The sequence below is a fragment of the Triticum urartu genome, chromosome 6A (genome assembly GCF_056163025.1).
Source record: "Triticum urartu cultivar PI428250 chromosome 6A, HENAU_Tu73, whole genome shotgun sequence".
Classification (NCBI taxonomy): Eukaryota; Viridiplantae; Streptophyta; class Magnoliopsida; order Poales; family Poaceae; genus Triticum; species Triticum urartu.
In genome coordinates this window covers 28,456,681-28,528,769 of record NC_141878.1, presented here as the reverse complement: position 1 = coordinate 28,528,769, position 72,089 = coordinate 28,456,681, and the positions used below count along the sequence as shown (strand labels likewise).

General features: G+C 46.4%; 3 protein-coding genes across 3 annotated transcripts; 2 read left to right on the top strand and 1 right to left on the bottom strand.

Moving 5' to 3' along the window:
- Positions 1-42,327: 42,327 nt before the first annotated feature.
- On the bottom strand, positions 42,328-45,052 carry LOC147963489 (glycerol-3-phosphate 2-O-acyltransferase 6-like). The gene is made up of 2 exons (XM_087528806.1): positions 44,192-45,052; positions 42,328-43,389 (listed from the first exon to the last, which is right to left on the bottom strand). Exons 1-2 carry the CDS (start codon positions 44,825-44,827, stop codon positions 42,499-42,501), a joined length of 1,527 nt encoding a protein of 508 aa, XP_087384932.1. The 5' UTR covers positions 44,828-45,052; the 3' UTR covers positions 42,328-42,498.
- A 4,738-nt stretch (positions 45,053-49,790) lies between these two features.
- On the top strand, positions 49,791-50,330 carry LOC147963488 (uncharacterized). The gene has a single exon (XM_087529595.1). The coding sequence runs from the start codon at positions 49,791-49,793 to the stop codon at positions 50,328-50,330; it is 540 nt and encodes a 179-aa protein (XP_087385721.1).
- Positions 50,331-53,490: 3,160 nt separating this feature from the next.
- Positions 53,491-54,527, top strand: LOC147963487 (uncharacterized). The gene is made up of 2 exons (XM_087529594.1): positions 53,491-54,348; positions 54,465-54,527. Exons 1-2 carry the CDS (start codon positions 53,491-53,493, stop codon positions 54,525-54,527), a joined length of 921 nt encoding a protein of 306 aa, XP_087385720.1.
- The last annotated feature ends 17,562 nt before the right edge of the window (positions 54,528-72,089 follow it).

Below are 72,089 nucleotides of genomic sequence, written 5' to 3'. Positions count from 1 at the left end.
CCAGCTGCTCCGGCGCATCGTAGTCCTTCTCCTCCGCCTCTTAAGCAAGTAAAGAAGACAACCGCTACGTCTGCTCGGTCGGCGTCTAGCAGTACAACCAGAGGCGGGAGGACATACAGATTCGGTCCTTCTCTGAAGACTCCAGAGAAGTTACCATACGAGAGGACCCAGGAGGAGAACGCCGAGATCACGCGAGAAGAAGTGAAGAAATTCTTTGAAGGGGTGAAAGCAAAGAAACATCCACCTCCGGAGGAGAAGGTAGATCGGGTGAAAGTGAAGCGCACTCTGGCTGCCCTGACAAAACCACCGAAGTCTGATTCGCCGAAAGGAAACTATGACCGCATTATTGGAAAGGAATTTGCCGAAGCGGAGCGGTCCGGAAGTACTGTCAGTGATCAAAGGCTGAAAGAACGACGAGCTGGGAAACAAATTGCCCAGCTCGGCGAACAAGCGAAGCAATCGTGCCCCCCGCTTAAGGTGCCTAGCCACAACGTCGCTAATGATCCGAGGATGGTGCCCGATTATAGCAATCTTGCAGATTACCTGCCCGACGATGTACATTATGAACCCATGGATGTGCAGATACAAAGATACAAGTACGGGAAGCCTCTCGTCAAAGATGAAAGATCTCTATCAACGATGATGCGAAGATTGCATGATCGTTGGAATTGATCTGTTGCCTGTCCCATTTGAGGAGTTCTATCAGTTTTTCAATCAATTAGCCCTCGATAAAGCAACTGTCACCTGCTACTATCTGTAAGTAGTACTACTTCTGTCATTAAATTTCTCTATATAGCTTAGCTCTTTCATTGCATGTATTTATAATCATCCTCACTATATTATGCAGATTGAAGATCATCGAATTGAAGAAAAGACAAGTCGGTGATATTGGGTTCATTAACACATATCTCATAGATGCAACTCAGGTTAAATTTCATGCCGCAGAAACCAAGGCCAGCATGCTACAATCGTTGATAATAAATCAAAACATAGATATAATACTCTTTCCTTACAACTTCAAGTGAGTGTTACTGTCTTGTGCGTATTCGGTTTCCCTTATATATTAGTCAAGGTTATAGTAATGTAATTGATGAGTTATGCATGCGTGTGCAGTTTCCACTATATTCTCCTACATATTAAGCTTGAGCAGGGACTAGTAACCGTCTTAGACTCAAGACGAAAAGATCCCAAGGACTATGCAGACATGACTCAAATACTCGAGAAGTAAATTAAATCGATCATTATCCACCATATCAGCAACTTTGTTCATTTCCTGATATATCAAGTAATTGTTTTCTTTGTCCGGCAGTGTTTGGAGAAAATTCACCAGAAAAGCTCCGGGACTGCCGAAGGAGCTGCAATTTAGACACCCGAAAGTAAGTACTAGCTATAGTAGCATTTTAAGCGCATCTACTAGTCATTCAAGCGCTAGTTTCATCAATACCATTTGGCATTCTTGCTTATCAGTTTGATTAACCTCTATTTCTTGTAAAGTGGTTGTGGCAGGAACAAGGGAATGATTTCTGTGGATACTATGTTTGCGAGTCCATCCGCCACACGACCTGTGAGCGGTGCTACACTGACGAACAATATGAAGTACGTAAATAACAACATTTACAATTTTATTTTATTACCATCATTTGTGTTGAGTTTCATTCATTCATATATATATGTATTGACCCCCTTCTTTAAATTAGATGTTTCGGGAGCGGGATGAACTCCTAGCACCAGCTCGCATGCGAGGAATTCAAGAGGAATTGGCGGCATTCTTTCTTGACCACGTGATCCCTGAAGACGGAGAATTCTATGTTGACCCTGAGTCCGTATGATTATATTTGTAAGAGATAATTACTGTATATATGTAGCCGGTAGTGTCAGATAGATATACGAGAACTTGTTGTTCGACCAATCTCTCGGAGAAGGAGAGGTGGTCGATATCACTTCTCTCTGTATGCATATATGTTCATGACGATCTTCTGTTTCCTTCGTTTGCTTACTAGCTAGCCAGCGTGTCTAGTCCTCTCTATACGTATGTATAGTACGTAGCGTCGACCAAGCACGGACATAAGAGAGGACACTTCTCTCTAGTAATTATAGCTAGCTAACACAATATATGAAACACCTAAATTAACCCCCCAAAACCCCCAACCCCCCCCCCCCTTTCAAAAAAAACCCAGCCACAGAAATGCTGACACGTGGATGCCTATTGGTCCCGGTTGGTGCCACCAACCGGGACCAAAGGGTCTCCTGACTGGGCTCTGCGCACTGCCCACGTGGAGGGCCTTTAGTCCCGGTTCTGGATTGAACCGAGACTAAAGGGGGGAGGTATTAGTACCGACACTTTAGTCCCGGTTCAGGAACCGGGACTAAAGGCCCTTACGAACCGGGACTATAGGCCCTTTTTCTACCAGTGAATGGCGCACCCTGGGCCAGGTGCGCCATTAGTAGTTTCAACTCTAATGGCGTATCAGAAGGTGGTGCGCCATTAGTATATACTAATGGCACACCACTTGTCTGGTGCGCCATTAGTGTCAATCCCATCTATAGCCCTTTTTCTAGTAGTGTTTGAGGTGGTTTCGTACCCTACAATAATCTCTTCGTTTGTTCTCCGCTATTAGTGACTTTGCATGTTAAGGGATAGTTATATGATCCAATTATATTATTATTGTTGAGAGAACATGCACTAGTGAAAGTATAAACCCTAGGCCTTGTTTCAACGCATTGCAATACCGTTTGTGCTCACTTTTATCATTAGTTACCTTGCTATTTTTATATTTTCATATTACAAAAACATATATCTATCATCCATATTGCACTTGTATCACCATCTCTTCGCCGAACTAGTGCACCTATACAATTTATCATTGTATTGGGTGTGTTGCGACACAAGAGACTCTTTGCTATTTGGTTGTAGGGTTGTTTGAGAGAGACAATCTTCCTCCTACGCCTCCCACAGATTGATAAACGTTAGGTCATCCACTTGAGGGAAATTTTCTACTGTCCTATAAACCTCTGCACTTGGAGGCCCAACAATGTCTACAAGAACAAGGTTGTGTAGTAGACATCAATGGCTCATGGTGTTTTGTCTCGGTGGAAGTGGCCATATCCAGATTTACATCTAACATTTATGGACGACCTGATTTCATATAAACATACCGGATTTCATATAAACATGATGTATTTTATTACAAATACATTAAAGCAGTCCTAGGCGGGCTCTGGAGTATAATTAATACCTAATGATCGCCGACGTCCACTCCCCGTCTCTGGCCATCAGCCCGGAGAACTGAAGCTTCATTGTCTCCAATTCCACCTCGGCGCTCTCCAGCTCCGCCTCCAAAGCCCCGAAAACTGAAGATATCCGCCTCGATGTCACTGCAAAGCGACTAATTGGCAGAAGATGTTGAGCCCACCAAGCTTGAGACGACGAGAGGAGAGGAGCAGTGGCCTTCCTAGATCTTCCTCCCTGCCGGCGGCGCCTGCAGACGTGCCAGCTTCTTTGTGGACGTGGCGTCGGGATGCGGTCTCGGCGATGTGCTCCTCGTCGATGTCGCCAAACAACGCCTCGCCCGCGTCGTCGTCGCACTCCTTGCCGGCAGCTGCCACCTCCACCACCCGCTACCGGTACCGCCAGCGGGCAAGACAGATCTCGTGGGCGGAGTGGTAGGACTCGAGCAGCGCCTCCTGCTCCTCCTACATATGCTCCTAGAGGAGGTTGTAGTTGCAGTTGGCGTCAGCTTGCGCCTCCCGAAACTGCTCCTCCCGCATAATGTCCATATAATGGGCACGGGCCTCGCCGATGGTCAGGGTGCAATGAACCGGCAAGGGTGGAGCGGAGGAGGAGGGTGTCGCGGAGGAAGAGGAGGGTGGCGCTGGCTCGTCGGAGGAGGCGTCCGTCATTTGCACGTCCTCTGGCTGGTTGTCGGCCTGCTAGTCGGCGGCCATGGCCTTCTTCTGCTCTGGCGTAAGCCCATCCTAAATAGCTTTGGTCATGGAGGGATCCATGGTGGGGAATGGTGTGGAGAGGGATGACTATGGCTATGGCCAGGGCAGAGTTTGTATAGCACCATTGGGCGACCGACGGACAGTCGAGTGGCGCCGGAGGAGACGCCTTGGCAACCGCGTGCCATCAATGTGGGCGTCTGACAGACGAATGGGCGGTCATCGTGTCATTTGAATGTGCGGCAGTCGTCTGCACCGGGAAGCGGCGCGAACGACGCTCTCTCGGCCGGCATGCCGCTTCAATGCTGGCGCTAGTGAGCGGTCGCGTCTACTATGGCAGGCATGAATACAGGCGTTGATGCTCTGGATCGGCGCTGACCAAAAACGCGCGGGAGGGGTGAGGGGTTTTTGGTGGGCCAGGGCGACCAGAAACGGGCTTGGGATCGGTCCGGACTCCCGTAAACCTCCCCCACTTTTGTCTTCGGGTTGCGAGAGAAATCGCGTCCAAATTGCCACGCGGACCGATACAGGCCCGTGTTGGGTGGCTTTCGCAGTCCGGACAGAGTGGTCCGAACCGTTGCAGGAGGTTTGCGGGCCCGCCTTGGAGATGCCCTTATGGCATGAGGATCATATGCGCCCTCATCAGATTCGTTGGCTCAGTGCTTCCTCTACGTGGATCATTAGTTGCCTTTTGTTCTTTCACTTTGTTTTTAAATCCGCCTATGCATTGTGTTGGCCTTTTTTTGCTTTGCTTTTTGCCCATGTTGTTCTTTACGTGCGTATTGGTGTTGGCTATTTGTATCTTAGTTATGCAGAGACCGAGTGTTTACTCATTATGTTTTGTATTGCCTTGATGCTTCACTATGAATTAATAAAAAAGTGTCCTTTTATCGAAAACAGATTTAGAGACGGGAGGACAAATGGCAATGCCATCCATGAATCCTAACTCCGCCAATTTGGTGCGCTCGCAGCTCCAAGATGCTACCATGAAGGATTTCACCGGTGTCAGAATAGAGTTAATACATATTTATTAGATGGAATGTCACCCCAATGACACACTAACCGTACCCACACACCTCGATAGACTACGGGAGAACTATTGTCCGGCACCCTTTGCTATTGCCGGAACGGTAAATGGATCCGGGTGGAGGGCGGGAACGTAGCCTCACCAGTGGTCAAGATGGGAAACATGTCCCCGACCCTTCTTCTTTTCGGTTGAAGGCGGAGGTGAGGCACGTAACAACTATGGTTGGGTAGAAATGCCCCCTCTTTGAAGCAGACCACGTGCCGCGGCGCTATGGCCTGAAGAGGCGACTCGGTGGCAGTGCGTGGGTCAAGGTGACAGCAGGGAAGACCTCAAGGCGGCGGTAGGGACAGTGTGCCATGCTCGCTATGGCCGGATGGGGCGACGCAGCAGCAGTGCAAGGGTCAGTGTAGCCATGCGGACTACCAGGAGCGGATGGCCTCGGGACGGCGGCAGATTGCGGGCCGCGATACTACGGCCCGAAGGGCGACGCAGCGACAACGCGCAAGTTGGTGTAGCCACTGAGAGAACCACGGGCGGCGGCAGGGACCGCGTGCCACACTCTGTATGGCCAGATGGGCAGACCCGGTCCTGAGATTTTGGCGGGCCAGAGGGAAATTAGAAATATGGCCTGTTTATGTTTTGTGAGATAAACTGTATAATCAGACAACTACAGTTATAGCCATCCCTAAAAAAACTACAGTTAGCCTATGCGAACATACTAAGACCAAAGTAGATTATCAATGTACATCACAAAATACCCCTAAAAATATGTAGATCATAAAATAAAGTTGGTAAAACTATCAGTCATCAATTCATTACATAGAATCAACATTTAAAAATATATAAATTGGTATTGATAGAAAGCAACGAATGCAAGAGCTGCTTCATTATCGCCGGGTTAACATGCCGTCGGCAGCACGTGCCACTCCTGGCTCGTAAGTTATTTTTTCTTTTAAGGTATTATTAGTGTGGTATTTTTCTTCTTGAACTCGTAGGTAATATTATTGTGGTATGGTTGAGCGCTGGTGCAAGTGAAAGCAAGAAAGTATCCATATTGATCGCTGATTCCATCAATTCCTTTATTCTTGTTCCGCAAAAAAAAATCCTTTATTCTCTTTTTTACGGGCTATTCCTTTATTCTAGTTTAACGCTAATTCATACTATTGAACTTTTTTTACAATATTCGTATTATTGAACTATAGTGTTGCGCTAGCGTCAAAAATGAAAGTTGTACTAGTGCGCTTGCTGCACAACCAGCTATGGGCCATAATCATTTTTTTCGAGCAAATGGCCCACAATACCATAACCACTCAATCAATGCGGAAAGGAAAATAGGCCCACGGCCCAGATCGCTAAAGGAAAACGCTTCATCCTTCCTCGTGAAGACAAATTCCAGCAACGGCGTCCTGGAATGAGAACCTTGTCCGTTCTTTATTCCTTCCAACCGATGCAGAAGCAGTTCTGAAGATACCAGTATGCAGTGGCGGAGCTTGGCCCAGAAATCTGGGCGGGCCGGCTGTAGGAAATTACTCTAAGGGTTGTGTTTCATTGGCCAAAAATACGTATATACTGCAGGAAAATCGTATGGGCTGGGCGGGCCACGGCCAATTCGGTCTTGCCGTAGCTCCGCCACTGCCAGTATGCACGAGCAATGTTGATGCTTTCTGGTCTGGCATCCAGATTCTAAGGGAATGTTCACTGTAAGTTCAGCATACAAGTTCATAATCAAGACCAAGATAACAAGGGAGAAGGCAGAAGTGGGTCATCTAGTAATGACCGAGAGGAGAAGGATTGGTGCAAACTTTGGTCGCTGACTGTCCCATCAAAGATCAAAGTATTTTTGTGGCGCCTAGCCCGGCACTCACTACCAACAACAGATACCTCAATAAGAGAAACATGTCTATCAGAGATGCGTGTCCATTGTGCGGCTCTCCCGATTCATGGTGCCATGTGCTAGTCTCCTGCACGGCAGCGAGGTGCACTTGGGCGCTATTCGATCCTAAACTGGTGGCAAAGATGGCAGAGAACACCGAACCCCGAGCAAAGAACTGACTTTTTCAGCTTTACGAGATTCTTGAACACAAGCTTTACACAAAGATGTTAATAACACCCGAGGCAATTTGGTACGCGAGGAGGCAGACGATCCATGAAGGTATATTTCAGTCACCGATGCAGACTTCTTCATTTGTGGAATCTTACATACACGAGCTGGAACAAATCAAAAAAACAGAAGCCCCTCGCGCTTCTGCTGCTGTCGGGGGGGGGGGGGGGGGGGGGAGCTCCATGAAGACGGCTAGCTTCACCAGTCGGGATGATGAAATTTAATGTTGATGGAGCAGTGGCGCGCCATAGCCGTGGCGGTGCTGTCGCCGCGGTCTGCCGAGGCCACACGGGCCTATATTTGGGGTCTTCGGCGGTGGTTTACCATGGTGTTTTTGATCCAACTATCCTGGAAACTTCTGCATGCAGGGAGGCGTTGGCACTTGCTAGCGACCTTCAGGTGACACATATGATAATAGCATGGGATTGCCAAGAAGTGGTGAACGACATACACCAAGGGACAGGAGGACTGCACTCAGCTATCATTCAGGAAATTTTAGGTCGTAGAAACGACTATACTTTTGTTTCTTTTGTTCATGAGCGTAGAAACTATAATTTTGAGGCTCACAATCTCACCAAGTTTGCCTCATGACCAACGCATTGTACCCATGAACATTCCTGTTAATCAATAAAGTGGCGAGATTACTCAAAAAAAAGACAGAGACAGCTTTCGGTGCTATTCTCATGACGTCTCTGACGGTTGAAGGTAGAGGTGCTCCATGCTGACACATACCTGGGAGGGGGGGCCTTCGGTTTTGGGGGCCCGGGGAGGCCGCCCCGCTCGCCCCCGCACAGGGTCAGGCCTGCTGATGGGATGATGCAGCGGCAGCGTGAGGGTTGATGCAGCCACGAGACGGCCTGGAGCGGATGGTATCGAGGCGGCGGTGGATCTCGGGCCACGGCACTATGGCCCGAAAAGGTGGCGCAGCGGCAGCGCATGAGTCGATGCAGTCGTGGGGAGAACCATGAAGCGGCGACGCTATGGTCCAAAGGGACGACGTAACTGCAACCCGTGGCTTAATCGGTGAAGGAGCGCGTACTCAACAACGTTTGCGGTATTGAATCGTGGACGCTCGGATGATCAATACGATTACGTGCGAAATCAAAGTGCCGGCTCAGCCAACCAGTATGGTGCAGCCAGACATGACGCGCGGCTTGGCCATCTGGTACACGCGCAACACCTAGGTGCAATCAGACTGGCACGTGTGCCATGAGCACCTACGTGCAATCAGGCCAACACATGGTGCCATGCAGATGCATGAGCGGCTATGGAGTAAACTGTAGAAAACCATCCTTTAAAGTTTAGATTTGTATAAAATACTAGGTTACATTTTTTTTGCAGAAAACACGTCATCTTGTGTAATCATTTTGTAAAAACCATTGACCGGCGGATCTGCCTCTATTTACCGAGGTTATGATAGAGGGGGCCGTCAATCAGGCTGACATGGCACCAAACTCTCACACCATTACATCAAATCGTTTTGCTGGACACATGACCCGCTTGTTAGCGAAACACTCTCTGTGTCAGACCACTTGGTCATTTTATCTAGCAGGTGCAGTACACCGCAGGCATGCAGGTGTTGCAGGGTGCAACAGGTTTGCCCATGCGGTCTCCGGTGATGCCCCGATCCTGACCGGATCTAGACGACCTAGAGGGCAGCGAGGCAGTTCCTGGCGTTGAGAAGGTGCGGCGGCCACGGGTTGGCCCGCTCCAGCTTCAGCGGCTGGTCTCGGGGGGCGAGCGCAGGCTCCGTAAGACCAAGACCCAGGGCGCATACCGCGTGCGTCGCAACAGGCGACCCCTCCACCACCTACGGCAGTGCCGCCACTCATGGCCAAGATCCAGAGCCCCCTCCTCCGCCGTTGAGGTTGAAGAGCGAGCGGATCCTCCCCAAGCTATCGGTGGTTTGGGTGCCGAGCTCGAGCACGCTGGTGCCGAAGGGGATGCAGACCTTGGGCGGACCCGTGTCGAGGGGGATGCATACCATGGTGGCGCTCCGGCCGAGGGGGATGCAGACCACAGTGGCGCTCCAGAGGAGGGGGATGCAGACCACGGCAGGATGCAACCTTTGTAGTAGCCATCGCTCCAGCCGAGGAGCGAGGCGCCAACGTCGGTGGAGGGCTGCTAGAAGATGGCGAGGCAACGGCGATGAAGGACCTGTGCGAGGCAATGGCGGCAGCGGACCTAGCCGAGGCAACAGTGATGGTGGATCCGGCGAGGCAATCACTGGTAGAAAAAGGGCCTGTAGTCCCGGTTGGTAAGGGCCTTTTGTCCCGGTTCTGTAACCGGGACTAAAAGGTCGGTACTAATGCCCTGTCCCTTTAGTCCCGGTTCAATCCAGAACCGGGACAGATGGGCCTCCACGTAGCCTGTGCGCGGAGCCCAGGCAGGAGAACCTTTGGTCCCGATTGGTGGCACCAACTGGGACCAATAGGCATCCACGCGTCAGCATTTCTGTGGCTGGGGTTTTTGTTTTTTTTTTGAAGGGGGGGGGGGGTTGGGGGTTTTGGGGAGTTAATTTAGGTGTTTCATATATTGTGTTAGGTAGCTATAATTAATAGAGAGAAGTGTCCTCTCTTATGTCCGTGCTTGGTCGACGCTACGTACTATACATACGTATAGAGAGGACTAGACACGCTAGCTAGGTAGTAAGCAAACGAAGGAAACAGAAGATCGTCATGAACATATATGCATACAGAGAGAAGTGATATCGACCACCTTTCCTTCTCCGAGAGATTGGTCGAACAACAAGTTCTCGTATATCTATCCGACACTACCGGCTACATATATACAATAATTATATCTTATAAATATAATCATACGGACTCATGGTCCACATAGTATTCTCCGTCTTCAGCGATCACGTGGTCAAGAAAGAATGCCGCCAATTCCTCTTGAATTTCTCGCATGCGAGCTGGTGCTAGGAGTTCATCCCGCTTCCGAAACATCTAATTTGAAGAAGGGGGTCAATACATATATATATATGAATGAATGAAACTCAACACAGATGATGGTAATAAAATAAAATTGTGAATGTTGTTATTTACGTACTTCATATTGTTCGTCAGAGTACCCGCCCCGCTCACAGGTCGTGTGGCGGATGGACTCGCAGACGTAGTACCCACAGAAATCATTCCCTTGTTCCTGCCACAACCACTTTACAAGAAATAGAGGTCAATCAAACTGATAAGCAAAAATGCTAAATGGTATTGATGAAACTAGCGCTTGAATCACTAGGAGATGCGCGGAACATGCTACTATAGTACTTACTTTCGGGTGTCTAAATTCCAGCTCCTTCGGCAGTCCCGGAACTTTTCTGGTGAATTTTCTCCAAACCCTGCCGGACAAAGAAAACAATTACTTGATATCACGAAATGAACAAAGTTGCTGATATGGTGGATAATGATCGATTTAACTTACTTCTTGAGGATTTCAGTCATGTCCGCATACTCCTGGGGATCTTTTCGTTTAGAGTCCAAGACAGTTACTACTCCCCGCTCAAGCCTAATCTCTAGGAGAATATAGTGGTACCTGCGCACGCATGCATAACTCATCAATTACATTACTATAACCTGGACTAATATATAAGGGAAACCGAATATGCACAAGACAGTAATACTCACTTGAAGTTGTAAGGAAAGAGTATTATATCTTTGTTTTCATTTTTTTTGAATGATCGTAGCAAGTTGGCCTCGGTATCTTCGGGACGATGTTCAACCTCAGTTGCATCTATGAGATATGTGTTAACGAACCCAATATCACCGATTTGTCTTTTCTTCAATTCGGCGATCTTCAATCTGCATAATATAGTGAGGATAATTATAAATACATGCAATGAAAGAGATGAGCTATATAGAGAGACTTAATGACAGAAGTAATAGTACTTACAGACAGTAGAAGGTGACCGTTGTTTTATCGAGGGCCAATTGATTGAAAAACCGATAGAACTCCTCAAATGGAATAGGCAACAGTTCAATTCCAACGAGGTCATGCTCCGGTTTAACTCTCGCATACAAAGTACTCCTCCCCCCAGACTCTCTGCAGATTTTCAAGTACCAATCGTGTAATCTTCGCATCATCGTTGTTAAAGATTTTTCATCTTTGACGAGAGGCTTCCCGTACTCGTATCTGTGTATCTGCACCTCCATGGGATCATAATGTACATCGTCGGGCAGGTAATCGTCAACATTGCAATAACCGGGCACCATCCTCGGATCGACGATGTCACTAGGCACCTTGAGCGAGGGGCACGATTGCTTCACTTGTTCGCCGAGCTGGGCAATTTGTTTCCCAGCTGCTCGTCGTTCTTTCAGCCTTTGATCACTGACTGTACTTCCCGACCGCTCCGCTTCGGCCCATGTCTTTGCAATAATGCGCTCATAGTTGCCTTTCGGCGGAGACTTGGGTGGTTTTGCCAGGGCAGCCAGAGTGCGCTTCACTTTCACCGGATCTACCTTCTCCTCCGGAGGTGGATGTCTCTTTGCTTTCAACCCTTTAAACCAGTCATCCACTTCGGTTCGCGCGATCTTCGCGTTCTCCTCCGGGGTCCTCTCGTATGGTAACTTCTGTGGACTCTTCAGAGAAGGACCGAATCTGTATGTCCTCCCGCCTCTGGTTGTACTGCTAGACGCCGGCCGAGCAAACGGAGCGGTTGTCTTCTTTACTTGCTTACGAGGCGGAGGAGAAGGACTACGATGCGCCGGAGCAGCTGCCGGAGCGGCGGCGGGTCTCTTCCGCCCTTGCTGACGAAGCGGAGAAGGAGGAGGCTGGCTGCTCGGGCGCGCCGGCACAGGCGGAGAAGGAGGCGGAGTGCCGCCACGCGCCGGAGAAGGAGCTGGCCGAGGGCCCTGATCGTCACTCGCCGGAGGAGGAGGCGGAGTGCCCTGACTCGCCGGAGGAGGAGGAGGCGGAGGCGTCCAGTTCGGAAGGTTGATGAGCTCCTTCCGCCATAGGCATGGAGTCTTCAGAGCAGACCCCAGTGTTGGGGAACGTATTAATTTCAAAAAATTTCCTACGCACACGCAAGATCATGGTGATGCATAGCAACGAGAGGGGAGAGTGTAGTTTACGTACCCACGCAGACCGACTGCGAAAGCGTTGACACAACGTAGAGGAAGTAGTCGTACGTCTTCCCGATCCGACCGATCCAAGCACCGTTACTCCGGCACCTCCGAGTTCTTAGCACACGTACAGCTCGATGACGATCCCCGGGCTCCGATCCAGCAAAGCGTCGGGGAGGAGTTCCGTCAGCACGACGGCGTGGTGACGATCTTGATGTTCTACCGTCGCAGGGCTTCGCCTAAGCACCGCTACAATATGATCGAGGTGGAATATGGTGGCAGGGGGCACCGCACACGGCTAAGGAACGATCTCAATGATCAACTTGTGTGTCTAGAGGAGCCCCCTGCCTCCGTATATAAAGGAGCCAAGGGGGAGGGGGCCGCCGGCCAGGAGGAGGGCGCAGGAGGAGTCCTACTCCTACCGGGAGTAGGACTCCCCCCCCCCCAATCCTAGTTGGACTAGGATTCCCCGAGGGGGAAAGAGAGAGAGGGGGGCCGGCCACCTCTCCTAGTCCTAATAGGACTAGGGGAGGGGGGAGGCGCGTGGCCACCTTGGGCTGCCCCTTTCTCCTTTCCACTAAAGCCCATTAAGGCCCATATGGCTCCCGGGGGGTTCCGGTAACCTCCCGGTACTCCGGTAAAATCCTGATTTCACCCGGAACACTTCCGATGTCCAAATATAGGCTTCCAATATATCAATCTTTATGTCTCGACCATTTCGAGACTCCTCGTCATGTCCGTGATCACATCCGGGACTCCGAACTAACTTCGGTACATCAAAATGCATAAACTCATAATAACTGTCATCGTAACGTTAAGCGTGCGGACCCTACGGTTCGAGAATAATGTAGACATGACTGAGACACATCTCCGGTCAATAACCAATAGCGGGACCTGGATGCCCATATTGGCTCCTACATATTCTACGAAGATCTTTATCGGTCAGACCGCATAACAACATACGTTGTTCCCTTTGTCATCGGTATGTTATTTGCCCGAGATTCGATCGTCGGTATCCAATACCTAGTTCAATCTCGTTACCAGCAAGTCTCTTTACTCGTTCCGTAATACATCATCCCGCAACTAACTCATTAGTTGCAATGCTTGCAAGGCTTATGTGATGTGCATTACCGAGAGGGCCCAGAGATACCTCTCCGACAATCGGAGTGACAAATCCTATTCTCGAAATACGCCAACTCAACATCTACCATTGGAGACACCTGTAGAGCTCCTTTATAATCACCCAGTTACGTTGTGACGTTTGGTAGCACACAAAGTGTTCCTCCGGCAAACGGGAGTTGCATAATCTCATAGTCATAGGAACATGTATAAGTCATGGAGAAAGCAATAGCAACATACTAAACGATCGGGTGCTAAGCTAATGGACTGGGTCATGTCAATCAGATCATTCAACTAATGATGTGACCTTGTTAATCAAATTACAACACTTTGTTCATGGTTAGGAAACATAACCATCTTTGATTAACGAGCTAGTCAAGTAGAGGCATACTAGTGACACTAAGTTTGTCTATGTATTCACACATGTATTATGTTTCCAGTTAATACAATTCTAGCATGAATAATAAACATTTATCATGATATAAGGAAATAAATAATAACTTTATTATTGCCTCTAGGGCATATTTCCTTCAGTCTCCCACTTGCACTAGAGTCAATAATCTAGATTACACAGTAATGATTCTAACACCCATGGAGCCTTGGTGCTGATCATGTTTTGCTCATGGAAGAGGCTTAGTCAACGGGTCTGCAACATTCAGATCCGTATGTATCTTGCAAATCTCTATGTCTCCCACCTGGACTAGATCCCGGATGGAATTGAAGCGTCTCTTGATGTGCTTGGTCCTCTTGTGAAATCTAGATTCCTTTGCCAAGGCAATTGCACCAGTATTGTCACAAAAGATTTTCATTGGACCCGATGCACTAGGTATGACACCTAGATCGGATATAAACTCCTTCATCCAGACTCCTTCGTTCGCTGCTTCCGAAGCAGCTATGTATTCCGCTTCACATGTAGATCCCGCTACGACGCTTTGTTTAGAACTGCACCAACTGACAGCTCCACCGTTTAATGTAAACACGTATCCGGTTTGCGATTTAGAATCGTCCGGATCAGTGTCAAAGCTTGCATCAACGTAACCTCTTACGGTGAGCTCTTTGTCACCTCCATATACGAGAAACATATCCTTAGTCCTTTTTCAGGTATTTCAGGATGTTCTTGACCGCTGTCTAGTGATCCACTCCTGGATTACTTTGGTACCTCCCTGCTAAACTTATAGTAAGGCACACATCAGGTCTGATACACAGCATTGCATACATGATAGAGCCTATGGCTGAAGCATAGGGAACATCTTTCATTTTCTCTCTATCTTCTGCAGTGGTCGGGCATTGAGTCTGACTCAACTTCACACCTTGTAACACAGGCAAGAACCCTTTCTTTGCTTGATCCATTTTGAACTTCTTCAAAATCTTGTCAAGGTATGTGCTTTGTGAAAGTCCAATTAAGCGCCTTGATCTATCTCTATAGATCTTTATGCCTAATATGTAAGCAGCTTCACCGAGGTCTTTCATTGAAAAACTCTTATTGAAGTATCCCTTTATGCTATCCAGAAATTCTATATCATTTCCAATCAGTAATATGTCATCCACATATAATATCAGAAATGCTACAGAGCTCCCACTCACTTTCTTGTAAATACAGGCTTCTCCGAAAGTCTGTATAAAACCAAATGCTTTGATCACACTATCAAAGCGTTTATTCCAACTCCGAGAGGCTTGCACCAGTCCATAAATGGATCGCTGGAGCTTGCATACTTTGTTAGCTCCCATTGGATCGACAAAACCTTCCGGTTGCATCATATACAACTCTTCTTCCAGAAATCCATTCAGGAATGCAGTTTTGACATCCATCTGCCAAATTTCATAATCATAAAATGCGGCAATCGCTAACATGATTCGGACAGACTTAAGCATCGCTATGGGTAGAAAGTCTCATCGTAGTCAACCCCTTGAACTTGTCGAAGACCTTTTTGCGACAAGTCGAGCTTTATAGACAGTAATATTACCGTCAGCGTCAGTCTTCTTCTTGAAGATCCATTTATTCTCAATTGCTTGCCGATCATCGGGCAAGTCAACCAAAGTCCATACTTTGTTCTCATACATGGATCCCATCTCAGATTTCATGGCTTCAAGCCATTTTGCGGATTCTGGGCTCACCATCGCTTCTTCATGGTTCGTAGGTTCATCATGATCTAGTAGCATGACTTCCATAACAGGATTACCATACCACTCTGGTGCGGATCTCACTCTGGTTGATCTACGAGGTTCAGTAGTATCTTGATCTAAAGTTTCATGATCATCATCATTAGCTTCCTCACTAACTGGTGTAGGTGTCACTGAAACAGTTTTCTGTGATGTACTACTTTCCAATAAGGGAGCAGGTACAGTTACCTCATCAAGTTCTACTTTCCTCCCACTCACTTCTTTCGAGAGAAACTCCTTCTCTAGAAAGGATCCATTCTTAGCAACGAATGTCTTGCCTTCGGATCTGTGATAGAAGGTATACCCAACAGTCTCCTTTGGGTATCCTATGAAGACACATTTCTCCGATTTGGGTTCGATCTTATCAGGTTGAAGCTTTTTCACATAAGCATCGCAGCCCCAAACTTTAAGAAACGACAACTTTGGTTTCTTGCCAAACCACAGTTCATAAGGCGTCGTCTCAACGGATTTTGATGGTGCCCTATTTAACGTGAATGCGGCCGTCTCTAGAGCATAACCCCAAAATGATAGCGGTAAATCTGTAAGAGACATCATAGATCGCACCATATCTAGTAAAGTACGATTACGACGTTCGGACACACCATTACGCTGTGGTGTTCCGGGTGGCGTGAGCTGTGAAACTATTCCGCATTGTTTCAAATGTACACCAAACTCGTAACTCAAATATTCTCCTCCACGATCAGATCGTAGAAACTTTATTTTCTTGTTACGATGATTTTCAACTTCACTCTGAAATTCTTTGAACTTTTCAAATGTTTCAGACTTATGTTTCATTAAGTAGATATACCCATATCTGCTTAAGTCATCTATGAAAGTGAGAAAATAACAATATCCGCCACGAGCCTCAATATTCATCGGACCACATACATCTGTATGTATGATTTCCAACAAATCTGTTGCTCTCTCCATAGTGCCGGAGAACGGTGTTTTAGTCATCTTGCCCATGAGGCACGGTTCGCAAGTACCAAGTGATTCATAATCAAGTGGTTCCAAAAGCCCATCAGTATGGAGTTTCTTCATGTGTTTTACACCGATATGACCTAAACGGCAGTGCCACAAATAAGTTGCACTATCATTATCAACTCTGCATCTTTTGGCTTCAACATTATGAATATGTGTATCACTATTATCGAGATTCATCAAAAATAGACCACTCTTCAAAGGTGCATGACCATAAAAGATATTATTCATATAAATAGAACAACCATTATTCTCTGATTTAAATGAATAACCGTCTCGCATCAAACAAGATCCAGATATAATGTTCATGCTCAACGCAGGCACCAAATAACAATTATTTAGGTCTAATACTAATCCCGAAGGTAGATGTAGAGGTAGCGTGCCGACCGCGATCACATCGACTTTGGAACCATTTCCCACGCGCATCATCACCTCGTCCTTTGCCAGTGTTCGCTTAATCCGTAGTCCCTGTTTCGAGTTGAAAATATTAGCAACAGAACCAGTATCAAATACCCAGGTGCTACTGCGAGCTCTAGTAAGGTACACATCAATAACATGTATATCACATATACCTTTGTTCACCTTGCCATCCTTCTTATCCGCCAAATACTTGGGGCAGTTCCGCTTCCAGTGACCAGTCTGCTTGCAGTAGAAGCACTCAGTTTCAGGCTTAGGACCAGACTTGGGTTTCTTCTCCTGAGCAGCAATTTGCTTGCCGTTCTTCTTGAAGTTCCCCTTCTTCTTCCCTTTGCCCTTTTTCTTGAAACTAGTGGTCTTGTTAACCATCAACACTTGATGCTCCTTCTTGATTTCTACCTCCGCGGCTTTCAGCATTGCGAAGAGCTCGGGAATAGTCTTATTCATCCCTTGCATATTATAGTTCATCATGAAGCTCTTGTACCTTGGTGGCAGTGATTGGAGAATTCTGTCAATGACGCAATCATCTGGAAGATTAACTCCCATCTGAATCAAGTGATTATTATACCAAGACATTTTGAGTATATGCTCACTGACAGAACTGTTCTCCTCCATCTTGCAGCTATAGAACTTATTGGAGACTTCATATCTCTCAATCCGGACATTTGCTTGAAATATTAACTTCAACTCCTGGAACATCTCATATGCTCCATGACGTTCAAAACGTCGTTGAAGTCCCGATTCTAAGCCGTAAAGCATGGCACACTGAACTATCGAGTAGTCATCAGCTTTGCTCTGCCAGACGTTCATAACATCTGGTGTTGCTCCAGCAGCAGGCCTGGCACCTAGCGGTGCTTCCAGGACGTAATTCTTCTGAGCAGCAATGAGGATAATCCTCAAGTTACGGACCCAGTCCGTGTAATTGCTACCATCATCTTTCAACTTTGCTTTCTCAAGGAACGCATTAAAATTCAACTGAACAACAGCACGAGCCATCTATCCATATTCAACATAAACAAGCAAGATACTATCAGGTACTAAGTTCATGATAAGTTTAAGTTCAATTAATCATATTACTTAAGAACTCCCACTTAGATAGACATCCCTCTAATCCTCTAAGTGATCACGTGATCCAAATCAACTAAACCATAACCGATCATCACGTGAGATGGAATAGTTTTCAATGGTGAACATCGTTATGTTGATCATATCTACTATATGATTCACGCTTGACCTTTCGGTCTCCGTGTTCCGAGGCCATATCTGCATATGCTAGGCTCGTCAAGTTTAACCTGAGTATTCTGCGTGTGCAAAAACTGGCTTGCACCCGTTGTAGATGGACGTAGAGCTTATCACACCCGATCATCACGTGGTGTCTGGGCACGACGAACTTTGGCAACGGTGCATACTTAGGGAGAACACTTCTTGATAATTTAATGAGAGATCATCTTATAATGCTACCGTCAATCAAAGCAAGATAAGATGCATAAAAGATAAACATCACATGCAATCAATATAAGTGATATGATATGGCCATCATCATCTTGTGCCTGTGATCTCCATCTCCCAAGCACCGTCATGATCACCATCGTCACCGGCGCGACACCTTGATCTCCATCGTAGCATCGTTGTCATCTCGCCAATCTTATGCTTCCACGACTATCGCTACCGCTTAGTGATAAAGTAAAGCATTACATCGCGATTGCATTGCATACAATAAAGCGACAACCATATGGCTCCTGCCAGTTGCCAATAACTCGGTTACAAAACATGATCATCTCATACAATAAAATTCATCATCATGCCTTGACCATATCACATCACAACATGCCCTGCAAAAACAAGTTAGACGTCCTCTACTTTGTTGTTGCAAGTTTTACGTGGCTGCTACGGGCTTTAAGCAAGAACCAATCTCACCTACGCATCAAAACCACAACGATAGTTTGTCAAATAGACTCCGTTTTAACCTTCGCAAGGACCGGGCATAGCCATACTTGGTTCAACTAAAGTTGGAGAGACTGTCGCCCGCAAGCCACCTATGTGCAAAGCACGTCGGGAGAACCGGTCTCGCGTAAGCGTACACGTAATGTCGGTCCGGGTCGTCTCGTCCAACAATACCGCCGAACCAAAGTATGACATGCTGGTAGGCAGTATGACTTATATCGCCCACAACTCACTTGTGTTCTACTCGTGCATATAACATCAACATATAAAACCTAGGCTCGGATGCCACTGTTGGGGAACGCATTAATTTCAAAAAAATTCCTACGCACACGCAAGATCATGGTGATGCATAGCAACGAGAGGGGAGAGTGTAGTCTAGATACCCACGCAGACCGACTGCGGAAGCGTTGACACAACGTAGAGGAAGTAGTCGTACATCTTCCCGATCCGACCGATCCAAGCACCGTTACTCCGGCACCTCCGAGTTCTTAGCACACGTACAGCTCGATGACGATCTCCGGGCTCCGATCCAGCAAAGCGTCGGGGAGGAGTTCCGTCAGCACGACGGCGTGGTGACGATCTTGATGTTCTACCGTCGCAGGGCTTCGCCTAAGCACCGCTACAATATGATCGAGGTGAAATATGGTGGCAGGGGGCACCGCACACGGCTAAGGAACGATCTCAATGATCAACTTGTGTGTCTAGAGGTGCCCCCTGCCTCCGTATATAAAGGAGCCAAGGGGGAGGGGGCCGCCGGCCAGGAGGAGGGCGCAGGAGGAGTCCTACTCCTACCGGGAGTAGGACTCCCCCCCCAATCCTAGTTGGACTAGGATTCCCCGAGGGGGAAAGAGAGAGAGGGGGGCCGGCCACCTCTCCTAGTCCTAATAGGACTAGGGGAGGGGGGAGGCGCGTGGCCACCTTGGGCTGCCCCTTTCTCCTTTCCACTAAAGCCCATTAAGGCCCATATGGCTCCCGGGGGGTTCCGGTAACCTCCCGGTACTCCGGTAAAATCCTGATTTCACCCGGAACACTTCCGATGTCCAAATATAGGCTTCCAATATATCAATCTTTATGTCTCGACCATTTCGAGACTCCTCGTCATGTCCGTGATCACATCCGGGACTCCGAACTAACTTCGGTACATCAAAATGCATAAACTCATAATAACTGTCATCGTAACGTTAAGCGTGCGGACCCTACGGTTCGAGAATAATGTAGACATGACTGAGACACATCTCCGGTCAATAACCAATAGCGGGACCTGGATGCCCATATTGGCTCCTACATATTCTACGAAGATCTTTATCGGTCAGACCGCATAACAACATACGTTGTTCCCTTTGTCATCGGTATGTTACTTGCCCGAGATTCGATCGTCGGTATCCAATACCTAGTTCAATCTCGTTACCAGCAAGTCTCTTTACTCGTTCCGTAATACATCATCCCGCAACTAACTCATTAGTTGCAATGCTTGCAAGGCTTATGTGATGTGCATTACCGAGAGGGCCCAGAGATACCTCTCCGACAATCGGAGTGACAAATCCTATTCTCGAAATACGCCAACTCAACATCTACCATTGGAGACACCTGTAGAGCTCCTTTATAATCACCCAGTTACGTTGTGACGTTTGGTAGCACACAAAGTGTTCCTCCGGCAAACGGGAGTTGCATAATCTCATAGTCATAGGAACATGTATAAGTCATGGAGAAAGCAATAGCAACATACTAAACGATCGGGTGCTAAGCTAATGGACTGGGTCATGTCAATCAGATCATTCAACTAATGATGTGACCTCGTTAATCAAATAACAACACTTTGTTCATGGTTAGGAAACATAACCATCTTTGATTAACGAGCTAGTCAAGTAGAGGCATACTAGTGACACTAAGTTTGTCTATGTATTCACACATGTATTATGTTTCCGGTTAATACAATTCTAGCATGAATAATAAACATTTATCATGATATAAGGAAATAAATAATAACTTTATTATTGCCTCTAGGGCATATTTCCTTCACCCAGCCGAGTCTCCCCTTCACCGGTAGGGTGGTCAAGCTGGAGGTCCTCAAATCCCTCTGTTATTTCATCCACCATCACCCTAGCATATCCTTGTGGAATCGGCCGGCAGGGAAAAGTTGCGCCGGGTTCAGTAGGATAAACAGAGCCAACAGCCGCCTTGACCTTCAAATTCATCCATTGCGTCATAAGGTGGCAATTTTGAGACTCCGTGATAGCATCCACGGGATAGCTGGCAGGAGTCGTCAAGGCATGCTCCGGCTGAAGCAGCTTGGTGGAAGCCACGCTGCTTCTGCGCTGAGATGGCAGGGTAGTTTCGGGGGAAGCTTCGGCAGTACGTTTGCTGTGATTTGCTTCTCATTCCTCTATCGCGTCTACCCTTGCTTGCAGCGCCTGCATTTGGGTCTGCTGCACTTTTTTCCTCCTCTCATGGGATTTGTAACCGCCTGCATCCGGAAACCCAACCTTCCACGGAATGGAGCCTGGCGTGCCTCGTGTCCGTCCAGGGTGCTCAGGATTCCCGAGGGCCATTGTGAGCTCGTCGTTCTCTCTGTCTGGAAAGAACGTCCCTTCCTACGCTGCTTTGATATACTGCTTAAGCTTCCTGACTGGTATGTCCATTTGATCGTTCGTCCAAATGCACTTCCCTGTTACAGGGTCCAAGGTTCTGCCAGCCCCGAAGAACCAAGTCCGGCAACGGTCTGGCCAGTTAATTGTCTCTGGTTCGATCCCTTTATCAACCAGATCATTCTCAGTCTTGGCCCACTTAGGCCGGGCTACGAGGTAGCCACCTGACTCCGTGCGATGGTGAAGCTTCTTCTTCGCAGCATTTTGCTTGTTTGTCGCCGACATCTTCTTACTCTTTTCCAATGTCTTGTGGGCCACAAATGCGGGCCAGTGATCTCTGATCTTCTCATATCTGCCCTTGAATTCTGGTGTCTCATTATTTTCGACAAACTTATTCAGCTCTTTCTTCCAACTCCTGAATAGTTCTGCCATCCTCTTAAGAGCAAAAGACTTGATTAATTGCTCTTTAACTGGGTTCTCTGGATTATCCTCTGGCGGTAGGGTGAAATTTGACTTCAGCTCAGTCCAAAGATCATTTTTTTGCATATCATTGACATAAGAGACCTCAGGGTCTTCTGTAGCCGGCTTAAACCATTGTTGGATGCTTATCGGGATCTTGTCCCTAACCAGAACCCCGCACTGAGCAACAAATGCGTTCTTTGTTCGGATGGGTTCAATCGGTTGGCCGTCGGGCGCGATTGCTATGATCTCAAACCTTTCATCCGAGCTCAACTTTTTCTTCGGGCCTCGTCTCTTTACCGAAGTTGTGCTCGATCCGGAGGGCTAGAAAAAAGAACAAAGACTTAATTAATATGTGTACATACCAAAACAATGAATGCACCAATCAGCTAGTCAGCACAGGCTTAACTAATATATATACCTGCCGGACTCGGTTCGGTCACCGGAGCCGTCATCACGGTCTCCTTCTTGCACCGGCATTGGGTCACCGGAGCCGTCCTCATGTTCTTCTTCTTGCACCGGCATTAGGTCACCGTAGCCAGCTTCTTCACCCTCTCCTTCCACACCATCGGTGTCGTTGAGAAACAACGAGACGACATCACTTCCTTCTGCAATTATGTCCCTCAACAACGCTTCTTTTGCTTCGTCTCGGGCGGTGTCCATAGTTTCTACAAATATTTACAACATAGCAATTATTATTCAAACATGACAGATGGATATATTAGTGGCAAACGTAGAACTAGCTACCTAATCATAGTAAGGAATCATATATATTAATTAGTGGCCTCGATGCTGCTTCTCTAGGGTTTGGGGTGGCCTCGACAACGCTTCAAGGGTTTGGGGTGGCCTCGAGAACGCTTCAAGGAGGGGGTAATATCGACCCCCCCCCATGTGTTGAAGCTATCGGGAGGGGGTATATATCGACAATGATGACACTACATCTATGTCCCTCGACGACCCTCGTTCCCGATAAAAAAAAGAGGAAGAAGAAGAAAAAAAAGAGGAGAAGAAAGAATAGAGGAACTCCTCTATTCTTTCTTCTCCTCTTTTTTTTCTTCTTTCTCTTCTTTTTTTATCCTCTTCTTCCTCTCATGTTCGAGAGCATCGCCGAGGGGTCGGGAGGTTGCCTAGTGTCAAAGGATTCAACAAAACCATGTATTCATCATTAGGCGAAAGTAACATGTGCATGATGGTACGAAGCTCTCCAAAGTTATTTTGGAACGGAGTCCTCGATAGGATAATTCGCTTTTTGGTACAAAGTTCAGCAAGAACCTTCCAAATATCATTATTTGGAAGGCCTTTGCTGAAATTCATACAAGAAGGCAAATTATCCTATCCGGGACACCATTCCAAAATAATTTGGAGGACTTCGTCATGCCCTGGTTACTTCTGGCTAATGATGAAGCCATGGATTTCTTCAATGCTTTGACACTAGGAAACCTCTCTCGACCCCTCGGCGATCCTCGACCCCTCGAACCCTCGACGACCCTGGAACCCTCGACCCCTCGGCGATCCTCTTCTTCCTCTCATGTTCGAGAGGATCGCCGAGGGGTCGGGAGGTTGCCTAGTGTCAAAGGATTCAACAAAACCATGTCTTCATCATTAGGCGAAAGTAACATGTGCATGATGGTACGAAGCTCTCCAAAGTTATTTTGGAACGGAGTCCTAGATAGGATAATTCGCTTTTTGGTACAAAGTTCAGCAAGAACCTTCCAAATATCGTTATTTGGAAGGCCTTTGCTGAAATTCATACAAAAAGGCAAATTATCCTATCCGGGACACCATTCCAAAATAATTTTGGAGGACTTTGTCATGCCCTGGTTACTTCCGGCTAATGATGAAGCCATGGATTTCTTCAATACTTTGACACTAGGAAACCTCTCTCGACCCCTCGGCGATCCTCGACCCCTCGAACCCTCGACGACCCTGGAACCCTCGACCCCTAGACGACCCTGGAACCCTCGACCCTCGAGCCTATAGAACCCTCGAACCCTCGACCCTGAAACCCTCGACCCTTGACCCCTAAACGACCCTCGACCCTCTACCCTAGTTCCCGACCCTCGACCCCTCGGAAATCCTCGACACCCTCGTTCCCGATAAAAATTAAGAAGAAGAAGAAGAAGAAGAAGAAGAAAGAGGAGAAGAAGAAAGGAATAGCTAGAGGAGAAGATCGAAGAAAAAAAAGAAGAAAAAAAGAGGAGAAGAAGAAAGGAATAGTGGAGAAGAAGAAAAAATAGAATATATTCTATTTTCTCTTCTTCTCCACTATTCCTTTATTCTTCTCCTCTTCTTTTTCTTCTTTTTTCTTCTTCTTATTTATTTCTCCTCTTCTTCCTCTCCGCTTCTTCTTTCTAAGTCCTGCTTATATACACAGAGTATTGGTCCCGGTCCGTACCCCTCTCGACCCCTCGTCCATCTCTCGACCCCTCGACGACCCTCGTCCCTAATAACATTTTTTTCTCCCCTCGACACCTCTTGACCTCTCGTCCCACTCTCGACCCCTCATCATCATCTATCACCCCCCCCCCTCGTTTTCTTTAGCATATATCCATGAACAAAAAAATAATTCATATATAGAAAAAATGCTATATGAACATACATACATATGAGCATATACAGAGAGCATATACATAGCCAAATCCATATACAGAGAGCATATACATACATACATACATACATACATACATACATACCTATGAGCATATATATACATACATAGCCAAATCCAAATACATATGAGCATATACATACACATATGAAAAATTTTATCACACACAGAGAGCAGCGGCGGCGGCGGTGATGGTCAGAGCGACAGGGATCGATGGGAAGGGGGGAGTGTTGGGGAACGTAGGATAAATTCAAAATTTTCCTACGTGTCACCAAGATCTATCTATGGAGTCATCTAGCAACGAGGGAGGAGTGGATCTACATACCCTTGTAGATCGCGCGCGGAAGCGTTCAAGAGAACGGGGTTGATGGACTCGTACTCGTCGTGATCCAAATCACCGATGACCAAGTGCCGAACGCACGGCACCTCCGCGTTCAACACACGTACAGCCCGGTGACGTCTCCCATGCCTTGATCCAGCAAGGAGAGAGGGAGAGGTTGAGGAAGACTCCATCCAGCAGCAGCACAACGGCGTGGTGGTGGTGGAGGAGCGTGGCAATCCTGCAGGGCTTCGCCAAGCACCACGGGAGAGGAGAAGGACTTGGGAGAGGGGACGGCTGCACCAAAGGCAAAGGTATGGCTGCCCTCCCACCCCCACACATATATATAGGGGCAAGGGAGAGGGGGGCGCAGCCTTGGCCCTTCCTCCAAGGAAGGGTGCGGCTAGGGAGGAGTCCCTCCTCCCCAAGGCACCTCGGAGGTGCCTTCCCCCTTTAGGACTTTTCCTTTCCTTATCCCTTGGCGCATGGGCCTCTTGGGGCTGGTGCCCTTGGCCCATATAGGCCAAGGCATACCCCCTTACAGCCCATGTGCCCCCCCGGGGCAGGTGGCCCCACCCGGTGGACCCCCGGGACCCTTTCGGTGGTCCCGGTACAATACCGGTGACCCCGAAACTTGTCCGGTGACCAAAACAGGACTTCCCATATATAAATCTTTACCTCGGGACCATTCCGGAACTCCTCGTGACGTCCGGGATCTCATCCGGGACTCCGAACAACATTCGGTAACCACATACAAACTTCCTTTGTAACCCTAGCGTCATCGAACCTTAAGTGTGTATACCCTACGGGTTCGGGAGACATGTAGACATGACCGAGACATTCTCCGGTCAATAACCAATAGCGGGATCTGGATACCCATGTTGGCTCCCACATGTTCCACGATGATCTCATCGGATGAACCACGATGTCAAGGACTTAATCAATCGCGTATACAATTCCCTTTGTCTATCGGTACGATACTTGCCCGAGATTCGATCGTCGGTATCCCGATACCTTGTTCAATCTCGTTACCGGCAAGTCTCTTTACTCGTTCCATAACACATCATCCCGTGATCAACTCCTTGGTCACATTGTGCACATTATGATGATGTCCTACCGAGTGGGCCCAGAGATACCTCTCCATCACACGGAGTGACAAATCCCAGTCTCGATTCGTGCCAACCCAACAGACACTTTCGGAGATACCCGTAGTGTATCTTTATAGCCACCCCATTACGTTGTGATGTTTGGCACACCCAAAGCACTCCTACGGTATCCGGGAGTTGCACAATCTCATGGTCTAAGGAAATGATACTTGACGTTAGAAAAGCTTTAGCATACGAACTACACGATCTAGTGCTATGCTTAGGATTGGGTCTTGTCCATCACATCATTCTCCTAATGATGTGATCCCGTTATCAACGACATCCAATGTCCATGGTCAGGAAACCGTAACCATCTATTGATCAACGAGGTAGTCAACTAGAGGCTTACTAGGGACATGGTGTTGTCTATGTATCCACACATGTATCTGAGTTTCCTATCAATACAATTCTAGCATGGATAATAAACGATTATGATGAACAAGGAAATATAATAATAATCAATTTATTATTGCCTCTAGGGCATATTTCCAACAGTCTCCCACTTGCACTAGAGTCAATAATCTAGTTCACATCGATATGTGATTAACACTCAAGGTCACATCCCCATGTGACTAACACCCAAAGAGTTTACTAGAGTCAATAATCTAGTTCACATTTACCATGTGATTAACACTCGATGAGTTCTGGGTTTGATCATGTTATGCTTGTGAGAGAGGTTATAGTCAACGGGTCTGAACCTTTCAGATCCGTGTGTGCTTTACAAATCTCTATGTCATCTCCTAGATGCAGCTACCACGTTCTATTTGGAGCTATTCCAAATAACTGTTCTACTATACGAATCCAGTTTACTACTCAGAATAATCTGGATTAGTGTCAAAGTTTGCATCGGCGTAACCCTTTACGACGAACTCTTTTACCACCTCCATAATCGAGAAAATTCCTTAGTCCACTAGTTACTAAGGATAACTTTGACCGCTGTCCTGTGATCTATTCTTGGATCACTCTTGTACCCCTTGACTGACTCATGGCAAGGCACACTTCAGGTGCGGTACACAACATAGCATACTGTAGAGCCTACGTCTTAAGCATAGGGGACGACCTTCGTCCTTTCTCTCTATTCTGCCACGAGCTTTAAGTCTTAACTTCATACCTTACAACTCAGGCAAGAACTCCTTTGACTGATCCATCTTGAACACCTTCAAGATCATGTCAAGGTATGTGCTCATTTGAAAGTTCCATTAAGCGTTTTGATCTATCCTTATAGATCTTGATGCTCAATGCTCAAGCAGCTTAATCCAGGCTTTCCATTGAAAACACTTTCCAAATAACCCTATATGCTTTCCAGAAATTCTATGTCATTTCTGATCAACAATATGTCAACAACATATACTCATCAGAAATTCTATAGTGCTCCCACTCACTTCTTCGGAAATACAAGTTTCTCATAAACTTTGTATACACCCAAAATCTTTGATCATCTCATCAAAGCATACATTCCAACTCCGAGATGCTTACTCCAGTCCTCAGAAGGATAGCTGGAGCTTTGCATACTTATTAGCATCTTTCAGGATTGACAAAACCTTCCGGTTGTATCACATACAACCTTTCCTCAAGAAAAATCGTCGAGGAAACAATGTTTTGACATCCTATCTGCAAGATTTCATAAATAACGCAGTAATCGCTAATATAATTCCAACAGACTCTTAGCATCGCTACAAGTGAGAAGGTCTCACCGTAGTCAACTCCTTGAACTTGTCGGAAAACATCTTAACGACAAGTCGAGCTTTCTTAATGGTGATACTTACCATCATTGTCCGTCTTCCTTTTAAAATCCATCTGTACTCAACAGCCTTACGACCATCGAGCTGTTCCGCCAAAGTCTACACTTTGTTTTCATACATGGATCCTCTCTCGGATTTTATGGCCTCGAGCCATTTATCGGAATCCGGGCCCACCATCGCTTCTCCATGGCTCGTAGGTTCATTGTTGTCTAGCAACATGACTTCCAAGACAGGATTACGTACCACTCTGAAGTAGTACGCATCCTTGTCATCCTACGAGGTTTGGGAGTGACTTGATCCGAAGTCTCATGATCAATATCATAAGCTTCCACTTCAATTGGTGTAGGTGCCACAGGAACAACTCTTTGTGCCCTGCTATACACTAGTTGAAGTGACGGTTCAATAACCTCATCAAGTCTCCACCATCCTCCCACTCAATTCCTTCGAGAGAAACTTTTTCTCGAGAAAGGACCCGATTCTAGAAACAATCCCTTATTGCTTTCGGATCTGAGACAGGAGGTATACCCAACTGTTTTGGGTGTCCTATGAAGATGCATTTATCCGCTTTGGGTTCGAGCTTATTAGCCTGAAACTTTTTCACATAAGCGTCGCAGCCCCAAACTTCTAAGAAATGACAGCTTAGGTTTCTCTAAACCATAGTTCATATGGTGTCATCTCATCGGAATTATGTGGTGCCCTATTTAAAGTGAATGTGGTTGTCTTTAATGCCTAACCCATAAACTATCGTGGTAATTCCATAAGAGACATCATGATATGCATCATATCCAATAGGGTGCAGTTATGATGTTCGGACACACCATCACACTATGGTGTTCCAGGCTGTATTAGTTGTGAAACAATTTTCACAATGTCTTAATTCTGTGCCAAACTCGTAATTCAGATATTCATCTCTATGATCATATCATAGATATTTTATCCTCTTGTCACGACGATCTTTCAACTTCACCCTGAAATTACTTGAACCTTTCAATAATTCAGACTCGTGATTCATCAAGTAAATATACTCAACATCTACTCGAATCATCTGTGAAGTAAGAACATAACGATATCCACTACATGCCTCAGCACTCATTGGATTGCACACATCAAAATGTATTACTTCCAACAAGTTGCTTTCTAGTTCCATTTTACTGAAAACGAGGCTTTCAGTCATCTTGCCCATGTGGTATGATTTGCATGTCTCAAGTGATTCAAAATCAAGTGAGTCTAAACGGTCCATTTGCATGGAGTTTCTTCATGCATATACACCAATAGACATGGTTCGCATGTCTCAAACCTTTCAAAACAAGTGAGCCCAAAGATCCATCAACATGGAGCTTCTTCATGCGTTTTATACCGATATGACTTACGTGGCAGTGCCACAAGTAGGTGGTACTATCATTACTATCTTTTGGCATGAACATGTGTATCACTACGATCGAGATTCAATAAACCATTCATTTCAGGTGTAAGACCATTGAAGGTATTATTCAAATAAACAGAGTAACCATTATTCTCTTTAAATGAATAACCGTATTGCGATAGACATAATCCAATCATGTCTATGCTCAACGCAAACACCAATCTCGATGGTAGAGGGAGCGTACGATATTTGATCAACCATGGAAATACTTCCAACACATATCGTCATCTCACCTTTAGCTAGTCTCCGTTTATTCCATAGCTTTTATTTCGAGTTACTAACACTTAGCAACCGAACCGGTATCTAATACCCTGGTGCTACTAGGAGTACTAGTAAAGTACACATTAACATAATACATCCAATATACTTCTATCGACCTTGCCAGCCTTCTTATCTACCAAGTATCTAGGGTAATTCTACTCCGGTGGTTGTTCCCTTTATTACAGAAGCACTTAGTCTCGGGTTTGGGTTCAACCTTGGGTTTCTTCACTAGAGCAGCAGCTGATTTGCCGTTTCATGAAGTATCCCTTCTTGCCCTTGCCTTTCTTGAAATTAGTGGTTTCACCAACCATCAACAATTGATGCTCCTTCTTGATTTCTACTTTTGTGGTGTCAAACATCACGAATATCTCAAGGATCATCATATATGTCCCTGATATATTATAGTTCATCACGAAGCTCTAGCAGCTTGGTGGTAATGACTTCGGAGAACCATCACTATTTCATCTGGAAGATCAACTCCCACTCGATTCAAGAGATTGTTGTACTCAGACAATCTGAGCACAAGCTCAACAATTGAGCTTTTCTACCTTAGTTTGCAGGCTAAGAAAATCGTCGGAGGTCTTATACCTCTTGACGTGGGCACGAGCCTGAAATCCAATTTCAGCCCTCGAAACATCTCACATGTTTCGCGACGTTTCAAAACGTCTTCGGTGCCTCAACTCTAAGCCGTTTAACTGAACTATCACGTAGTTATCAAAATGTGTATGTCAGATGTTTGCAACATCCATAGACAACGTTCGAGGTTCAGCACACTGAGCGGTGCATTAAGGACATAAGCCTTCTATGAAGCAATGAGGACAAACCTCAGTTTATGGACCTAGTCCGCATAATTACTACTATCAACTTTCAACTAAATTTTCTCTAGGAACATATCTAAACAGTAGAACTAAAGCGCGAGCTACGACATAATTTGCGAAGACCTTTTGACTATGTTCAGGATAATTTAGTTCATCTTATGAACTCCCACTCAGATAGACATCCCTCTAGTCATCTAAGTGATTACATGATCCGAGTCAACTAGGCCGTGTCCGATCATCACGTGAGACGGACTAGTCAACATCGGTGAACATCTTCATGCTGATCGTATCTACCATACGACTCATGCTCGACCTTTCGGTCTTCTGTGTTCCGAGGCCATGTATGTACACATGCTAGGCTCGTCAAGTCATCCTAAGTGTTTGCATGTGTAAATCTGTCTTACACCCGTTGTATGTGAACGTTGGAATCAAACACCCGATCATCACGTGGTGCTTTGAAACAACGAACTGTCGCAACGGTGCACAGTTAGGGGGAACACCTTCTTGAAATTTTAATGAGGGATCATCTTATTTACTACCGTTGTTCTAAGCAAACAAGATGCATAAACATGATAAACATCACATGCAATCAAATAGTGACATGATATGGCCAATATCATATTGCTCCTTTTGATCTCCATCTTCGGGGCTCCATGATCATCATCGTCACCGGCATGACACCATGATCTCCATCATCATGATCTCCATCATCGTGTCTTCTTGAAGTTGTTTCGTCAACTATTACTTCTACTACTACAGCTAACGGTTAGCAATAAAGTAAAGTAATTACATGACGTTTATGTTGACACGCAGGTCATAAATAAATTAAGACAACTCCTATGGCTCCTGCCGGTTGTCATACTCATCGACATGCAAGTCGTGATTCCTATTACAAGAACATGATCATCTCATACATCACATATATCATTCATCACATCCTTTGGCCATATCACATCACATAGCATACCGTGCAAAAACAAGTTAGACGTCCTCTAATTGTTGTTTGCATGTTTTACGTGGCTGTTATGGGTTTCTAGCAAGAATGCCTACGCAAAGACCACAACGTGATATGCCAATTGCTATTTACCCTTCATAAGGACCCTATTCATCGAATCCGATCCGACTAAAGTGGGAGAGACAGACACCCGCCAGCCACCTTATGCAACTAGTGCATGTTTGTCGGTGGAACCGGTCTCACGTAAGCGTACGTGTAAGGTTGGTCCGGGCCGCTTCATCCCACGATGCCGCCGAATCAAGATAAGACTAGTAACGGCAAGCATATTGAACAAAATCAACGCCCACAACTACTTTGTGTTCTACTCGTTCATAGAATCTACGCTATAGACCTAGCTCATGATGCCACTGTTGGGGAACGTAGCATAAATTCAAAATTTTCCTACGTGTCACCAAGATCTATCTATGGAGTCATCTAGCAACGAGGGAGGAGTGGATCTACATACCCTTGTAGATCGCGCGCGGAAGCGTTCAAGAGAACGGGGTTGATGGAGTCGTACTCGTCGTGATCCAAATCATCGATGACCAAGTGCCGAACGCACGGCACCTCCGCGTTCAACACACGTACAGCCCGGTGACGTCTCCCATGCCTTGATCCAGCAAGGAGAGAGGGAGAGGTTGAGGAAGACTCCATCCAGCAGCAGCACAACGGCGTGCTGGTGGTGGAGGAGCGTGGCAATCCTGCAGGGCTTCGCCAAGCACCACGGGAGAGAAGGACTTGGGAGAGGGGAGGGCTGCACCAAAGGCAAAGGTATGTCTGCCCTCCCACCCCCACACATATATATATGGGCGAGGGAGAGGGGGGCACAGCCTTGGCCCTTCCTCCAAGGAAGGGTGCAGCTAGGGAGGAGTCCCTCCTCCCCAAGGCACCTCGGAGGTGCCTTCCCCCTTTAGGACTCTTCCTTTCCTTATCCCTTGGCGCATGGGCCTCTTGGGGATGGTGCCCTTGGCCCATATAGGCCAAGGCGTACCCCCTTACAGCCCATGTGGCCCCCCGGGGCAGGTGGCCCCACCCGGTGGACCCCCGGGACCCTTCCGGTGGTCCCGGTACAATACCGGTGACCCCGAAACTTGTCCGGTGACCAAAACAGGACTTCCCATATATAAATCTTTACCTCCGGACCATTCCAGAACTCCTCGTGACGTCCGGGATCTCATCCGGGACTCCGAACAACATTCATTAACCACATACAAACTTCCTTTATAACCCTAGCGTCATCGAACCTTAAGTGTGTAGACCCTACGGGTTCGGGAGACATGCAGACATGACCGAGACATTCTCCGGTCAATAACCAATAGGGGGATCTGGATACCCATGTTGGCTCCCACATGTTCCATGATGATCTCATCGGATGAACCACGATGTCAAGGACTTAATCAATCCCGTATACAATTCCCTTTGTCTATCGCTACGATACTTGCCCGAGATTCGATCGTCGGTATCCCGATACCTTGTTCAATCTCGTTACCGGCAAGTCTCTTTACTCGTTCCGTAACACATCATCCCGTGATCAACTCCTTGGTCACATTGTGCACATTATGATGATGTCCTACCGAGTGGGCCCAGAGATACCTCTCCGTCACACGGAGTGACAAATCCCAGTCTCGATTCGTGCCAACCCAACAGACACTTTCGGAGATACCCGTAGTGTACCTTTATAGCCACCCAGTTACGTTGTGATGTTTGGCACACCCAAAGCACTCCTACGGTATCCGGGAGTTGCACAATCTCATGGTCTAAGGAAATGATACTTGACATTAGAAAAGCTTTAGCATACGAACTACACGATCTAGTGCTATGCTTAGGATTGGGTCTTGTCCATCACATCATTCTCCTAATGATGTGATCCCGTTATCAACGACATCCAATGTCCATGGTCAGGAAACCGTAACCATCTATTGATCAACGAGGTAGTCAACTAGAGGCTTACTAGGGACATGGTGTTGTCTATGTATCCACACATGTATCTGAGTTTCCTATCAATACAATTCTAGCATGGATAATAAATGATTATCATGAACAAGGAAATATATTAATAATCAATTTATTATTGCCTCTAGGGGATATTTCCAACAGGGAGCTCACTGGGGGCGCGATGGGGAGGAGGCCGGGGACGGGGAGGAGGCCGGCGACGCGGCGCGGGGCGACGGGGAGGGGGCCGGAGATGGCGCACGCAGCGACGAGGAGGAGGCCGGCGACGGCGCAAGAAGCGATGGGGACAAGGCCTGCGTCGGCGCGGGGCGACGGCGACGGGGAGCGGGCGATGACGGGCTTGGGGCGGCGACGACGACGACGACGAACGGCCTGGGGGCGTCGGGGGCGAATGGGAGCGGTTGGCGAAATTTTCACAAGTGCTACCTTATATACCCAGAGCAATGGTCCCGGTTCGTGGCACGAACTGTGACCAATGCCCCCCTTTGGTCCTGGTTGGTGCCACCAACCGGGACCATAGGTCTCTTTTCAGTAGCCGAAAGGGCGGGAAGCAGAGGCCTATGGTCCCGGTTGGTGGCACCAACCGGGACTAAAGGGGGGCATTGGTCACGGTTGAACCAACCGTGACCAATGCCCCCCTTTAGTCCCGGTTGGTGCCACCAATCGGGACCAATGGCCTTGTGCTGCCCCGCACCCAAAAGTTTAGTCCCACCTCGCTAGTTGAGAGGGCTCGGGAGTGGTTTATAAGCGCTGCTGCGCCCACCCTCCCGAGCTCCTCTTAACTGCAGGCTTTCGGGCCTAATCTGTCACTGCAATGCCTGTGGGCCTACTGGGCCTGCTGCGGGCCTGAATCCTGGCCCATGGTAGGGTTTCTAGTCGTATTCAGGCCGTGGTGGCCCAGTAGGTGGCTTTTTCTGTTGCTTTATTTATTTTCTTTTGTTTTTTGCTTTATTTTTTAATTCTTTATGGTTTTAGTTTTAGAAAAATTATAAACTTTTTGTTAATGCCATTAGTTTTCAAATTTGAAAACACTTTTTTTAGTTTTTTTGTTTTCTTTGTTGCTTTATTTATTTTATTTTGTGATTAACTTTACTATAAAAATAGTTTTTTCCTATTTTTTTGATTTGTTTTTTGCATTATTTATTTTCTTTTGTTTTTTGCTTTAATTTTTAATTCTGTTTGCTTTTAGGTTAGCAAAATTATAAACTTTCTGTTAGTGCCATTAGTTTTCAAATTTGAAAACACTTTTTTAGTTATTTTGTTTTCTTTGTTGCTTTGTTTATTTTATTTTCTGATTAACTTTACTATAAAAATAGTTTTTCCTGTTTTTTTGATTTGTTTTTTGCATTATTTATTTTCTTTTGTTTTTTGCTTTAATTTTTAATTTTGTTTGCTTTTAGGTTAGCAAAATTATAAACTTTCTGTTAGTGCCATTAGTTTTAGAAAAATTATAAACTTTCTGTTAGTGCCATTAGTTTTCAAATTTGAATAGTTAAAATCTGAATTCTTTGAAAATTGTTTGAATCACAAGTTTGTGATTAACTTACTAAAAAAATGAGAATAGATGCGCTTATAGAGAAAATTCAACCTAAATTCCTAGTAAATTTGTATGAATTTCAGAGAAATTCACTATGAATTTAGGTTAAACTTTTCTCTATTAGGGCATCTATTTTCACTTTGAGAGGAGCTCAACAAGGCAGAGAGGGAAGGGCTTATAAACCGGTGTGAGCCCCCTTCGGTTGGCGAGGTGGGACTAAACTCTGCCCGCAACGAGGACCAACCCTTTAGTCCCGGTTTGTGGCACAAACCGGGACTAATGGTCATGGGCCAGGGGCGAGGAGCAAAATTATAAACTTTCTGTTAGTGCCAGTAGTTTTAGAAAGTTGAAAGTTGGCATGGGCCAGGGACTAATGGTCATGGTATTACGAGGGCCGAACCATAAGACATGAAAGCATTTCAAATGAACTCTGAAAAAGTTAAAAGTTGGGATGGTATCATAATTTCACCCACATAGCATGTCCATGTACAAAACGGACAATGGTAGCATGTTCGTGTGTTACAAAGTTGCGGGAGAAAGTCTTCACTTTTTCTTCGCTTGTGTCATTTGCTTATTGCGCCGTAACCATGGATAATCTTCATTGTTTATCAGGATGCTTGGGTCAGCCTTGACATTGAAGGGAGGAATTTCATGAAACTTTTCATAATCTTCAGACATGTCTGTCTTGCCGTCCACTCCCAGGATGTCCCTTTTTCCTGAAAGAACTATGTGGCGCTTTGGCTCATCGTATGATGTATTCGCTTCCTTATCTTTTCTTTTTCTTGGTTTGGTAGACATGTCCTTCACATAGATAACCTGTGCCACATCATTGGCTAGGACGAACGGTTCATCAGTGTACCCAAGATTTTTCAGATCCACTGTTGTCATTCCGTACTGTGGGTCTACCTGTACCCCGCCGCCTAACAGATTGACCCATTTGCACTTAAACAAAGGGACCTTAAAATCAGGTCCGTAGTCAAGTTCCCATATGTCCACTATGTAACCATAATATGTGTCCTTTCCGCTCTCGGTTGCTGCATCAAAGCGGACACCGCTATTTTGGTTGGTGCTCTTTTGATCTTGGGCGATCGTGTAAAATGTATTCCCATTTATCTCGTATCCTTTGTAAGTCAATACAGTCAAAGATGGTCCCCTGGACAACAAGTACAACTCATCACAAATAGTGTTGTCACCTCTGAGACGTGTTTCCAACCAACTGCTGAAACTCCTGATGTGTTCACATGTAATCCAGTCGTCGCACTGCTCCGGGTGTTTGGAGCGCAGACTGTTCTTGTGTTCATCGACATACGGGGTCACCAAGGTAGAGTTCTATAGAACTGTGTAGTGTGCTTGAGACCAAGAATATCCGTCCCTACATATTATTGAGTCTCTTCCAAGAGTGCCTTTTCCAGTCAGTCTCCCCTCATACCGCGATTTAGGGAGACCTATCTTGTTAAGGCCAGGAATGAAGTCAACACAAAACCCGATAACATCCTCTGTTTGATGGCCCATGGAGATGCTTCCTTCTGGCCTAGCGCGGTTACGGACATATTTCTTTAGGACTCCCATGCACCTCTCAAAGGGGAACATATTGTGTAGAAATACGGGCCCTAGGATGACAATCTCGTCGACTAGATGAACTAGGACGTGCGTCATGATATTGAAGAAGGATGGTGGGAACACCAGCTCGAAACTGACAAGACATTGCGCCACATCACTCCTTAGCCTTGGTATGATTTCTGGATCGATCACCTTCTGAGAGATTGCATTGAGGAATGCACATAGCTTCACAATGGCTAATCGGACGTTTTCCAGTAGAAGCCCCCTCAATGCAACCGGAAGCAGTTGCGTCATAATCACGTGGCAGTCATGAGACTTTAGGTTCTGAAACTTCTTCTCTGGCATATTTATTATTCCCTTTATATTCGACGAGAAGCCAGTCGTGACCTTCATACTGAGCAGGCATTCAAAAAAGATTTCTTTCTCTTCTTTCGTAAGAGCGTAGCTGGCAGGACCTTTATACTGCTTCAGAGGCATGCCGTCTTTTTCGTGCAAACGTTGCAGGTCCTCCCGTGCCTCAGGTGTATCTTTTGTCTTCCCATACACGCCCTAGAAGCCTAGCAGGTTCACGCAAAGGTTCTTCGTCACGTGCATCACGTCGATTGAGGAGCGGACCTCTAGGTCTTTCCAGTAGGGTAGGTCCCAAAATATAGATTTCTTCTTCCACATGGGTGCGTGTCCCTCAGCGTCATTCGGAATAGCTAGTCCACCGGGACCCTTTCCAAAGATTACGTAGTGTAAATCATTGACCATAGCAAGCACGTGATCACCGGTGCGCATGGCGGGCTTCTTCCGGTGATCTGCCTAGCCTTTGAAATGCATGCCTTTCTTTCGACATTGATGGTTGGTCGGAAGAAATCGACGATGGCCCAGGTACACATTCTTCCTGCATTTGTCCAGGTATATACTTTCAGTGTCATCTAAACAGTGCGTGCATGCGTGGTATCCTTTGTTTGTCTGTCCTGAAAGGTTACTGAGAGCGGGCCAATCGTTGATGGTCACGAACAGCAATGCCTTAAGGTTAAATTCCTCCTGTCTGTGCTCATCCCACGTACGTACACCATTTCCATTCCATAGCTGTAAAAGTTCTTCAACTAATGGCCTTAGGTACACATCAATTTCATTGCCGGGTTGCTTAGGGCCTTGGATGAGAACTGGCATCATAATGAACTTCCGCTTCATGCACATCCAAGGAGGAAGGTTATACATACATAGAGTCACGGGCTAGGTGCTGTGATTGCTGCTCTGCTCCCCGAAAGGATTCATGCCATCCGCGCTTAAAGCAAACCATACATTCCTTGGGTCCTTTGCAAACTCATCCCAGTACTTTCTCTCGATTTTTCTCCACTGCGACCCGTCAGCGGGTGCTCTCAACTTCCCATCTTTCTTTCGGTTCTCACTGTGCCATCGCATCAACTTGGCATGCTCTTCGTTTCTGAACAGATGTTTCAACCGTGGTATTATAGGAGCATACCACATCACCTTCGCAGGAACCCTCTTCCTGGGGGGCTCGCCGTCAACATCACCAGGGTCATCTCGTCTGATCTTATACCGCAATGCACCGCATACCGGGCATGCGTTCAGATACTTGTATGCACCGCGGTAGAGGATGCAGTCATTAGGGCATGCATGTATCTTCTCCACCTCCAATCCTAGAGGGCATACGACCTTCTTTGCTGCGTATGTACTGTCGGGCAATTCGTTATCCTTTGGAAGCTTCTTCTTCAATATTTTCAGTAGCTTCTCAAATCCTTTGTCAGCAACAGCATTCTCTGCCTTCCACTGCAGCAATTCCAGTACGGTACCGAGCTTTGTGTTGCCATCTTCGCAATTGGCGTACAACCCTTTTTTGTGATCCTCTAACATGCGATCGAACTTCAGCTTCTCCTTTTCACTTTCGCATTGCGTCCTTGCATCGACAATGACCCGGCGGAGATCACAATCATCGGGCACATCGTCTGGTTCCTCTTGATCTTCAGCAGCTTCACCCGTTGCAGCATCATTAGGCACATCGTCTGGTTCCTCTTGATCTTCACCAGCTCCCCCCGTTGCAGCATCACCGTATTCAGGGGGCACATAGTTGTCATCGTACTCTTCTTCTTCGCCGTCTTCCATCATAACCCCTATTTCTCCGTGCCTCGTCCAAACATTATAGTGTGGCATGAAACCCTTGTAAAGCAGGTGGGAGTGAAGGATTTTCCGGTTAGAGTAAGACCTCGTATTCCCACATTCAGTGCATGGACAACACATAAAACCATTCTGCTTGTTTGCCTCAGCCGCTTCGAGAAACTCATGCACGCCCTTAATGTACTCGCGGGTGTGTCTGTCATCGTACATCCATTGCCGGTTTATCTGCGTGCATTATATATAATTAAGTGTCCAAATTAATAGAAGTTCATCATCACATTAAAACCAAAGTGCATACATAGTTCTCATCTAACAACATATAGCTCTCCAGAGCATCTAATTAATTAAACCATACATTGAAACTATGTAAAACATTTCAATGCGAAAACAAATGCGATCATAATCGCAACCAAGGTAACAATTGATCCAACGGCATAATGATACCAAGCCTCGGTATCAATGGCATATTTTCTAATCTTTCTAATCTTCAAGCGCATTGCATCCATCTTGATCTTGTGATCATCGACGACATCCGCAACATGCAACTCCAATATCATCTTCTCCTCCTCAATTTTTTTTATTTTTTCCTTCAACAAATTGTTTTCTTCTTCAACTAAATTTAACCTCTCGACAATAGGGTCGGTTGGCATTTCCGATTCACATACATCCTACATAAATAATATCTATGTCACGTTGGTCGGCATAATTTTCATAAACAATAAATGAACCAATAGTTATAAAGATAATATATATACCACATCCGAATCATAGACAGGACGAGGGCCGACGGGGGCGGATACCGAAACCATCGCACTATATAAGATGCAATAATAAAAGTAAGAAAATAATACAAGTATCTATGTAAACATGCAAGTAAGAATATTTTTCCTTTCAGAAAAAGATAAAACAAGAGGCTCACCACGGTGGTGCCGGCGATGAGCTCGGCGCGGGTGATCGACGGCGGTGAAGACGGGGACGGGGCGTGACGGACCGCTAAACCTAGACAAATATTATGGAAAATGGAGCTTGGAGGTCGAGCTTGGAGAGGAGAAAGCTTAAGTAGTGTGTCTCGGGCATTTCATCGAACACCTTGTGTGCATAGGAGGTGAGCTAGAGCACCACCAAGCCCTCTCCCCCTCGGCCAGAGAAAAACAGACAACTTGGGTGCTCTGCTCGCGAGCGAGGGGTATATATAGGCACCTCATTGGTCCCGGGTGGTGGCATGAGCCGGGACTAAAGGGGAGCCTTTGGTCCCGGTTCAAGCCACCAACCGGGACCAATGATGGTGGGCCAGGAGCGAGGCCCATTGGTCTCGGTTCATCCCACCAACCGGGACCAAAAGGTCCAGATGAACCGGTACCAATGGCCCACGTGGCCCGGCTGGCCCCCTGGGCTCACGAACCGGGACCAATGCCCACATTGGTCCCGGTTCTGGACTGAACCGGGACTAATGGGCTGAGCCGGCCTGGACCAAAGCCCTGTTTTCTACTAGTGAACAACCTGCGTGAAGATAAGATGAACCTGTTTTTTTTCCTTACAATGACATGTGAACCAACATAGGGATGATAATGTTACCGGATGTCGCCATTACATGTGAGATGCTAAGCGGTGCCACATCACCCTCTGTCATAATCTCATTTAACAGAGCCAGATCGAGCAGTGGTTTTTGCGAAACGATTACACAAGACGAGGTGTTTTTTGCAAAGAAAATGTAGCATAGTGTTTTCTGCCAAACTAGCCTTCAAAGTGGTGGTTTTCTGTAATTTACTAGCGGCTATAACTCAAGCCGGGCTGGCATTGTACTTGCGCACGCGATGCGCTACAACCAACACACGTGCAGGACGTGAGACAGAGCCGCGGGCGACGCGCTGCGGCCCAATGTAGGAGCGCGGCAACAGGTGTCGGACAGGTTGTTGTTGGAGTAGAAGGCGCACGTTGAAGATGACGAAGGGCGGTGGGCGACGCAAACCAATCTTACATCATAAAATCAAAAAGAAAACACCGATCAATGTGATCGGTGAGACAGAAAACCCGGACCAAGGGATCGGGAAAAAGACTCTCTCCAGGGCAGCCGGTCAACACGATCGGCGGACAAACCTGGGCTAGGGGGGCTGCGTGATGTGAAAGTGGCGGCATCTAGGATTTGGCTTTGATATTATCCATAAAGAAAAAGAAATAAAAAAATTAAAATATGCGTACAATTTACAAAGAAATTTCACTTTGTTATAATATGCAAGAATCAACATGTAATAGTGGAATTTTTGCAAAAGAAGAATTTTTCCAGAGAGTGAATGAGTCAGTTGCATTGATATTTCATCCACGACGTCTCTACTTCTCAAAATGAGAAAACAAAGTTTTCTATGAAAGAATAAATTGGTGGCATTAGTATCACCATTTAAGAAGAAAGAAAATAAAGGAAAAACTGACACGCAATTGAATCAGAAATTGTGTTTTTTATAATATGCAGGCTAAGCATAAAATAGTGGAGTTATCACAAAAAAGGAAAGTTTTCTAATATTAGTATTACACTTTAAGAAGAAAGAAATTTAACAAAAACAAAAAATTAAATATAAACTAAAAATAGAAATATGAATTTTCTAAGGAATAACAAATTAGCGGGATTTGTATTACCTATACGAATACGAGGACAGGAACTTTAAAATAATCTAAAACAAAAAATGTAAAATTTTGCACATAATTTATATAGAAATTACACTTTTTATAATATACAAGAACAAGCATATAATAGTGAATTTGTTTCAAAAAAAAGGTCCTAAGAAGGAAAGAATTTGTGGCATTGGTATTACCATTAAAGAAAAAATGAAACAAAAACTAAATCAAAATCAAAACAATGAAGTTTTTCTAAGAAAAAATGAATTAGTGGCTTTGGTATTACCCTTTGATAGGAAACAAAATTAAATATAAACTAAAACAAAATAATAATAGTGAACCTTTCTAAGAAATAAAAGAAAATGAATAAAAAACTTAAACAAAATCAAAATAATGAGGTATTTCTAAGAAAGAATGAATTAGTGGCTTCGGTTTACCCTTTAAGAAGAAAGAAAATGAAATAGAAATTAAAAAATCATAATGATGTAACTAAAAAATCATAATGATGTAGTTTCTAAGAAAGAATGAATTAGTGACATTGGTGTCACCCTTTATGAAGAAAGAAAAGAATAAACCAAATAATTTGCACACCGCGCTTTTTAATAATAAGCAAGAATAAGCATATAAATAGTGAAATTTGCGAGAAGCAATTATAAGAAGGAATGAATTAGTGGCATTGGTATTACCCTTAAAGAAGAAATAAAATGAAAACTTGAAGAAAATCAAAATAATGCAGGTTTCTAAGGAATAATAAATTAGTGGCGTCGGTATTACTCAAAAGAAGGGAAATAAATTTAAAAGAAATAACAACAAGAATTGCACTCAATATACACAAAAAATGAGTAATTCAAAAATATGCAAGAATAAACATATAATAGTGGAATTTTCACAAAAAATAACTTCTAAGAAGGAATGAATTTAGTGGCATTTATTTTACCCTTGAAGAAGAAAGTAAATAAATAATAACTAAAAATTTCAAAATAAAGAACAATGAATCCGTAGCAATAGTATTACCATTGAAAGAAGAAATATAACGTAACAAGCTTTAAAAAATTGCACACAACTTCACTCTAAAATTGCACTTTTTGCAGTATGCAAACAATAATTATATAACAGTGTAATTTTCACACTTATTGCATAGCATTCATGTGTATACATTTATATGCATCCTACATGAAAGACAAAGAAAAACCAACTAACAAAAAAACAAAAAACAGAAACAGAAACACATAAAAACAGAAAAGAAACAAAGGGATAGAGGAGGGCTGATAGTTAATGGGCTTTGGCCCAGTGGCAAATCGACTGACCCAAGCACAGCGCAATAAAACAACACATGGCAGAAAAAAATGCAGCACGAATCTTAGATTAAAAATTGGATGGCCAGAAAATTCAAAACTCAGGCAACTTACAAGTAGCTAAAGTGAGAACTAATCAATGAAAATGAAAACTATCGATCTCCATCTGACTCTATTTTGATGTTCATGTTTGCTGTTGCTGTCAATTTTCTTCTGTTTGACCAGACAATGTGCGGAGTGTCTTTGGTACTGGTACAGCCTACACCACTACACTGCCCCGTGAATCGTGACTATCTATACAGTTCCACAGTTTACGCAAACTTCTTGCCTTCGTCGCCGTCGGCGGCGACCGTGCCGTCGGTGCCGGCGAGCTTCATGTACTTGTCCTTCCTGGTGAGCGTGGTGCACCGGTACCCGAGCTCCTTGCCGATCACCGCCTGCACGTGGTTGGCCACGTCAACGGCGCTCCTCCCGCCGCCGCCGCACGTCTCCTCGGGCCGCAGCGCCGGCAGGAACGTCACCTTGTACCCCGGCCGCGGGTTCATGTAGAAGAACCACGGGTCCATGGCCTTCCACCCCCTCGCCGTCGACCCGTAGTAGGTCGACTGCGCCGCCTCCAGCGCCACCGGCACGATCCGGTCCGACAGCTCCGCGAACAGCGCCGAGAACCGCAGCAGGCAGGGCTCCCGGCACGTCGTCCCCTCGGGGCACACCACCACGTCGCGCCCGGAGGCCAGCAGCTCCCGGATGCGCGCCGCGTCGGCCTCCCGGTCCCGCGCCAGCGCCACTGCCGGGATCGGCGAGATGGCCGTCGACAGCCGGCTCACGCTGTAGGTCACGCACGTCACCGGCCGCCCCAGCGCCACGGCCACGACGATGGGGTCCAGCGCCGTGCGGTGGTTGCAGACGAGGAGGGACCCCAGGGAGCCCTCGCGCGCCGCCGGCGGGGGCGTGCCCCGCACGGCGAGCCGGATGCCGGTCAGGCGGTACGTGTGGCGCACGAGGTGCGGCGGGACAGGGAGGCTGATGAGGACGCGGAGCACGGCCAGGGCGAAGCCGACGGGGAGGTAGGCTAGCGCGAAGAGCGCGTGCGCTGGGTCCGGCCGGCGGACCAGGCGGCCGTCGTGGAAGACGACGCGGGACAACAGAGCGTCGGGGGCAGCCCTCGGCGCGCGCTTGTTCGTGGGCACCATGTAGGCTTCCTGCATATGTACATGCGCGGGAAACAACTCAGATTAATCAACAGTACTACTAGTAGCTGCTAAGCTTTTTAGAGTAGTTTTTATTCAAGGATTAGTGGAGTAACTAATGGCTATTCAACAGTAAGCTGCATGTAACAGGATTGAGACCAAGTAGCATGATTTATTCAGGTAAGCAAAATTCTTTGCCAAGAAAAGGTGCAAAAAATAAAGAAAATTATTACTACTACTCAACAATTTACAGTTTAATTAGTACTACAAATATGACAACTTTGCAGGATAAACTAAACATCAACTAGAAACTACTCAATTACTACTACTCAACAATTTACAGCACAAATATGACAACTTTGCAGGATAAACTAAACATCAACTAGAAACTAGAGAACCTTCTTGTTCTTTCCTAGGTAGGGACAGGAAAGGTGCTCTCGAAAAGCAAAGCTAGGAACCACACAATTTCTTGCAAGTCCAACTACCACAAGAAAAAGCTAGATAGACGAGATTGATGCCTTGAGCACACAAAAGAGCAATTCATTTACTTGAAAAATTAGGTATCTCTGGCCACTCAAATACTATCAATTAGAGAAATCCTATTGAACAAAGATTGTGTCGAATTCAATACACTTTTTGTCAAAACAATCGAATTCAATACACTTTTGTCAATACACTTCTGATCTCTGGTCACTCAAAGAACAATTACTATGAATTAGAGAAATTCTATTGAAGAAAGATTGTGTCGAATTCAAGAAACTTTTCTACAAAAAAATCGAATTCTATTGGGTGTGGAGGTTGAATTTAGTAGTACCTTGCAGATGGCCATGAAGTCGTGGTCGCTCTCGCGGTCGCCGAGCCCGACGTCCGGCATGTCGCCGCCGGCAAACAGCCGCTCCACGACCTCCCTCTTCCTCCCGGCCACGAGCACTCCGCCGCTGATGAGCCCCGTGAAGCGCCCGCAGCAGGTCCCGAGCTCGGTGCCGGCCACCTCGGCGCCCAGGAACTCGCGGACGAACGGGAAGACCATGACTGCCGGCGACGCGGTGACCACGACCCGCCTGCCCGCGCCGCAGCCCCGGAACACCTCCCACGAGTCGGCGCGCACCCCGGCGGCGTAGTGCCGCGGGAGGACGCCCCTCGCCACGGCCTCCACGTCGCGCACACGGAGCCCCGCGAACGTCGCGAAGACGAGCAGCCCGATGGCGGCCGGCTCGGAGAAGGCGGTGTAGAGGAGCAGGATGAACGGGGCGAGGAGGAGCAGCGCGAGGGCGCGGAGGTAGCCCCCGGCCTCGAGCGCCACGAGGAAGTAGTAGGGGAACGCCGAGGAGGAGGCCAGCAGGGTGCCGTCCAGGTCGGAGGCAGCGGTGCGGCGCTCACGCGCCGACGCGTCGTAGGACGACACCGGCGGGAACCTGCTCATCGCGGCCGTTCCGGGGCGCGGCGCCATGGACGCACGCACGCACGGAGATCGATCGATCGACGAGACGGTTATGCCGGGAGGCCGGGGGAGTGGTATGCCCGCAAGATTTGTACGCCGGGTGGCTGGGGTTGGCTGAGCGGCCCAGCGGCGCCGCGCGGCGGGCGTGGGCGATGGCGACGGCGGGCGAAGGGTGGATGGCGAGGAGACTCGTGTTTTTGGTGAGCCACTTGGCGCGGCAAGGTGGAAAGCAGAGAGCCAACCCCGCCTCCTCTGTTTATACGCGCCAAACCACCTCCCACCTCCAGTCGGAGTCGGACGACGGAAACGACTAGTTCACCGGCCGACCGATTAATGCCCGTCGGGTCGGAGCTGGATTGGATCTCGCCTTGCCTCCGATTCCGAGCAGGAGAAATATCCTACCGATTGGCATGCATGCATGCATGCGCAAAGTGCTGCGGTTTGGCCGTACAAGAACAACGGACGCGTGATGAAGGGGACCATGCATACATACATGCATGCGTTGACGGTCAACAACGAGATACTAATAGCTTTGGGCAAGAATCATGTCAAGCCACAACGAAAGTCCTCTGGTGCTCGTGAGCGCATAGTGATCAATTAATTTTTTTGAAATGTATGTGACAAGGGATGAAAGAATTAGCCCCCCAAAATTAAGGAGTTAAATATAGGGGTTCGGTTAGCTCCGTCACAAGTAGTCTCCCCCCCCCCCCCCCCCCCCTTGCTCTGAATCGGTAGGATATTTCTCCTGCTCAGACAAGGCAACTAGCACCCCCCTCCGGCAGCGAGTTCTACGTCATGGAGCAATTCTATGACTACAAGATGACTGATGAGCGCTCTGTTGTAGAGCAGGCTCATGACATACCGTCGCTCGCAAAGGAACTCGAGTACTTCAAGTGTGTGTTGCCGGACAAATTTGTTGCCGGGGGCATTATTGCCAAGCTTTCACCTTCGTGGAACAATTTTGCTATTTCCCTGAAACACAAGAGACAGGAGTTTTCCGTTGCGGATCTCATTGGTACTCTTGATGTTGAAGAGAAGGCGAGAGCAAAGGACACACGTGCTCGAGTTGCTGAGAGAGCTTCTAGTGCTCACATGGTACAAAAGAAGAACTTCCAGCCCAACAAGTTCAAAAACAATAAAAACAAAACTCAGGGCAAAGGCAAATGAGATCTCAAGGCAAATTTGATACAAAGAACAAGCCGTCACATTCTACAAACTTCAAGAAGAATTCTCATAAGAAGGGGAAGGGACTTTGCCATGTCTGCGGTGATCCTAATCACTGGGCTCCAAAGTGTCTTAACCGCTTTGAGGAGCGTGAACATGAGAAGAGCGGCAAGACCGCTAATGTTGTCGCCGGTGATACTGATATGAAGGAATCTGGGTACGGTATTCTTCCTACCATCCTTTCAGTATTCCAATCTCCTGATTGGTTAATTGACACCGGTGCCAATGTACATGTTTGTGCTGATGCCTCTATGTTTTCTTCTTACCAGGTCACAGGGACTTCTCCCGTACTGATGGGAAACGGGTCACATGCCATCGTTCGAGGTGTCGGTACAGTCGATCTGAAGTTTACTTCGGGGAAGACCGTGCTTCTGAATAACGTTCATCATGTGCCGTCCATCAATAAAAATCTCGTTAGCGGTTTCCGTTTATGTCGAGATGGTTTTAAGTTGGTTTTCGAATCCAATAAAGTTGTAATTTCTAAGTATGGACAATTTGTTAGGAAAGACTATGAATATCTTTTGTCAAATATTTGCACTAAAATTATTAATAATGTTTGACACAATAATGATTCTGATATTTGGCATTCACGACTTTGTCTCAGCCTAGTAGATATGTTAGGGTCTTTAGCCCTTGTAGGGACGGTGCTTCTTCTTTGATTCAGTCTTTCAAGTTCTGATCCTCCTTAAGTTTGTCAGTTGGGACGAATTAGATTGAGCTTCGGCCTAGATTCCTACCAGATCATTGAGGCATCGAGGTTAGTGTTTCTCGTCATGCGCATGCGTCAGCAAGATTTTGTGTTAGGTTCTTCGGATCGATTTCATGGGTTTAACGACATCCACTGCGGGTCCATGGCATTGGTCCCAAGAGTGATCCGGAGGTCTTGTTGATTTTTTAATTATATATATTTGGTGTTCTTTGTACTTCTGACAAAACTTTATAATATAACTGAGTCGCTTTAAGTTCTTTAAGAAATTAAGATTAGAGGGAGTGGTTAGATAGTTATAAATAGTGGTTCGGTTAGAGACGGCCAAGATCGGTGATTACTCTCAGCAAAGCATTGGAGTTGTTGAACGCCACTAGAGCATGCTTTCATAATACCGACGGACATTAAAATCCTTGTTTTAACCTCTCCCGATCTAATGAGACCAGGTGAAACCTTGGCCTCCGTTTGATCATCAGGAAATAAACAGACGAAGGTTTCGACTAGACGGTCCGTCGACTCAATGGACGGCACCAAAACCCTCTTCATTGATGGGTTCGTCGGTTCGGATAAGATCGGCGGGCCGTGATCGTGATCGCCGGCTATTCGTGGGACACTAGTTCGATCAGTCCCGAAGAGAGGGCTATAGAGTACCAGATCGTACTACGTGTTATTCGTAGGCGATGGGCATGTGCAACCACATTGGTACAGTACCGGTTTCCTTCTCCTTCCGTGCGAACACAAAGGAGACCTCCCATCGCTACCATCCATCGTTATTCGTTAGCTAAACTTGCTGGCCTACTCACCGCACCAGCCAATAAGCCAACCACAAATCACTGTCGAAACAGTTTGATCAGGCCCATGACGAAAGGATCACAGTGGCGAAGCGGAAGCGATGGTGCTCAGGGATGGTGGGCCAACTATGTGGGCAAGTCATGAATACGTACGTTCAACTGGGACTGCTCTACGTCAACAACATGAAAAATTAATGAACTGATTTTGCCACAATGCTTTCCAACATACGGGGATGTTATACGACGGTTTTTGAAGTGGAGATGACAAGCTAATGCCCAACTCCTTCTACACCTCAAGCTTTGTTCTTGTGCACAAGACGACACTGTTCCATTTTCCACCGACAAACTGATAGTGATAACCTGTCCGACTGCCTGTGCATTCACAACGAGAGCAACTTTTTTCACCAAGTACAAAACAAAAGTCACAAGTGAGGAAATGATAAACACGAACCTTTCGCCTAAACCTTATCTAAGTATACAATTTTTTTAAGAGAAAAGACATCAGCCAGACCTGACTTTGAATTAGCAAAACCATCAACCGGCCTGATTGCAGATCACGCGAAACCAAAGAAAAAGAATACAACACGTCAAGATACATAGCTGCTGGAAAGCAGCTAAGAGAGCCTCAAACTCTACAAACTAGATGGATTAATCAGAGAAGCACGTAGTTGAAGACATCGAGGCCCTCCTCTGATAACGAAGCATCGGTGAACTAGGACCATGCGCCCCCCTGCGAGATAGCAGAGCGGCAAAAGCCCTGCCGCCACTCTCCGCGAGCTTGCCCGTCGGCATCCTCACACGGCTGCGAGGGAGCGCTGCTACAGGCGACAATATGCGGCCCATCTCACCATAACGACATTGAGGCAAACGTTTTGACCGTTTGTTAATGCATGATCCCTCGAATCAATGCACGTCTGTCCAGACTAGACGAGAAAACTCTAACTAAGGAGACTGGACTTTCTACTCCCGGGTGCACCTACACCCGCATGAACAATAAACTTGAAAAAGGTACAAAACAAAATTGAAAAATCTGAAATTTTGGGACAACAAAATAGATCAAAAGTTTTAGTTGCTTGCAAAATTTCATGACCAAATAACATTTGAGGAGCCCTCGGCAAAAAAAAAAACAAACAAATCTGTGTTCAAAGTTTTGTTCACTTTTGAGGAGTGATTTTTTTTTGCTGAGGGCTCCTCAAATGTTATTTGGTCATGAAATTTTGCAGCAAGCTAAATCTGTTGATCTAGTTTGATGTCAAAAAAAATTAGATTTTTTCTTTCATGTCATATAATTTTTTCATGTGTACTGTTCATGCGGGTGCACCTGCACCCAGGAGCAGCCACACCTTTCTCCTAACTAAAAATGAGAAAGGACTAATGATAAAACTACTAGTAGTACCAAGTAAGCAGCCAGCCGGGTGATGGAGATTACCAGTTGGATCGATCACCTCATCGGTTTCCCTCTCCTTCCCTTCCGTGAGAACAGAAGAGGAGATCTCCATCGCTGTCTATCTGCCGACGCTAGGTAGCCAACCAACAAATCCTTTGCCTAATCTTATATAAGTCATCGTCATTATGACATCAAAATCAAAGTGGTGCAGCGGAAGTGTGGTGAGCCCATAACCCATAGGTCCCAAGATCGAAACCTAGCTCTTCATCACAATTGTTTCCTCTCATGAATATTATTGACCTTGTTTTAACATTCTGTCACATGGGTGAGTTTGCCACTGCCATGCCATGTTTGCTTCGATCGAATCCAAAGTTGGACGTGTATAAACGAACTCAAAGACGGACAAATTTGAGATTTTACACAGCGTATGTTCCTTCAACAGCAAAGTGGTCAGACTGATGTTCTCTGAAATGCTTTCAAAATTCCAACATTCGGAGATGCTCTTTTGTTGGCGCAGAAGATGGCACTCTTTCATTTTCAGTGGCAAACTCACGTTCCTAACCTGAACCTTTCTATTCATTGACCGCCTAAAAATTAGGGAGTTAAATATAGGGTTCGATTACCTCCATCACAAGTAGTCTTTCTTTCTTCTCTTACAAGGCGACTAGAGAAAAGCCTCTCCCCTCCCCCCCTCCACTGGCCGCTCCAGCAACCATTGAAGAGGAGGAGAATACTGCTGCCTCGTCTCCATCTAGTAGATATGTTAGGATCTTTAGCCCTTGTAGGGGCGGTGCTTCTTCTTTGCTTGTGTTCCGCGAGTACCTTCTTCACGGCCATGTGGACGACACTGTGGACTCGGCCCTCATGATCCATGATGAGGAGTGGATGATCCTCGACGCCATCATCATCCGCTGGTTCTACCTCACCATCTTCAACGACCTCTTCCACACCGTGGTGGATGGCCACGACAACGCCTATGCCGTCTGGACCAAGCTCAACGGCCTCTTCACCGACAATAAGCTGCAGCGCAAGGTCCTCCTCCACAGAGAGTTTTACGGATGCCAGCAGGTTGACTCGTCCATCGATGATTTTTGCATGCGCCTCAAGAAGCTCGCCGATGAGCTCCGTGATCTCGGGGAGACGATCGGCGACGAGCTCCTCATCAGCACCCTCACCGCCAGCCTCAACGAGAATTTTGGGAACGCCGCCTCCAACCTCACCCTCATCCCGCAGCCTACCTTCGCTAAGATGGTGGCATACCTCAAGCTGGAGGAGCGCATGATGCGGCGCTGCAGCCCTATGTGGCGCCCTACGGGCCCACCCCCTATGGCCAGCAGCCGCAGCTGCCCCTGCCGACACCGCCGCCCGCTCTCCCGTCGGCGCCTTGGGACCGGGCTCTTATAGAGGCACTCCACACCGCTCCCTCACCGGCCATCTACACCGGAGGCGGCGACTGGTACATGGACACTGGAGCTACCGCGCATATGGCTGCCTATCCCGATAACCTCCACACCTCTTATCCCGTCCACACTTTCGCTCGCGTCACCGTCGGTGACGGCTCTGTTGGAAATATGCCCTAGAGGCAATAATAAAATGGTTATTATTATATTTCTTTGTTCATGATAATTGTCTATTGTTCATGCTATAATTGTGTTATCCGGAAATCGTAATGCATGTGTGAATACATAGACCACAACACGTCCCTAGTGAGCCTCTAGTTGACTAGCTCGTTGATCGAATGATAGTCATGGTTTCCTGACTATGGACATTGGATGTCATTGATAACGGGATCACATCATTAGGAGAATGATGTGATGGACAAGACCCAATCCTAAGCATAGCTCAAAGATCGTGTAGTGCGTTTGCTATAGCTTTTTCGAATGTCAAGTATCATTTCCTTAGACCATGAGATTGTGCAACTCCTGAATACCGTAGGAGTGCTTTGGGTGTGCCAAACGTCACAACGTAACTGGGTGACTATAAAGGTACACTACAGGTATCGTCTCCGAAAGTGTCTGTTGGGTTGGTACGAATCGAGACTGGGATTTGTCACTCCGTATGACGGAGAGGTATCTCTGGGCCCACTCGGTAATGCATCATCATAATGAGCTCGATGTGACCAAGTGGTTGATCATGGGATCATGCATTATGGTACGAGTAAAGTGACTTGCCGGTAGCGAGATTGAACGAGGTATTGGGATACCGACGATCGAGTCTCGGGCAAGTAACGTACCGATTGACAAAGGGAATTGTATACGGGATTGATCGAATCCTCGACATCGTGGTTCATCCGATGAGATCATCGAGGAGCATGTGGGAGCCAACAGGGGTATCCAGATCCCGCTGTTGGTTATTGACCGGAGAGTCGTCTCGGTCATGTCTGCGTGTCTCCCGAACCCGTAGGGTCTACACACTTAAGGTTCGGTGATGCTAGGATTGTTGAGATATTAGTATACGGTAACCCGAAAGTTGTTCAGAGTCCCGGATGAGATCCCGGACGTCACGAGGAGCTCCGGATTAGTCCGGAGGTGAAGAATTATATATAGGAAGTCAAGTTTCGGCCATCAGGAAGGTTTTCGTGGTAATCGGTATTGTACCGGGACCACCGGAAGGGTCCTGGGGGTCCACGGGATGGGGCCACCTATACCGGAGGGCCCTATGGGCTGAAGTGGGAGGGGAACCAGCCCTAGATGGGCTGCTGCGCCCCCCCATGGGCCTCCCCTGCGCCTAGGGTTCGAAACCCTAGGGGTGGGGGCGCCCCACTTGGCTTGGGGGGCACTCCACCCCCCTTAGCCGCCGCCCCCCTTGGAGATTCAATCTCCTAGGACCGGCGCCCCCTAGGGGTCCTATAAATAGTGGGTAGGGGAGGGAGGGCAGCCGCACCCTAGCCCCTGGCGCCTCCCTCTCCCTCCCGTTACACCTCTCCTTCTCGCAGTGCTCGGCGAAGCCCTGTCGAGATCGCCATAGTTTCCACCACCACACCGTTGTGCTGCTGGATCTCCATCAACCTCTCCTTCCCCCTTGCTGGATCAAGTTGGAGGAGACGTCTTCCCAACTGTACGTGTGTTGAACACGGAGGTGCCGTCCGTTCGGCGCTAGGTCATCGGTGATTTGGATCACGACGAGTACGACTCCATCAACCCCGTTCTCTTGAACGCTTCCGCACGCGATCTAAAAGGGTATGTAGATGCACTCCCCTCTCCCTCGTTGCTAGATGACTCCATAGATTGATCTTGGTGATGCGTAGAAAATTTTAAAATTCTGCTACGTTCCCCAACAGTGGCATCATGAGCTAGGTCTATGCGTAGTTTTATGCACGAGTAGAATACAAAGCAGTTGTGGGCGTGGATATTGTCAATTTGCTTTCCGTTACTAGTCTTATCTTGATTCAGCGGCATCGTGGGATGAAGCGGCCCGGACCGACCTTACATGTACGCTTACGTGAGACTGGTTCCACCGATTGACATGCACCAGTTGCATAAGGTGGCTGGCGGGTGTCTGTCTCTCCCACTTTAGTCGGATCGGATTCGATGAAAAGTGTCCTTATGAAGGTTAAATAGAAATTGGCATATCACGTTGTGGTTTTAGCGTAGGTAAGAAACGTTCTTGCTAGAAACCTATAGCAGCCATGTAAAAACTTGCAACAACAATTAGAGGACGTCTAACTTGTTTTTGCAGCATGTGCCGTGCGATGTGATATGGCCAAAAGGATGTGATGAATGATATATGTGATGTATGAGATTGATCATGTTCTTGTAATAGGAATCACGACTTGCATGTCGATGAGTATGACAACCGGCAGGAGCCATAGGAGTTGTCTTTATTTATTTATGACCTACGTGTCAACATAAACGTCATGTAATTACTTTACTTTATTGCTAAAGCGTTAGCCATAGTAGTAGAAGTAATAGATGATGAGACAAATTCAAGAAGACACGATGATGGAGATCATGATGATGGAGATCATGATGTCATGCCGGTGACAACGATGATCATGAAGCCCCGAAGATGGAGATCAAAAGGAGCAAATGATATTGGCCATATCATGTCACTGTTTGATTGCATGTGATGTTTATCATATTTTACATCTTATTTGCTTAGAATGACGGTAGCTTAAATAAGATGATCCCTCGTAATAATTTCAAGAAAGTGTTCCCCTAACTGTGCAACGTTGCGAAGGTTTGTTGTTTCGAAGCACCACGTAATGATCGGGTGTGATAGATTCTAACGTTTGAATACAACGGGTGTAAGCCAGATTTACACACGCAATACACTTAGGTTAACTTGACGAGCCTAGCATGTACAGACATGGCCTCAGAACACGAAAGACCGAAAGGTCGAGCATTAGTCGTATAGAAGATACGATCAACATGAAGATGTTCACTGATGTTGACTAGTCCGTCTCACGTGATGATCGGACACGGCCTAGTTGACTCGGATCATGTTTCACTTAGATGACTAGAGGGATGTCTATCTAAGTGGGAGTTCATTGAATAATTTGATTAGATGAACTTAATTATCATGAACTTAGTCTAAAATCTTTACACTATGTCTTGTAGATCAAATGGCCCACGCTAATGTTGCCCTCAACTTCAACGCGTTCCTAGAGAAAACCAAACTGAAAGATGATGACAGCAACTATACGGACTGGGTCCGGAACCTGAGAATCATCCTCATAGCTACCAAGAAAGATTATGTCCTAGAAGCACCGCTAGGTGACGCACCCATCCCAGAGAACCAAAATGTTATGAACGCTTGGCAGTTACGTGCTGATGATTACTCCCTCGTTCAGTGCGGCATGCTTTACAGCTTAGAACCGGGGCTCCAAAAGCGTTTTGAGAGACACGGAGCATATGAGATGTTCGAAGAGGTAAAAATGGTTTTCCAAGCTCATGCCCGGGTCAAGAGATATGAAGTCTTCGATAAGTTCTTCAGTTGTAAGATGGAGGAAAATAGTTCTGTCAGTGAGCACATACTCAAAATGTCTGGGTTGCATAACCGCTTGACTCAGCTGGGAGTTAATCTCCCAGATGACGCGATCATTGACAGAATCCTTCAGTCGCTTCCACCGAGCTACACGAGCTTTGTGATGAACTTCAATATGCAGGGGATGGAAAAGACCATTCCTGAGGTATATTCGATACTGAAATCAGCGGAGGTGGAAATCAAAAAGGAACATCAAGTGTTGATGGTGAATAAAACCACTAAGTTTAAGAAAGGCAAGGGTAAAAAGAACTTCAAGAAGGACGGCAAGGGAGTTTCCGCGCCCGGTAAGCAAGCTGCCGGGAAGAAGCCAAAGAATGGATCCAAGCCCGAGACTGTGTGTTTTTATTACAAGGAAAGTGCTCACTGGAAGCGGAACTGCCCTAAATACTTAGCGGACAAGAAGGCCGGCAACACTAAAGGTATATGTGATATACATGTAATTAATGTGTACCTTACCAGTACTCGTAGTAGCTCCTGGATATTTGATACCGGTGCGGTTGTCCATCGGGTCGGAGCTGGATTCGATCTTGCCTTGCCTCCGATTCCGAGCAGGAGAAATATCCATGCATGCGCAAAATGCTGCGGTTTGGCCGTACAAGAACAACGGACGCGTGAAGGGGAATAGTACGTGGACCATGCATACATGCATGTCGGCAATGAGAAAATAGCTTTGTGCAAGAATTATGTCAAGCCACAATTCAAAAAAAATGATGATTTTAAAAAAAGGGAGTAAAATACACCAGCGGTTCTAAAAGTATTCGAAGTGTGCCATCTACTCCCTCCGTTCCAAATTACTTGTCTTGGATTTGTCTAGATATGGATGTATCTAGACTCATTTTAGTGCTAGATACCTTCGTATCTAGACGAATCTAAGACAAGTAATTTGGAACGGAGGGAGTAGGTCCTAAAAGTTTGAAAACGCACACGTAGGTTCTAAAAGTATTCCAAATGTGCCATTTAGGTCCTAAAAGTTTGAAAGGGCACACCTGGGTCCTAAAAGTATTTGAAGTGTGCCATTTAGGTCATAAAAGTTTGAAAATGCACACCTGAGTCCTAAAAGTTGTTGCAGGTCAGGTCCTAAACACATCTGACTATGCCACGCGGGCCTTTAGCTGACGCCATGTTGGCTGGCTGGCTGGTTTGTTCTGATGGTGGCAGTGGTCACTCAGTAGGCACGTGCACGAAGAAGTCCTGACTGTCCTCGACAAGGTAGCGGTGTGTCGATGCTTGTTCTGATGGTGGCAATGGTCGTTTAGTGGGCCCGTGCACGAAGACGTCCTAACTGTCCTCGACAAGGTAGCAATGCGTCAACGGTTGTTCTGACGGTGGCAGTGACCATTCAGTGGGCACCTGCACGAAGACGTTCTGACTGTCATCAACAATGTAACGGTGCATGGCAGTGGTCATTCAGTGATCCAGAGTTCTCTTTGTTTTTTATTGTTTGGGGCGTTTTGTCCTTGTGCTGGACCTTTTATAATATAACCGAGTCATTTTTAGTTTCTTTAAAATATTAAGTTTGTGGGAGTGCTTAGAGAGTTATAAATAAGGTTTTGGTTAGGGACGCCCTAAGATTAAGTGATTATAAGGCCTTGCGGTGACTTCACTGATCTTAAAATGATATGTTGGCTCAGTTTCTTGAATGTGCTTATAGAGGTAGGGTCTACGTGTGTGTTCATAAAACAAAAAAGTCCAAAACAAACCTTGAACTTCTACACGAAAACTAAATCGACCCTGAACTTGTAATTCTGGAAATCAGCACACCGAACTCTTTGATCCCAATCTATTTTAAACCTCGAGGGTGTTCCTAAACAGGGATTGTTGACATGGCAGAACAAATCCAGGATTTGTTGGCTGCGGACGCAGTTAGGCCGGCCCATCAGGCTCGAAGTTAGGATTTTTTTACTTTTCTATAAGGCGCGACCTTTATAATATAACTGAGTTATTTTTAGTTTCTTTAAAATATTAAGTTTGAAGGGAGTGCTTAGAGAGTTATAAACAAGGTTTTGGTTAGGGACGCACTAAGATTAAGTGATTACGAGGCCTTGTGGTGACTTCGTCAATCTCCCACATTTGTACTGTGTTCTAAAAAAACAAAGCATTCGAATAGGTGAATGTCACTAGAGCATGTTTTCATCCTTTTCAAAAAAAAACTAGAGCATGTTTTCACAATACCGCCATGCATTAAAACCCTTGTTTTAATCCCTTTCCCGATCTAATGAGACCAGGCAAAACTCTCCCCTCCATTTCATCAGGAAGGAAACACACGAAGGTTTCGACTGGACGGCCCGTCCAATCAATGGACCGCACCAGAGACCTCTCCATTGATGGGTTCGTCGGTTCAGCTAAGACAAGCGGGCCATGATCGTGATTGGTGTCTATTCGTGAGCCACTAGTTCAATCAGCAGATCGTGTTACGTACTCACTAGACGTAGCTGATGACCTGATGTGCATGTGCAACCACATTGATACAGTACCGGTTCCTTCTCCTTCCGTGCCAACACAAAGGAGACCTCCCATCGCTATCATCCATCGTTATTCGTTAGCTAAACTTGTCGGGGGCTTGCTTCGGTAGACCTCCCCTCAACAAAACGTAGAAGAGCAGAATGGTCACACAGAAGAAATGTGTGTCCATCTCGTATTGTACAGTTGTACTGGGCATACGTATACCGCGCGCATGGCAAAAAGAAACGCCACAATCTACTCGCACGCCCAATCTTCTCGCCCGCCCCATCTGGTCGCCCGATCACGGTAGTTCCAACATCACCGCCTCGCCGCCGTACGAACGCCGCCCTCGCCGTCCCAACTTCGTCCGTCGCCGCCTCGCACCGTCATCGTCCGTGGCCGCCTCTCACTGTCCATCCCAACGTCGTCCGTCGCCGCCTCTCAACGTCCGTCCCAACGTCGTCCGTCGCCGCCTGTCACCGTCGTCGTCCGTCGCCCCTTTCACCGTCGTCCTCCGTCGCCGCCCTCGCCGTCCCAACGTCGTCGGTGGCCGCCTCTCACCGTCGACGTCCGACGCCGCATCCGCACCACGGTCCCCCCCCCCCCCCCCCGCCGCGGATCGTGCAAAGCATCCGGCCGGTTGATCGGCGTGCACGTCACCACCTGAAGGCCGTCGTCGAACGCCGGCGACGTCTACACCGCGGGCCAAGGTTTGTCATCTAAACCTAGCGGGCATGATGGATAGAAGTGAGGGATAGTTCGTGCATGTACCGAGTTAGGGTTTAGGGTTCATCAAAACCTCCTGCCGCAGCGCCGCCTCTATGGACTACCGCATGATTTAGAGAACTATCATTGCTTTCGGCATGATGCAGTGTATTAAACCTAACACACGATGTTTCACAGCGCTATTTTAAGCGGAAGAAAAATCAGCATTAATTTGCTACTTACTAGACCATCATGGCGCGCGTTGCTGCGCCCGTCTATTTTGTCACTAAAATAATAGTGATTGATGTAAATATATGATTGGATTAAAGTTAGTAACAAAACCAAGCTGTATAGTATTTAACAACAAAAGAAAACTGAAGATTAGAAAATAAAGCACCAGTAATTGTGCTTAGGAGACTGCAGCTATAAAATCAGTTACCGAATTCATGCATTGTTTATTCTGACAACACAACAACAAATCTACAATCCAATTCAAAGAAAATACAATAAATCTACAAATGTATGAGAAATCCCATAAGGTACAGTATTCCTTGGATAGATGCACGTTTAGCATGGTCCATGGCAAACCGCAACATGCCATCAATAGCAAATAGCCAAAAAAAACATTGTGCCACTTTTCTCAATCATTATGTGCGAGCCTTAGAACCACTGAAACGAAAGCATGAATAGGAGAGAAAGCACACCAGGTATGGTATGGTATTGGAATCCAAATGGTTTATTATCTCTAGTGACATCAACTACCTTCCTGTAGAACACAATGATGAAGCTGTCAGTATTATTTTACAAAAAAATGTAAAGCAAATAGAATGTGTTCAGACGGGAAAACTCTGGTCTTAGTCCATTGAACATTAAAAATGTGCAAGTCGCGGCAAACATGGTTCACCTTATAATTGTTGTTATAACAGATAGTTATGTATGGTATGCAATGGCATGTTAAGCTAAGGAAAATAATGTGGACAATTATAGAATTGTATAGATAATGTAATCAAACATATATGTAAGAAGCATGATCCAAATAGTACCAATGTATTGGTCATCTTTTTGGCTTACGTTTTATTTGATTTTCAATATCTTTTTTTTAGTAGGGTTGTAAGTTGGTGTATGATTTCTTCTAATACAGGTTAACTAAAAAGCTGCAAACAGGGTACACTAGTAGAAAAAGGGTCAAACGTGAAGCACATTAGTGCCGGTTTGTATTTGAGCCGGCACTAATGTATACATTAGTGCCGGTTCCAACGGCTAGCCGGGCCGCTTTCATTAGTACCGGTTCGTGGCGAACCTTTAGCACCGGTTCGTGCCACGAACCGGTACTAATGAGAGTGATGGCAGGATGTTGTCAGACTGGGGCCCCTCCAGCCCCTTTAGTACCGGTTCTTGGCACGAACCGGTACTAAAGGTCGTCCTACATAAACCCTTCGTCCACCCGAGCTCGCTCTGTTCTTCCCCTTTCCCCTCTCCTCTCTCTGTTCTTCCCCTCTTCCTCTTGAGCTCATCACACATTTTGCCCAAAATTTGTCAAGATTTAAAGGCCCCCATCCATTCAAATGATCACAAAGGTTAGCAACTTTGTCCTTTCATCTCTCATTGCTAGATTAGCTCTTGCAATGCTTTATATAGTGATTAATTTGTGAGTTTAGTAATTTGGGAGGATATATATATATATATATTTGCTAGTATTTGATTTATATACAATTTGAGGTCAAAAATAACACTTAGTTTGCATATGTAGGTGTGGTTTACTTAGTGCCTTCTAAATCTCCGTCGTAACCACCGTCGATCGCCCGCACCGTCCCGTCGCCGGCACCAACTTGTGGTGAGCCTCTTGTTCATGAAATTTTATATAAAAATTGATATTTGTGTGATTTGGATACATAGTTACTCGTATAATTATCTTACCCGTACGTTGTTTGTTATACATATAGTGCCATGGTTTTGATATCCGTCCCCGTCAGCCCTCGTCCTTGTTATGATTCGGATGTGGTATATATATTCTCTTTTAAAACTAGTTGCATTTTGTGTTTATGACAAATTATGCCCATCAAGTTGACATAGAAATTTTTTCTAGGAGGTATGTGAACCGGAAATTCCAACTGACCCTATTGTCGAGAGGTTAAATTTAGTTGAAAGAGAAAACGAGTACTTGAAAGAAAAATTGAAAAGAATTGAGGGGGAGAAGATGGAATTGGAGTTGCATGTTGCCGATGTCGTCGATGATCACAAGATCAAGATGGAGAAAATGCGCTTTAAGATTAGAAAGATTAGAAAATATGCCATCGATAGTGAGGCTTGGTATCATTATGCTGTTGGATCCATTGTTACCTTAGTTGTGATCTTGATCGCATTTGTTGTTGCATTTAAATGCTTTAGCTAGAGAGTTATTTGTTTGTTGCATTTAAGTGTTGTATGAACTTTATGTATGAACTTGTATTAATTTGGTCTATTCGGTGTTGTGTAATGAAGATGAGCGGGCAATGGATGTACGATGACCGATGCTCTCCCCAGTTCGTTGAGGGCGTGCATACTTTTCTGCTTGCGGTTGAGGCAAACAAGCGGGCGGATGGTTTTATGCCTTGTCCATGTGCTGGCTGTAAGAATGGTCACAATTACTCTACGTCAAGAACCATTCACGTCCACCTGTTTAAGTCCGGTTTCATGCCCCACTATAATGTTTGGACCAAGCACGGAGAAAGAGGGGTTATGATGGAAGACAATGAAGAAGAAGAGGACGACGACAGCTATCCTGGCCATGGGTTCCCTGAATACGATGATACAACAATGGGGGAAGAAGCTGAGCCGGTAATGCGGGAAGAAGCTGAGCCGGCAATGCGGGAAGAAGCTGAAGAAGAGGCATCAGATGAGCCCGTTGATGATCTAGGTCGGGCCATTGCCGATGCAAAGAGAAACTGCACAAGTGATTTGGAGAAGAAGAAGTTGCAGCGCATGTTAGAGGATCACAAAAAATTGTTGTACCCGAATTGCGTAGGTGACAAGAAAAAGCTGGGCACCACACTGGAATTGCTGCAATGGAAGGCAGAGAATGGTGTATCTGACAAGGGATTTGGAAAGTTGCTGGTAATGATAAAGGATATGCTTCCAAAGGACAACGAATTGCCCGAGAGTACGTACGAAGCAAAGAAGGCTGTCTGCCCTCTAGGGTTAGAGGTGCAGAAGATACATGCATGCCCTAATGATTGCATCCTCTACCGCGGTGAGTACGAGGATTTGAACGCTTGCCCGGTATGTGGTGCATTGCGCTATAAGATCAGCCACGATGACCCTGATGATGTCAAGGGCGAGCGCCCCAGGAAGAAGATTCCTGCCAAGGTGATGTGGTATGCTCCTATAATACCACGGTTGAAACGTTTGTTCCAAAATAAAAAGCATGCCAAGGCGATGCGATGGCACAGAGAAGATCGTAAGAAAGACGGAAAGTTGAGAGTACCCGCTGACGGGTCGCAATGGAGAAAAATCGAAAGAAAGTATGGGAAGGAGTTTGCAGATGACGCAAGGAGCGTATGGTTTGGTCTAAGCGCAGATGGCATTAATCCTTTTGGGGAGCAGAGCAGCAACCATAGCACCTGGCCTGTGACTCTATGTTTGTATAACCTTCCTCCTTGGTTGTGCATGAAGCGGAAGTTCATTATGATGCCAGTGCTCATCCAAGGCCCTAAGCAACCCGACAACGACATTGATGTGTACCTAAGGCCATTAGTTGAAGAACTCTTACAACTGTGGAATGGAACAGGTGTACTTGCGTGGGATGAGCACATGGGGGAAGAATTTGACCTAAAGGCGTTGCTGTTCGTGACCATCAATGATTGGCCTGCTCTCAGTAACCTTTCAGGACAGACAAACAAGGGATACCGCGCATGCATGCATTGTTTGGACGATACCGATAGTATATATTTGGCTAATTGTAAGAAGAATGTGTACCTGGGACATCGTCGATTTCTTCCGAGCAGGCATCCCGTAAGAAAGAAAGGCAAGCATTTCAAAGGTGAGGCGGATCAACGGACGAAGCCTCGCCACCGTACTGGTGCTGATGTACATGATATGGTCAAGGATTTGAAGGTGGTCTTTGGAAAGGGTCCTGGTGGACAACCTGTTCCGAATGACGCTGATGGACGCGCACCCATGTGGAAGAAGAAATCTATATTTTGGGACCTGCCCTATTGGAAATACCTAGAGGTCCGCTCCGCAATCGACGTGATGCACGTGACGAAGAATCTTTGTGTGACCCTGCTTGGCTTCTTGGGCGTGTATGGGAAGACAAAATATACACCTGAGGCACGAGAGGACCAGCAACGTATGCACGGAAAAGACGGCATACATCAGGGTCATGCAAGCTACGCTCTTACCAAAGAAGAGAAGGAAATCCTCTTTGAATGCCTGCTCAGTATTAAGGTACCGTCTGGCTTCTCGTTGAATATAAAGGGAATAATAAACATGGCAGAGAAAAAGTTCCAGAACATAAAGTCTCATGACTGCCACGTGATTATGACGCAATTGCTTCCGGTTGCATTGAGGGGGCTTCTACCGAAAAACGTTCGATTAGCCATTGTGAAGCTATGTGCATTTCTCAATGCAATCTCTCCGAAGGTAATCGATCCAGAAATCATACCAAGGTTAGAGAATGATTTGGTGCAATGTCTTGTCAGATTCGAGTTGGTGTTCCCACCATCCTTCTTCAACATCATGACGCACGTCCTAGTTCACCTATGCGAAGAGATTAACGTTTTGGGTCCTGTATTTCTACACAATATGTTCCCCTTTGAGAGGTTCATGGGAGTCTTAAAGAAATATGTTCATAACCATGCTAGGCCAGAAGGAAGCATCTCCAAGGGCCGTCAAAATGAGGAGGTCATTGAATTTTGTATTGACTTTATTCCTGACCTTAAGCCGATTGGTGTTCCTGAATCGCGGCATAAGGGCAGACTGGATGGAAAAGGCTTGCTAGGAGGGGAACAAATAATATGTATGGAGGGACATTCTCTCACTGAAGCACACTACACAGTTCTACAGAATTCCGCCTTGGTGGCTCCATATATGGATGAACACAAGAATTTGGCTCCAAACACCCGGAGCGGTCTGATGACTGGATTACACGTGAACAAACCAGGAGTTTCGCCAGCTGGTTGCAGACACGTACCATGCATGACACCTCTATTGAAGATGACCTGTACTTGCTGTCCCAGTTACCATCTTCGAATATAATGACTTTCAAAGGGTACGAGATAAATGGTAATACATTTTACACGATCGCCCAAGATAAGAAGAGCACCAACCAAAACAGTGGTGTCCGCTTTGATGCAGAAACCAAGACGGGAAAGAAAACATATTATGGTTATATACAGGACATATGGGAACTTGACTATCGACGTAGTTTGAAGGTCCCTTTGTTTTGGTGCAAATGGGTTAATATGACACGAGGCGGGGTAACGGAAGACCCGTAGTACGGAATGACAACAGTGGATCTCAACAATCTTGCGTATGCAGACGAACCATTCGTCCTAGCCAATGATGTGGCACAGGTTTTCTATGTGAAGGACATGTCTACCAAGCCAAGAAAAAGAAAAGATAAGGAAGCGAATGCATCCTACGATGAGCCAAAGCGGCACATAGTTCTTTCTGGGAAGAGAAACATCATGGGAGTGGATGACAAGACAGACATGTCAGAAGATTATGAAAAGTTTGATGAAATTGCTCCATTCAGAGTGAATATTGACCCGAGCATCCCGCTAAATGATGAAGATTTTTCATGGTTACGGACACATGCGAAAAAAAAGTTTCACACCCAAAGATCTGGGATGTGATCGGCTTCACTATCATCACTTTCTTCGGTGTTTCACACCCAAAAGGGAATCTCTGTGATAGTTAGGGTAGTTAATTATGTATTTTGGCATTTGAAACGCGAAGAAATTTTATGTGCAAACAAATTCTTTCATGCCTTTACTGATTTTTAAAGTTAAGTTATTCACAAACTAGTGATTCACACTAATTTCAAATAATTCAAAATTTAAACTATTCAAATTTGAAAACTATAGAAACTAACAGAAAGTTTGTAATTTTTTGTACCTAAAGCAAAAATATTCACAAAGAAACTCTAAATACACAAAAAAACAACTCAAAAATAAATAAAGCAAAAAAATAAAAAAAAGCCCGCCTACTAGGCCAGAGCGGCCTGCATACGACTAGAAACCCAACCTGTTGTTGGGCCAGGATGCAGGCACGCAAAGGCCCAGTAGGCCAACAGGGCAGCACAGAACATGTAGGCCCAGTAGGCCTGCTTTGGAGAGGAGCTCGAGAGAGCTACCGCACGGGGGTTTATAAACCAGTGCGGTCGCCCCTCGGCTAGCGAGGTGGGACTAAACTTGCGCACCGCACTTGCGCCAGCGCACCCCCTTTAGTACCGGTTCATGGCACCAACCGGTACTAAAGGGGGGCCTTTAGTACCGGTTGGAGCCACCAACCGGTACTAAAGAGGGTGCTTGGCCTGGCCAAAACAGGATTTTAGTACCGGTTGGTGGCTCCAACCGGTACTAAAGGTGCCTTCTATATATACAACACTTACGAAAATTTCATTCTCCCTCTGTTTCTTCCTCTGTTTCCCCATTAAAGCACCGCCCGCGCGCCCCGATCGATTGACGCCTTCGCCATCGCCGCCCCCGTCCCCGTCGCCGCCCTCGTCTCCGTCGCCGTCCCAGGCCCGTCCCCGTTGCGCCATCCCCGTGTCGCCGCCCCCGCGTCACGCCCCGGCCCGTCGCCGCCCCCGGTCGTCGCCTCGCCGTCGCCGTCGCCCCGCTGTGAGCTCTCCCCCTCTAACCCGTCTCCCTCGCCCCCGGCGGCCACCATGGGCGCCGCCCCTCCCCGAGCCCATACACACACAAGCATGATGAACACACACACACACACGTACATATGTATGAATTAATGCATGTATATATTAGTATATACGCATTTTGTATGTTTAATTAGTTTAGATTTTTTAGATTATTATTTTTTCACTAGTATATATGTATGAATGCATGTTAGATGGATATAATTAGTGTTTAATTAGTATGGAAATTTTTTATATAATGTTGTTTTTCAGTTTTTTAATGGATGTATAAAAGTTGTGTTTTCTGTTTTTAGTGTTAGATGCTTAATTAGTATGAAATAGCATATAGAATTTTGACATATGCAATGATAGCATAATTAGTGTTATATAGAAATGTTAGAAATTTTAGTTATCAAAATCCAATCATTAAAAAATGTTACTTTTTGCGGGCATATAGCTAGTATTTGTTCTAGACGATGCCCGGCCCGCATCCTCGCCGTCGACTCGTCCGCGACGACGTCCGACTGACCCATGTCCGGGACTGGGCTCCGCCGGGCTAGCACTGGGAGGTGCTGCCTGGAGGGGCGCGCCGCTTGATGAGGAACTCGGCCCCGGGTCCCGTCGTCGACCCTGATCTCGTTTGGTGGCGTTCGCGTGGGCCAGTTTCGGTGCGGGGGAGCCAGCCCCGCCGGAGGTGGTACGTCGCCGTGTCAGGGAGGAGGACGAGCACGTCCATCGCTACATGGTTGCGTTAGAGGGCGGCAGGTTCTCCAATACCTGGCAGTTCCTTCAGGGATCTCACTTCAGCTATGATCCTGTGAGGGTTCCTTCTCTTTGGGTGTCCACCGCCCGCGCCGCAGGAACCGCGAGTGTCCTAGATTCTTCTGTAGTATTCGATCTTTAATTAGCTACCTAGTCAGTGATGTACTATTCAATATTATATATTATTCGAGACGATGTATTCGAGATTATATCTATTATTGGAGACGATGTATTCGAGATTATATCTATTGTTCGAGACGATGTAATTTGAATACTAAATTGTTTTATATTTCTTTTGGCATAGTTAAATAAAAGCTATGGCGGACAATACCGACAGAGAGGGAGAACAGACCATGTTCGATATAATACGCGGGCCAGATGATGATCAGAATGAAGAAGATTATGACGGCTCCGAATTTCTAAACAACACCGGAGAGGGTGATATGATATTCGATCGCGACGACCGAATTGATGAAGTCATGAACTACGATTATGACAATGACGAAGAACATGTTGATCCTGAAATAACAAAGACCGGCGAGGTATATATATTTATATAAGCAGGCATCTGGTGATCATCACATGTTTTAAATGAGTTGAAGATATATTAACGAATCGATCTTTCTTCTTTCAGCCATCCGGATCGAGCACATCTTCAGGAAACAGGACGAAACGAGGCCCGAACAAAAAGTTGAAGGAGGGCGTAAAGTATAATATCGAGGCAATCAAACCTAATGGCGAACCATTAGCTCCTAAGAAGATTGCGGACAAGTTCGTTCGTCAGTGCGGAGTTCTTGTGAAGGACCAACTCCCGATCTCCCTTCAAGAATGGAGAGAGCCAGCAAAGCCACGTCCAGATCTTACTTTTGTCGACGACAGACAAAAAAGTCTGCTTTGCGATACTCTCATGGAACATTTCACCCTACCAGATCATTTCACAGAAGCAGATGTGCAGAAAGTCAAGGACGCTGCTCTTAGGAAGATGGCGGTTGCATTCAAGAACCACAAGAATCGTGAATGGGACAAGTACGTCAAGGGAGGAAGGAAGACTCCAGTATTCGAGGGAACACTAGAGAATCAAAGTGCTCATTGGGACGATTTCGTGAAATTCAAGGATTCAGAATTAGCTAAGGAACGGTCGAGAATAAACAAGAAGAATGCCGAAAAAAGGATAAGTTCCATAAGCTGGGGCCAGGTGGCTACGCGGTGGCAATGCCTAAGTGGGATAAGTCTGAGAAAGAGATGGAGGATGCAGGTGTCACTCCGGTTACTAAGAGCTGCCCCCCAGGTGCAGGACTTGGTTCTATGCGCATGGGGGGGAGTTGGACCCGAATACAGGCAAAGTTTCGACGAAGGCATGTCTGAACGGAGCCGACGATAATATACTTGTTGCAATAGAAGAGGCTCGAACGGGGGTGTTCCAGCCCAACAAAGAGAACGACGAGCTTACGCGTGCCCTGGGAAATCCTAAACACCCGGGAAGAACACGAGGCAAGGGCGCTATTCCGTGGTATGAGGGGTTTTCAGACTGGAACACCGACTACAGAACCGGTGCGAGAAGGAATATTGCGGAGGAGAAGCAGAGGAAGATGGAGGAGGAGAAGAGGAAGCTGGACTATGAACGCCTTCAAGGCCTAGAATCAGCGCACGCGGATTTGGTAGTCAAATTCCAGCGGCAGCAGGAGCAAATCGACTCACTTAGCCAGCAAAGGGGGTCTCAGCAGCTGCAGCAGCTAGCGGATGATCCAGCATTGGATACCACCGCCCCATCCATGCCGAGAAGCAGCGTGGGTTCCGCCCCGTTTGACGCAATGCTGAATAGATACCCCGTGGATGACATCGCGGAGAACACTAACTGTGAGCTACACTTCAAAATTAAGAACATATCCTTGAAGGTGGAGGACGGCGTTGCTTATACAAATTCCCCCGATGCAACCTTCCATTGCAACCCGATTCCAGCAGGCTATGCTCGTGTCGTGGTTGATGAGGTGGTGGACCAATATTCGGGGCTAGAGCTTGACATTCCTGGAGGTGACGAGGAGCACACACTCGGAGATGCCAAACATCGTATCATCCTATGGAGAAAGGATTGCATCATCTTTCAAAGGCCACCGACACCGCATCACCTGACTCCTCGTCGAAGTCCGCCACCGAGTCAGCAGACTCTCGCTCCTCCAAGTCCACCAACGCGTGAGGCCACTCCTCCTCCTCCAAGTCCGGCAAAGTGTCAAGCCACTCCTCCTCCAAGTCCGACACAGCGTCAGACGTCCACTCCTCCTCCAAGTCCGGCACAACCTCAGGCCACTCCTCCTCCAAGTCCGGCACAGCTTCAGGACACTCCTCCTCGTCCAACTCAGCCCCGTCATGTTGGGGAACGTTGCAGAAAACAAAAATTTTCCTACGGTTTCACCAAGATCCATCTATGAGTTCATCTAGCAACGAGTGATCGGATTGCATCTACATACCTTTGTAGATCACGCGCGGAAGCGTTCAAAGAACAGGGATGAGGAAATCGTACTCGACGTGATCCAAATCACCGGAGATCCTAGCGCCGAACGGACGGCACCTCCGTGTTCAACACACGTACGGTCAGCGTGACGTCTCCTCCTTCTTGATCCAGCAAGGGGGGAGGAGAGGTTGATGAAGATCCAGCAGCACGACGGCGTGGTGGTGGATGCAGGGTGTCACCGCAGCAGGGCTTCGCCGTTAGACTGCGAGAGGGAGAGGTGTAGCAGGGGAGAGGGAGGCGCCAAGACACAAGGGTGCGGCTGCCCCTCCCTCCCCCCCTATATATAGGCCCCCTAGGGGGTGCACCGGCCCTAGGAGATGGGAACTCCTAGGGGGGGCGGCGGCCAAGGGGTGGAGTGCCCCCCAAGCCAGGTGGGGCGCCCCCCCACCCTAGGGTTCCCAACCCTAGGCGCATGGGGTGGGCCTAGGGGGGCGCACCAGCCCACTATGGGCTGGTTCCCCTCCCCACTTTGGCCCATGGGGCCCTCCGGGATGGGTGGCCCCACCCGGTGGACCCCCGGGACCCTTCCGGTGGTCCCGGTACAATACCGGTGACCCCGAAACTCTCCCGATGGCCGAAACTGCACTTCCTATATATAATTCTTCACCTCCGGACCATTCCGGAACTCCTCGTGACGTCCAGGATCTCATCCGGGACTCCGAACAACTTTCGGGTTATTGCATATTCATATCTCTACAACCCTAGCGTCCCGAACCTTAAGTGTGTAGACCCTACGTGTTCGGGAGACATGTAGACATGACCGAGACGGCTCTCCAGTCAATAACCAACAGCGGGATATGGATACCCATGTTGGCTCCCACATGCTCCTCGATAATCTCATCGGATGAACCACGATGTCAAGGATTCAAGCAACCCCGTATACAATTCCCTTTGTCAATCGGTACGTTACTTGCCCGAGATTCGATCGTCGGTATCCCAATACCTTGTTCAATCTCGTTACCGGCAAGTCACTTTACTCGTACCGTAATGCATGATCCCGTGACCAGACACTTGGTCACTTTGAGCTCAATATGATGATGCATTACCGAGTGGGCCCAGAGATACCTCTCCGTTACACGGAGTGACAAATCCCAGTCTTGATCCGTGTCAACCCAACAGACACTTTCGGAGATACACGTAGTATACCTTTATAGTCACCCAGTTACGTTGTGACGTTTGGTATACCCAGAGCACTCCTACGGTATCCGGGAGTTACACGATCTCATGGTCTAAGGAAAAGATACTTGACATTGGAAAAAACTCTAGCAAACGAACTATACGATCTTGTGCTATGTTTAGGATTGGGTCTTGTCCATCACATCATTCTCATAATGATGTGATCCCGTTATCAATGACATCCCCATGTCCATAGCCAGGAAACCATGACTATCTGTTGATCAACGAGCTAGTCAACTAGAGGCTCACTAGGGACACATTGTGGTCTATGTATTCACACATGTATTACGATTTTCGGATAATACAATTAAAGCATGAACAATAGACAATTATCATGAACAAGGAAATATAATAATCATTTTATTATTGCCTCTAGGGCATATTTCCAACACGTCAGCCGTCTCCGCCGCCTCAGCAATCGCAGAAGAGACACCCCGCAGCTATGGTGCGTAGCGGTACGAGTCGAGGTCATAGTACAGGAAGTACAGGCGGAGGCAAGCGATATAAATATGGTCCAAACCTCACTACTCCTCTTCCTGAGAGGGCTTACAACAAGACCGAGGAGCAAACCAATGCCATAGTGCGTGCAGAAGTTGATGCCCATTTGGGACCGAAACCGCCACCGCCGCCAAGGGAGAAAGTGCCTGTGGAAGTAGTTGACCACTTCATTCGTATGGCTCAACCACCAGCTCCTAAGCCTGTTGACACAGACTATGAGCGCCACATCAGGAAGTTACATCGACAACGTTTACAGAAGGAGGCGAGCTCGAGCTCGAGCAAACAACAAGCAGCTGTCAAAAAATACGGGAAAACCGTTGCCCAGCTGGGAGAACAGGCGGCGCAATCGATCCCCCCGCTTGTTGTGCCACCAACAACACGTGACAGTACGCGTGCCCAATATTATTGTGGGCAAACAGTTTACGTTCTCGAGGTGGGCGATGTGGTAATAACGCAGGAGCATATAATGCAGGCTGAAACTCTCAACATCACTGTTGGACAACTCCTCGAGATCGAGGACATGCCTGTGCTTACAGAGGAGGAAATAAAACGGAAATATGCCCAGGGCCAACCTTTGGTCAAGCCAGAAGAGGTCAAGAAGCTCCCAGCGAGAATGTATGAATTGCATCAATGGTACATGGACATTACCAAGAGATCCGATCGAGAGTCCCTCATGGTGCAAGTCAAGAAGGATCATTACTACCATCAGAAACCTGTGACCGTTGAGTATTCTGAACTGTTTCAGTTATACAATCAAGACGCACTCGACAAATCTATCGTCAGTTGCTATTGTCTGTAAGTGATTTCTTTCTATAATTTAAGTCTCAAGCTAGCTGTAGTGATCCTTTTGATCAATCATTACCTGTAATTATCCTCACTATATTCTTTTTTGTGGTATTATGCAGGATGAAGATGTATGAAATGAGAAAAGGTGGACACTATGGCATTGGGTTCATTGACCCAAACACCGTTAATGAATACACATGGAAAATAAACAAGCATCATGAAAAGTAGGTAGAGGACAGCATGCTAGAGTTCTTGAAGCGCCTCAAATACAATGAAGATATACTACTTCCTTACAACTTTCAATGAGTCACACTTTCTTGTACTAAAAATTCTCTGTTTTTGCCTACTAGCTAGCTACATGTTTTTGCTTACATATGCCCGCTTAATTAAGACGTGCAAACGTGTGTGCATGCAGATTTCACTAGATCTTGTGTATCATTAAAGTTGACGCCGGAACAGTTGAAATACTAGACTCACTACTCAAAGCAAATAGTGACTATAACATCTTGGGATAGTCAACAGGTAATTTCAATCATTATTAACTATATATCTCGGCCTATTTAGTTTGTCATTTCATGATATGAACTATTTAATAACCCCTTTATTCATTTTCTTTGTCGGCGGGCAGGGCTTGGGCAAGGTTCATCAGCGTCATGGAAGGCGAATGGAAACGATAGCTGAAATGGTTTCGACCCAAGGTAAGTAATTAAGTAGTACTAGCTAGCTAGCTAGCTGCCATCTCTTTAATTATCATGCTTGATTAATTATTATTTGATCAAATTAAATTTCATTCTCGTAATAAAGGCCCTGAAGCAGGCGCACGGGACTGATCTGTGTGCATTCTGTGTTTGCGAGAACATTCGCATGATGGCGTACGGAAGGAGCAGATCTCAAAGACAGGAATGGGTACGCTTGTCAGAACACTATTCACAATTTTTACACCATTATCGATATCTAGTCACACAACTAATACACATGCATATTGATCTCTTTCTTAACAGTTCAGAGAGGTGCGGGACAAGCTCCTAGAAACGGAGTGCGTAGAAGCACTTCAAAAGGAAATAGCGGGATTTTTGCTCGACCAGGTCATAAATCCGAAGGAAGAATACTATTACCCGCTACCGCCCCCATCGACCAGGTCATGAACCACTTCCAATTGTCATCGTGCTCCGAAGGCACCAATTAGGCTAATGCCACTGGCTCCGAAGGCAACATGCATATGTAGGAGAAATTGTATATAGCTATACATGTGTGTATGTGTGAATTAATATGGTGGTTTGTGAGACATTGATGATATATATATGATTGGTTCTACTAGAAATTCTATTTATATATATATATATATATATATGTATATATATATATGCATAACGTGTACAATGTGTAGTATCGTAAAATACCAGCAAACGAAAAAGAATTAAAATGGAAAACACAAAATTAAATGAAAAAGAAATCATAAAACCAAAAACCCCCCAAACATTTTAGTACCGGTTGGTGTTACCAACCGGTACTAAAGGGCTCCCAGCCCTCGGAGCTGGCTCGTGCCACGTGGTTGCCCTTTAGCACCGGTTCGTGCTGAACCGGTACTAAGGGGGGGGGGCTTTAGTGCCCACACTTTAGTGCCGGTTATGGAACCGGCACTAAAGGGCCTTACGAACCGGTGCTATTGCCCGGTTCTGCACTAGTGGTAATGGTAGTGATCTGCAATAGCATCGAATATAAGGTTTTGACACCAATTGTTATGATTTTAGTAAACTAAAATATTAGAAATAAGGGTGAACCCATGAATATACCAAACGAAGAAAAGAATCACCAGAGACAATGGAAAACTGCACATATGAGTAGACCCCTCTGACATACAACATCCTCAGTCAATGTGTGATGTCAATGACAACCCAAATACTACCTCTGTAAGCTAATATAAGACGTTTTAGATCACTAAAGTAGTAGCGACGACCGATGCCGTCACTCCAATTCTGAAAATGCTATACATGGCATTCAAATTTGAAGTTAACTTATTAGATGTCAAACCTAAAATTATGGCACCTGGATAGACAGGACGGTCATATGTAGGAAATTTCATGGCAAAGCAAATAAATGAGTGTTTGTTGCAAAAGATTCGCGAAATTATGCACTAAACAGAACCTCAAATGCCCTATACAAGAGGACTTCAACATAAAGCAGAGGAAAATTACGCACTTTCGTTTTCTTTGAAAAAAATGCAGTGCCTAATTTTATCAAATTCAGTCTCACATATTGGAGTGAGAAGACATGTTACCGTGCTCGTCCCCTGAGTGCAAAAAAAGTCTCTTACTCTGAATCTCTTTACTTTCAATCAACTAAATTTCAGCTTCAAGACTACATAATTTTTTATATCCACAAAAGTTAAGCAGATAGAAAAGCTGAGCTGACCTCCAACCATGCAGCAAACTCCTAATGAAGTTGTTCACGTCTGGTACCA

What these genes read in the sequence shown, in the direction of transcription:
- LOC147963488 (XM_087529595.1), top strand. Translation starts at nt 49,791, where the DNA reads ATGATCCATGATGAGGAGTGGATGATCCTCGACGCCATCATCATCCGC.
- LOC147963489 (XM_087528806.1), bottom strand. Translation starts at nt 44,827, where the DNA reads ATGGCGCCGCGCCCCGGAACGGCCGCGATGAGCAGGTTCCCGCCGGTG. An exon ending in ACTTCATGGCCATCTGCAAG is followed by an intron (nt 43,390 to 44,191) that starts GTACTACTAAAT and finishes GTACATATGCAG; the next exon opens with GAAGCCTACATGGTGCCCAC.
- LOC147963487 (XM_087529594.1), top strand. Translation starts at nt 53,491, where the DNA reads ATGGCCCACGCTAATGTTGCCCTCAACTTCAACGCGTTCCTAGAGAAA. An exon ending in AAGGTATATGTGATATACAT is followed by an intron (nt 54,349 to 54,464) that starts GTAATTAATGTG and finishes GATTCCGAGCAG; the next exon opens with GAGAAATATCCATGCATGCG.